The sequence below is a fragment of the Aegilops tauschii genome, chromosome 7, assembly GCF_002575655.3.
Source record: "Aegilops tauschii subsp. strangulata cultivar AL8/78 chromosome 7, Aet v6.0, whole genome shotgun sequence".
Lineage (NCBI taxonomy): Eukaryota > Viridiplantae > Streptophyta > Magnoliopsida > Poales > Poaceae > Aegilops > Aegilops tauschii.
In genome coordinates this window covers 76510586-76582674 of record NC_053041.3, presented here as the reverse complement: position 1 = coordinate 76582674, position 72089 = coordinate 76510586, and the positions used below count along the sequence as shown (strand labels likewise).

General features: G+C 45.3%; 1 protein-coding gene and 1 pseudogene across 1 annotated transcript; one reads left to right on the top strand and one right to left on the bottom strand.

The window, feature by feature from the left end:
• The first annotated feature begins 15383 nt into the window (after nucleotides 1-15383).
• LOC109752985 (histone H3.2) lies at nucleotides 15384-16070 on the top strand. Its single transcript, XM_020311912.4, has one exon. It carries the CDS (start codon nucleotides 15496-15498, stop codon nucleotides 15904-15906), a length of 411 nt encoding a protein of 136 aa, XP_020167501.1. The 5' UTR covers nucleotides 15384-15495; the 3' UTR covers nucleotides 15907-16070.
• Nucleotides 16071-24721: 8651 nt separating this feature from the next.
• LOC141026855 (uncharacterized) lies at nucleotides 24722-44031 on the bottom strand (annotated as a pseudogene).
• Nucleotides 44032-72089: the final 28058 nt, after the last annotated feature.

Below are 72089 nucleotides of genomic sequence, written 5' to 3'. Positions count from 1 at the left end.
TGACTGAGCAGGCATGATGTCATATAACCAAAAAGTGGTCAGCGGATTGGACTCGTGAAATATTATATCCTTTGCAATTGTGTATACAGGTCCGGATACAATCATTACATCTGAAGACTATTTTGGAGTTCGGAAAGGGGAACCCGCCTTGCAATGCCGAAGACAATCTGCGCGCCGGACTCCTCGTCATTGAAGCCAGGTTCAGGGGCTACTGAGGGAGTCCTGGACTAAGGGGTCCTTGGGCGTCCGGCCTGTTATCCATGGGCCGGACTGGTGGGCTGTGAAGACATGAAGGCCGAAGACTCTACCCGTGTCCGGATTGGACTCTCCTTGGCGTGGAAGGCAAGCTTGGCGATCAACTATGAATATTCCTTCTTATGTAACCGACTCTATGTAACCCTAGATCCCTCTGGTGTCTATATAAACCGGAGGGTGTAGTCCGGAAAGCATATGCTCATTACCATAGTCATACAGGCTAGACTTCTAAGGTATAACCATTACGATCTCGTGGTAGATCAACTCTTGTAACACTCATATTCATCAAGATCAATCAAGCAGGAAGTAGGGTATTACCTCCATAGAAAGGGCCCGAACCTGGGTAAACATCGTGTCCCCCGTCTCCTGTAACCATCGATCCTAGACGCACAGTTCGGGACCCCCTACCCGAGATCCGCCGGTTTTGACACCGACAGTCTCTTTCTCATATTATTTGCCTTTGCGATCTATTTTATTTGCCTTTTATTTTCAGATCTATTAAACCAAAAATACAAAAATACCTTGCTGCAATTTATTTTGTTTGGCGTTCGATCTATCAATATTTACAACTCTCTCACATTCGTTTGCCAATTTCTGGCGCCGCTACCCGAAAGGGATTGACAACCCCTTTTACACGTCGGGTTGCGAGTATTTGTTATTTGTGTGCAGGTGTTGTTTACGTAGAGTTGCTTGGTTCTCCTACTGGTTCGATAACCTTGGTCTCATCACTGAGGGAAATACCTACCGTCGCTGTGCTGCATCATCCCTTCCTCTTTGGGGAAATACCGACGTAGTTCTAGCAGGCATCAAAAGGAATTTGTGGCGCCGTTGCCAGGGAGGATCTTCAACATCTACCAGGTTCCTAATCACAAATCTCATCTCCTCGCAATTTACATTATTTGCCATTTGCCTCTCGTTTTCCTCTCCCCCACTTCACACAAAAAAATCCGTATTATTCGCCCTCTTTTTCGTTCACCGTTTTGCCGGATCTGTTTTTGAGTGCAATCTTGTTGCGTAGTCACATGACTCAAGAGAACACCAAGTTGTGTGATTTCTCAAATACCAACAACAATGATTTTATTGGCACTCCTCTTGCTCCTCCCGCCACTAGTGCAGAGTCTTGTGATATTAATACTGCTTTGTTGAATCTTGTTATGAAAGATCAATTTTCCAGTACTCCTAATGAGGATGCCGCGTCCCATCTTAACACATTCATGGAATTATGCGATATGCAAAAGAAAAAAAGATGTGGACAATGATGTTGTGAAGATGAAATTATTTCCTTTTTCCTTGCGTGATTCTGCAAAAAATTGGTTTTCCTCTTTGCCTCGCAATAGTATCGATTCTTGGAACAAGTGCAAAGATGCTTTCATCACTAAGTATTTTCCGCCGCAAAAATTATTTCCCTTAGAACCCAGATCATGAATTTCAAGCAACTTGAACATGAGCATGTTGCACAATCTTGGGAAAGGATGAAAATGATGCTAAGGAATTGCCCAACTCATGGGTTAAATCTTTGGATGATCATACAAAATTTTTATGCGGGGTTGAATTTTGTTTCTCGTAATCTTTTAGATTCCGTCGCGGGTGGGACTTTTATGGAAATTACTTTGGGTGAAGCCACCAAATTGCTTGATAATATCATGGCAAATTATTCACAATGGCACACCGAAAGAGCTCCTACTACTAAAAAAGTTAATTCGGTTGAAGAAATTTCTTCTTTGAGTGAAAAAGTTGATGCTCTTATGAAATTGGTTGCTAGTAAAAGTGCTCCTGTTGATTTCAATGATATGCCTTTGTCTACTTTGATTGAGCAAAATAGTGATGCCATAGATGTGAATTTTATCTGTCGCAATAATTTCAATAACAATGCTTATATAGGTAATTTTAATCCTAGGCCTTTTCCTAGTAATTCCTCTAATAATTATGGTAATTCCTACGAAAATCCTTCTTATAATAATAATAGGAACACCTCTGATCTTGAGAATAATATTAACGAATTTATCAACATGCAAAAAGCTTTCAACACTACCATATAAGAAAAGTTGAATAAGATTGATGATTTGTCTAGAAGTGTTGATAGAATTTCTCATGATGTTGAAAATCTCAAGATGAAAATTTTTGTGCCTAAAGTAGAGGAATCAATTAAAGCTCTTTATGTTTCTATGGATGAAAGTAAGAAAAGAACCGCTATGCTTAGAGCTAGAAGAGAATTTTTAGAAAAAGCGTTTTCTAGTGATTGCTTTCATAAAAGTGATGAAAATCTTAAAATGATTGGTGTTTCCTCTATCGATTCCTTGTTTAGTAAAGTTAAGATTAATGATAAAGGGACTGGAGAAGAGTCAAGTTTAGCTAGAAGGTGTCTCGATAATTCGGAGGGTGAAAATCTTGTTGAGAAAATTGATAAAAGTGGGTTTGAAGAGGTCAAGAATTTAACTAGTGATGTGCCCACTCTTTTGGATTACAAAGACTTTAATTATGACAGTTGCTCCTTGATAGATTATATTTCTTCGTTGCAATCCATGATAAATTCACCCCATGCCTATGAACAAAATAAAGCTTCTACTAAATATATTGTTGATTCTATGATGAAAGCTTTTGAAGAAAAGTTGGAATTAGAAGTTTCAGTTCCTAGAAAATTACATGATGAGTGCGAACCTACTACCAAAGTCAAGATTGAAAATTATGAGTGTTTTGCTTTATGTGACTTGGGTGCTAGTGTTTTTACAATTCCGAAATCTTTATGTGATGTGCTTGGTCTTACCGATATTGAAGAATGTTCTTTAAATTTGCACTCGGCGGACTCTATAACAAGCCTATGGGAAGAATTAATGACGTTCTTATTCTTGCAAGAAATTATGTGCTCATAGATTTTATTGTTCTTGATATTGATTGCAATCCGTCTTGTCCAATTATTCTTGGTAGACCATTTTTACGCATTATCGGTGCCGTGATTGATATGAAAGAAGGCAATATTAAATTTCAATTCCCACTAAGGAAGAGAATGGAACACTTCCCTAGAACAAGAATTAGGCCACCATATGAATCAATCATGAGGGCATCTTATGGATCTAGAAACAAGGATGACAAAACTTAGATCCTTGCTTTATGCCTAGCTAAGGGCGTAAAACAATAGCGCTTGTTGGGAGGCAACCCAATGAATAAATTTTATTTTTACTTTTTGCTTTCTGTTCTTGAGTGTTTGCACAATTATTCTACTGTTATGATTGTGTTTCTTTGTGTTTTAATTAGTGTTTGTGCCAAGCAAAGCCTTTAGGATCTTCTTGGGTGATAGTTGCTTGATCTTGCTGAAAAACAGAAACTTATGCACTCACGAAAATATTTTTCATAAATAACAGAAAAGTGATTATGCCCTGATTCTTTTTTAAGAAGATTAATATACAAATTTCTCAGGTTTTCCTAATTTCTCAAGATTTTTGGAGTTTCAGAAGTATTCGAAATATTCAGATTGCTACAGACTATTCTGTTTTTGACAGATTCTGTTTTCTTTGCGTTGTGTGCTTGTTTTGATGATTCTATGGTTCTCTTTAATGAGTTTTTGCCATAGAAAAGTTGGAATACAGTAGATTAATGCAAAAATAAAATATGAATTGGTTTTCTACAGTACTTACAGTAGTGATTTGCTTTCTTATACTAACGGATCTCATGAAGGTTTTGTTGAGTTTTGTGTGATTGAAGTTTTCAAGTTTTGGGTGATGTTACGATGGATGAAGGAATAAGGATTAAGAAGAGCCTAAGCTTGGGGATGCCCATGGCGTCCCAAGCTATTATACAAAGAGAAGCAAGCAACTAAGCTTGGGGATGTCCGAGTGGCATCCCCTCTTTCTTCTAACGACCATCGGTATTTTACTCGAAGCTATATTTTTATTCGTCACATACTATGAGTTTTGCTTGGAGCGTCTTGTATGATGAGTCTTTGCTTGTTTTGCTTTGTGTTCTAAGTCATGAATCCTTGCTGGACACACCTATTTGAGAGAGCCAAAATTATGCCATGACTTGTTAGAATAGCTCTCTTTGCTTCACTTAAATTTTTATGAGCTATGGTTTTGCTCTAGTGCTTCACTTATATCTTTTTGAGCACGGTGTGCTTTAATATTATTTAAGAAATTCTCTCTTGCTTCACTTAAATTAATTTGAGAGGAAGAAATATCATGCTCATGATCTTCACTTATATTTGTTTGAGATTATCAAAAGCAACACATGAAAATTAGTCCCAAGGTGATAGATATCCAAGAAGGATATAATTAAAACTTTCATGAAGATCATTGGACAAAATAAACTTGATTCCTTGTAATAGTTTTGAGTTATGATGATGTGATATGTGAGTCATGTTGATGAGTAATTATGTTTTAGTAAGAATATTGGTATTAAGGTTTGTGATTCCCTATGCAAGCACGAAAGTCAATAGTCAAGCAATGAAATTACATCCTACTTGTGGTGCATTATTCGGTGTTAATTATGCTTAATGCTCGCTTATGAGATTATTGGTTTCTTGGTTGGTCGCTTCTCAATCTTTTGCTAGCTTTCATTTTGCACTAAGTATGATCACTACTTGTGCATCCAAAATCCTTTAAACCAGTTTTGCCGCATGAGTCCACTATACCTACCTATATGCGGTATTCTTTTGCCGTTCTAAGCAAATTTGTATGTGCCATCTCTAATTTTCAAAATAAATTTCTCTTTTGTGTGCTCGTACCGCTCGTGAGGCGGTGAGGGGTGGCCAATATTTTCCATGCTAGATGTTTTATTCTCACGATGAGTGTTTATTCACTTGTCATTGCACGAGACTAAGGCAAAGGTATTAGGGATGCCCAGTCCCGACATGAAAAATGAAATTACTTTATGTTGTCAAATAATAAATTCCTTGGAAAGTGTTGGTATGGAAGGCAACCATGGATTCGGCTAGCCATGGAAAGTGAAAGTATGGTGGAAAAATGAATAAACTTTATTTTCTATTTGGGAACCGCCTATGATATATTTAGCATGGAAAGTGTTGGGAGCTCTAAGTCGTTTTCGTTGGTGGGAAAAGTATGCCTCTCAAAATGTTTTATCTCTATATTTTTCGCTTTGAGCTCTGGCACCTCTACAAATCCCTACTTCCCTCTACGAAGGGCCTTTCTTTTACTTTATGCAATTTTTATTTTTAATTTGAGTCTCCATTTTCTCTTATAAAGCACCAACTAGGAGGCACTATGATCGTACTTGAGCATTGGGTGTAGCTAATATGCGAGTGTGTTTCATGAATGGATCAATGATTGAGCATGATGGGCTAGGGATTACCTATTTTAGCGTTGATATTGTGAAAAACATGGTTGCTTGTTGGTATTCTTGAGTATTTAAGTCTCATCAAAACTAGACTATTGCTTTGAACCATATAAAAGTCCAAATGTCCATGCTATAAAGAAAATAATATGATATGACATGTTAGGCAGCATTCCACATCAAAAATTCTGTTTTTATCATTTACCTACTCGAGGACGAGCATGAATTAAGCTTGGGGATGCTGATACGTCTCCAACGTATCTATAATCTTTGATTGTTCCATGCTGTTATATTATCATTCTTGGATGTTTTATAATCATTTTATAATCATTTTATAGTCATTTTATATCATTTTTTGGTACTAACCTATTGACATAGTGCCAAGTGTCACTCAGAACAAGGTTGACGAGGAGTGACCGATCACTTGAGGGAACGATCGAGGAGACCGATCTCCCTTTCGGGAAAGCTACACCAACTCCAGAACAAGGTCGATGAGTCGTGAAATCACGATTGATTGAACGACGAGGAAGACCGATCACGCAAAAACGGATGCATGCAGTTCGTTCACGGCTAGGAACTCCACTGCTGTCCCTTGCTAGGCTATCGGTTGAGGTTTTAGGAAGCCAAGCATTAACGAGATCTTTGCTAAGCAACTTGGGCCTTGTGGTACCTCCTGTTTGCCACATTAAAACAAGTCCTCGATAGCGAGGGTCTCGGATAGGGGTCGCTTCATAGAGCGCTTAAAATGGCTGTTTGGGAGCGGTCACCTATTATGCAAAGTAAGGTGATGCCATCATGGGTAGGTGATGGCATCGTGGGAAAGTGGCATCGGTCGATTTCCAGTTCGGAGTTTTCACATCGCAGGAAATCAATACCAAGCGGAGTCCAAACGCAACGAAACTTTTTGTGGATTTTTTTGGACCACAAGACATCCGGTGGGCCAGAGAAGCACCTGGGGGTGCTCCGAGGGGAGCACAACCCACCAGGGCGCCCCTGGGGGCCCAGGCGCGCCCAGGTGGGGTGTGCCCCCTGAACCGCCTCTTTGCTCTATAAATACCCCAATATTCCAGAAACCCTAGGGGAGTCGATGAAAATCAATTCTAGCCGCCGCAGAGTCCAGAACCACCAGATCCAATCTAGACACCATCACGGAGGGGTGCATCATGCCCATTGGTGCCTCTACGATGATGCGTGAGTAGTTCTTTTTAGACCTACGGGTCCGTAGTTAGTAGCTAGATGGCTTCCTCTCTCTCGTTTGATTCTCAATACAATGGTCTCTTGGAGATCCATATGATGTAACTCTTTTTGCGGTGTGTTTGTTGGGATCCGATGAACTTTGAGTTTATGATCAGATCTATCTTTTTATCCATGAAAGTTATTTGAGTTTCTTTGATCTCTTATATGCATGATTGCTTATAGCCTCGTATTTCTTCTCCGATATTTGGGTTTTGTTTGGCCAACTTGATCTATCTATCTTGCAATGGGAAGAGGTGCTTTGTAGTGGGTTCGATCTTACGGTGCTTGATCCTAGTGACAGAAGGGGAACCGACACATATGTATCGTTGCTACTAAGGATAAAATTATGGGGGTCTATTTTTACATAAATAGATCTTGTCTACATCATGTCATCGTTCTTATTGCATTACTCCATTTTTCCATGAACTTAATACACTAGATGCATGCTAGATAGCGGTCGATGTGTGGAGTAATAGTAGTAGATGCAGGCAGGAGTCGCTCTACTAATGTTGGACGTGATGCCTATAGAATGATCATTGTCTGGATATCATCATGATTATTTGAAGTTCTATCAATTTCCCAACAGTAATTTGTTCACCCACCGTTTTCTATTTTCTCGAGAGAAGCCACTAGTGAAACCTACGGCCCTGGGGTCTCTTTCTCATATTATTTGCCTTTGCGATCTATTTTATTTGCCTTTTATTTTCAGATCTATTAAACCAAAAATACAAAAATACCTTGCTGTAATTTAATTTGTTTGGCGTTCGATCTATCAATATTTACAACTCTCTCACGTCCGTTTGCCAATTTCTGGCGCCGCTACCCGTAAGGGATTGACAACCCCTTTTACACGTCAGGTTGCGAGTATTTGTTATTTGTGTGCAGGTGATGTTTACGTAGAGTTGCTTGGTTCTCCTACTGGTTCGATAACCTTGGTCTCATCACTTAGGGAAATACCTATTGTCGCTGTGCTGCATCATCCCTTCCTCTTTGGGGAAATACCGACGTAGTTCTAGCAGGCATCACATACCGAGTTCATTGAGTTGATCTAGGTTTCAATCTCGGTGCAACCGATTTGAACAGTTCGGTCTCACCGAGTTGCAGTAACCGCTTGTGATTCTGCATCTCGGTTCCACCGAGTTGCTCAACTCGGTCACACCGACAGGGTCTGGATATATATACCCATGGGTCGAATTTTGGAAATTTTCTCCGAAACCCTTCGCCCGCGCATGTCCAGCTTTGCCGACGCGAGGTCTCCGGATCGTCTCCTCCGTCGCCTGCGACCTCCTGCCGCTGGTCTCCGCCGCCATCAACAGAATCTTCGCCGCCGTTGTCGCCATAGCGAGTTCACCATCGAGTTAGGGTATGAACTCGACCCCTTTGTGCAATCTTTACCTTTGATTCCTGCACTTAGGACAATGCCATGAATCTTACCATGTTTGAGATACTTCTATCCAATCAAAAAACTCCTTTAGATTAGTTTTGATTCGAAAACTTAGGGTTAGGTTTCCGCCGAATTCATCTCGGGTCGACCGAGTTATAGAAATTGGTCTCACCGATTTGGCCCAGGCCATTGCACTTGTGATTTTCGGTCTGACCAAAACTTACAAATCGGTGTGACCGAGTTCGATTCTCAGTGAAACCCTAGCAATCTCGAAGTCACCGAACTGTGTCTCGGTTTGACCAATTTCACTAGTTTAGACTCTAATATTGCTTCGCTGTCACCGAGTTTAACAAATCAGTAGCTCCGAAATGACTTCTGTAGAAAACTAAAACTAAGTTTTTGACTCATTTGTTTTGCAAAATCTCTGCACTTTGTGATGCTCATCCACTCTATCTCAACTATATCTACTCACAGGGTCAGCTTTCAGCCATGTTAGACAACAGTGACAGCCAAAACAGGTCTAAGGAACAGGTTCACTTAAGTGAGGGCACTAGTCCCTGTGACAGCTATGATGATGGGAGCAGAATTACTCCTAGCAACCCGCCTAAGGCTGCTACTAGGCAGAGGAGGAAAAGGAATTCAGATCCAGAAGATGAAGATTTTGTGGCTGATGAGGAAGTCACTTCAAGGAAAAAGGTTGTCAAGAAAGAGTTTGGCACAACAGCTTCAACCAAGCCAAGTATGAAGAAGAAGGCACCAGCCGGAAGGATCCCAATGTCCAAAGCCAGAGCCTCAACACAGGAAACCATTGAGTTCACTCTTGAACCAAAGGAGGCTGGTGAAGGCAAGAAGAGGAAGGAAAGGGTCAAGAAGACCATGGCCAGAGTAATTGGCAGACCATCCATGGTCAGGGATTCAGATGAGGATGAAGAAGATGCTGCACCAGCTCCCAAAGCTCAGAAGTTGATGGGGGGATGCCATCAAGTCAGGGGCTGCTCCATCAAAGCCCAAGACTGCCCCCAAGGCTGTTGTTGCTGCTCAAGCTTCTAAGCCTGCAGCACCCAAGAGATCAACTAGGAACATACCAGTTGCTGAGAAGAACAAGGCCCCAATGCCTGAAGTAGTAGTAGAAGAACAAGCCCAAGTGCTTAGAAAATTGACGCCCAAGATCCCAGATCATGATGATACACATCCTGTGGCTGAGAACATGAAGCTAAGGAAGGATGCAGGTCTTAGGCTATGGAGGCAGACAGACCCATATGCCACCAGAAGGAGGACTGCTGTAGAATACAGGTTCCACACAAAGGAACATCAAGATTTCTATGAGACTGTGCTCCTGGACAAGAAGCCCATAGTCAGTGATATGAGATGGGTTGAGTGGACTTACATTGACAACAATGCAGATCACTTCCCAGGAGTTCATGACAGCATCAGACTGACTGGAGTTGACAAATTTGTTGGCCGGAAACTCACCAAGTGGAATGGTGAGATGGTGATGCAGTTCTACTCCACAACACATTTTTACCCAGATGGTAAAATTGCTTGGATGACGGAGGGTACTAGGTACCAGTCTACAGTTGCTGAGTGGGCCAAGCTTATCAATGCCCCTGAAGAGCAAGAGGATGACACAGATGTGTATGCCAAGCCAAGGAAACGACACAACTCCATGGCACACATGTACAAGGAGATTCCTGATGCTGCCCTGGATACTCACAAGTTTGGCTTTGTGTACTATCTGTTGTCTGGACTGCCCACAATCAACACTATCCTCAGGCACACATTGTTGCCCAAGTCTGGAGATGACAGGATGATAAGAGGACATTCGATCAATTTGCTGCACATGTTTGACATACCGGAGAAGTTCAAAGTGATGACATTGATTGTAGAGACAATCAAGAGGACTGCTGCTAATTAAAAGAGATCATGTGGATATGCTCCACACATTCAGATGCTCATCAACTCCAAGATGGGCAAAGGCACATATCTCTTGGACAAGGAGCACCTTCCCTTGTTGCCTGAATTCGAAGACAATGAAGTTGTCATGGATGCTACACATCCTACTTTAGTGGAGGCTCAGGAGAAGAGGGAGAAAGCTAAAGTAGAGAAGGCAGCACAAACTTCACCAGTTCCAGATGCTTCAATTGCTCACCTCAAGACCAAGCAGGACCAGCTGAGCTATCTGCTTGAGGCCACTGTCAGAATTGAGAAAGGATTGACAACCCTGACTCAAAATCAAGAGAGTCTTGAGAGGATCGTCGAGACCAAGTTTTATGATCTAGACTTGAAGGTCACAGAGATCCAGACTGCAGTTGAGCGACTCCAGGATGAAGCTGAAGAGAGAAGAGGGAGAGCTACCACTGAAGCTTTTCAGAGAGTGCCTAGGGCACAAAGGTCTATAGTTGTGCCAGCCAGTGACACAAGGGCTACTACATTAGCACCAGCAACTACAACCTCTGTTGTCCCTCCAGTTGCTACTCCACCAGCTCCACAGAGCTCTTCGGATGCATTCGTTGCAGGACTCCTCTCCACGCCACCTTCGCACTCCGGAGCTCCCGGAGATCGTACTTAGAGAGCCGCATAGCACTATGCATTTTCAAGCTTTTTGGTAACTTGTTGCCAAAGGGGGAGAATGTGTATAGATCATAGGCTTCAAGAGAGAGAGTGTGTTTTGCTTCTTTTGCCTCTCTTGCTACTTTATTTGCTTGCTCGTTTGGTTGATACTCTACTTATGTGTGTGTGATACATATATGATCATGTGCTTGATCATATCATACTTTAATGTTTGTGCTTGAATGATGATATTCTATTTCTCATGTATGATCATTCATATCTTGTCTTGGTAATGAGTGCATATTTCATATTCTATCATTTTGAGCGCTCCACCAAGATGTATGTGACATGGAAGAGTAACCCATGATCCTAATCGATTGTGCATTTGCATTCAAAAGCAAATTTTACATAATGCACAAATTTAGGGGGAGCTCTTGCTTATCACATACTTCTCAAAGCGATGATGTACTTCATTTATATTATCATTTGTTGAAGCTTTGATCTATATTTTGTCATCAATTACCAAAAAGGGGAGATTGAAAGTGCAACTAATCCTCGGGTGGTTTTGGTAATTCATAACAACATATAGCTCATTGAACTAATATCCATTCAAGATTAATGTTTCAGAAAGTTCAATGATTGATATGGCATGGACTAGAGACGTGGACCCCTCAAAATGCTAAGGACACATATTGGCAAAAGCTCAAGACTCTATATTTTGATTTTAGTGATCCAAAATCACATTGAGTCCATAGGAAAAGCCAATACTATAAAAGGGGATAAGGTGTTGCTTAATGGCTTGCTTGCTCAAAATGCTTAGTGATATGCTCCAAAAGCCCTCAACCACTTTCTCATTTCCACATATGTCCTAAACCTAAAGTCAAACTCGGCCCCACCGATTTGATCTATCCCGTGCCACTGAGTTCACTTGACATAGTCATTGCCAGAAACCCTAATCAGTTCGGTCTCACCGATAGGGATCTCGGTCTCATCGAGATGGGATTCCAAACTCCCTGTTTCCCTTCGTAATGTTTCGGTCTAACCGAGATGAGCGATGGGTCCCACCGAGTTGGCAATGCAAACTCTCTATTTCCTTTTCATAACGTTTCGGTCTCACCGAAATGAGCGATCGGTCCCACCCACGAAGGGTCCACGAAGAAGCAACCTTGTCTATCCCACCATGGCCATCGCCCACGAAGGACTTGCCTCACTTAGGTAGATCTTCACAAAGTAGGCGATCTCCTTGCCCTTACAAACTCCTTGGTTGCTTCTTCGTGGACCCTTCGTGGGTGGAGCCCTCCGTGGACTCGCGCAACCGTTACCCTTCGTGGGTTGAAGTCTCCATCAACGTGGATGTACGATATCACCACCTATCGGAACCACGCCAAAAATCTCCATGTCTACATTGCGTTTGCTCCCTCCAAACTCCTCCCCTTTACCTTCATATGCAATGATTTATATTCCGCTGCTATACTCTTAGAATTGCATGTGTAGGTTGATTGCTTGACTTGTGTTAAGTTGCTAAAATTGGGAAAAGGCTAGATTTTTATTTGGTTAAGTAGTCTAATCACCCCCTCTAGACATACTTTCGATCCTACAACGAGCATCGTGGCGGGGGCGAGGGGATACATGCTAGAACCGGTCTGTGGCGGTGCTGGTACCGCGGTCACCGCATGCTGGAACCGGCCGGTGGCGGCGCTGTGATCATGGAGCCACGGCTGAAAGCATGTTTCGTCGGCGGGGATACAACCATGTACATTGGGAGCTATAACCGAGTACATTGGAAGCTGGAACAAATGACACACAGAGCGGCATCCAAGCCTAGAGGATATTGCGACCTGTCGGCGTCGATGCAACCATGTACGCTGAGAGCTAGACCTAATAACGTGTGAAGCTGCATGGGGCCTACATGATGGTCTGACCGACCATGCGGGTTGTTGCAACCATTCATGCTGAAGTCCCGACCCGAGACGGTAGCGACGATTATTTGCTGCAACCGTCATCGATTTTTGTCACGACTAGTATGGACGATTGCTACAACCATTCATGAAGATGCCACGACCGATGACGGCGAGGACAATGATTTTGCTGCGACTATCGTGAGTGTTTTCCACAACCGGCGTTGACAATTGCTACGGCGACGAGTCTCGTCATGTGTGATGATCGGCTCCTAACACTACGACCGGCGCCCGTTGGAGCTGCAACCATTGGCAGGTGGAGCTACGAGGCTGCAACGTGCTGGACAAGTCCTTCCTATGATGGCGGTGACGAATCAAGTACTGCAATGGGCGTTACTTTTTGCTATGCAACAAATTGTCTACGACCGTGGGGTACACTAGTGGCGACGGGGGGATCCGTGCACCGATGTTGCAACAAAGGGCTTGGGGTGGTGCGGCGAATCATGGTGATGCAAGCGATCGACAAGAAGGACGTGCGACGTTGTTGCTACGATAGGCGAGCACCCGAGGTTCTGCGGGCTGGAGGGTGTGAGGTAATTCAGTTGGGAAGAGGAGCTACGCTTAGGGAGGATCGATGCTGACGGGAAAGGAGCTAGAAGATAGGGGTTTCCTAGCGGGGGGTTGAGGATAATATTGGAGCGATTATGGATGGGCAAATCGTGCGGCTGACACGCGACCGACCGAGTCTGACGCCGAGAAGCTGGCATGAATCTACACCGGAGCACCATCTAACTTGTCCGAATGGATGAACTTGAGGACGGTCGGAGACCGGAATACTGGCTCGAAGAAGAAGCGTCGACATCCGTTTGAGTGTCGTCTCTGCGAGGGCTAAAACTCTAACCTATCTACTAGCCGAAGCCGAGGCACTAGGATTTTCCTCCCCACCACCGCCTGCCTCATCGATAGTCTGAGGAAAGGCGAAACCAGATGCTCGCCGATGGAGATCGAGAGGAGAAATGCTTTGCCCTGGTCACCTCGGGAGAGGGAAAAAACCACGTCGATTGAGCTTGCCATGTCGTGTTATTTTGCACTTCATGTTGTAAACTGTATATGAGCTCAATATATATGTCGTTCATGTGCCTTTCTTGTTATTAAGAGAGAAGGAGATGTTGATCTTAAAAGTGACCATGTAAACCTTAGGGTGGCGGCGGGGTTCTCCGGCGCGGCACGAGCGGGTGGCTGGGCGGCATCGTCGTCGTTGGCGGCGGGGTAGCGCAACAACGCGCCCTGGCGGCGGCCGCTAGGCCCAGATCTGGGCCTTGCGGGCCCCATCTGGGCATGGGCGGGCCGGCGGGGGGCGGGTCGGCGGCGTGACTTTCGGGAAGCGGGGGAGCAGCGATGAGCGGCTGGGTGCTGGCAGCGCTGACGACAGCCTACTGCAGCATGGCCGGCGGGGCTTAGCGGGCCCGTTTCGGGCCTGGCCGGGCCAGGGGTGGCCTGGTATGCCCTGCTGCCATGACCGGACGACGACCGCGACAATGCCGGAGGCGCGGGCCTCTCTCACGACGGCGGTGGATGCGGTTCCCTCCCGCTCGGCTTCGGTGCCGCTGCTCCCGTCGCTTGGCACTTCTCTCCGGTCTTCTTGGCCTCGTGTTGGTGTTCGCAGTGAGACAGCCTGGGTGACGGCGCAACCGCAATGGCACATGGTGTTGGGCGGCGGGGTTTGGAGTGCGGGAGAAATCCTTGCCGATTCGTCCGGCTCTGATGCGGTGACACCGGCGGGTGCCACCATTCCTTCATGGAGGGTGTCGGCGGTAGCCATCCCCCACTTCCCTCCGCGTGCCCTGGGAAACTCTAGGACACGTTCGGGCAGCAATGTCGTCGGCGTTGCAGCCCTTCTTTGTAGGTGATGCTTGGTACGCGGCGGATCGGAGCCTCGGGCTGTGGTGGTTTGTCTCCAGAGGGCGCAGCGGGGGCGGGTCATCGGCGCTTTGTCGAGCTACCGTTGTTGGCATTTGTTTCTTCATTTTCTTGTGGGCTTGTTGTGTTGCTCGCTCCAGCAATGCTATATGTACGGTGTTGATTGCTTTGGAATACAAAGCGGGGGGAAACCCTTTTTCAGTAAACCTTAGGGTCATGGCATCAACGACGAAGGTCGGCCGTGTCTAAGGTGCGACAACCAAGGAAGACACCAATTTAATTAGCACAACTAGGGATGGAAGGAGTTGCTAGACACGTGTTAAGCGTTCTAGTGGTATTTTTATCAGCCTAATGGTACAATTGTAAAACCAAAATCAGGCAGAATTCAGAAAGGCTCCGATGCATCGTGGTGTTGAAAAATGACAACATGATACAAGCAAGATTGATGCGGGAGAGGCCAATGAGACCGTGATAAAAACCATCGATCATAGCACGGTCCATTTTACATTCTCACAAATGATGATCAAATTTTCCGAAATCCCTAGTACTTTTTTTTTAGTAACTACGAAATCCCTGGTACTAGTACTATTACCATCAGAGTGTTATGGAAGAACACCGAAAAGCAAAAAAAAACCCGAAATGCCTCGACCCCTCGTACAGAGTCTACCTAGTAGTACTACCGCTCAAGAGGCACACGGATCGCGATCCGCGTGACGGCTGCAAACTCGAATCCACACCCTCCATCTGCATTTGATCCAACGGCGCCCGTCCCACCCCCCGCCCCCCGCCCGGCCGAAATCCAAACCCCAAAATCATCGCGCGCAGAGCACCAAACCCATCGTCAATCCTATTTAAATCCCCCCATTCTCCAGCAACCCACCACGGCGAAAAGTCCCAATCTCAATCTCCATCTCCAAACCGCAGCAGCAGCAACCCATCCCTCGCCGCCGGTCGGCCCCAGCAGCTCCGATGGCCCGCACCAAGCAGACGGCCCGCAAGTCCACCGGCGGCAAGGCGCCGAGGAAGCAGCTGGCCACCAAGGCGGCTCGCAAGTCCGCCCCGGCCACCGGCGGCGTGAAGAAGCCGCACCGCTTCCGCCCGGGAACCGTGGCGCTCCGGGAGATCCGCAAGTACCAGAAGAGCACGGAGCTGCTGATCCGCAAGCTCCCCTTCCAGCGCCTCGTGCGGGAGATCGCGCAGGACTTCAAGACCGACCTCCGCTTCCAGTCCTCCGCCGTCTCCGCCCTTCAGGAGGCCGCCGAGGCCTATTTGGTGGGGCTCTTCGAGGACACCAACCTGTGCGCCATCCACGCCAAGCGCGTCACCATCATGCCCAAGGACATCCAGCTCGCCCGCCGGATCCGAGGGGAGCGCGCCTAGGCTCTGTATGCGTCCCGTGTCCGCTGCTCTTGGTTCCTGCTAGATGTTTATGACTGTAGTTGTTTGCTCCTCCTGTTGTTTGCCCTGCTTGTATTTCCGATGGATGCCATCAAATGTTCAAATCTCTGGTTTGATTAATGGAATCACGCATCTTTTATGCTAAATCTCTGGTTTGTTCTACATTTTTTTTACCGACATCTGTTGTGCGTGATTGTCTGATTCTGTGGGTTCACTGTAAGTAAGAATCCCATTTGAACCTAGAAAAAAGGAAGATTGCTGCATGATCTGTTGTGCGTGGTCTGTTGTTTTTGGCTACTACGAGTTTGTTGGGAATTTCGTTGTGGGGTTCTTTGGCCGGAACAGTTGTTGCTGGACAAGACTCTGAAGCGAAATTGCAGATCTGATTTTCTCTTTTGAGTAACTAGTAATTCTGTATACTAGTCCTCTTTAAACAGGCCACCACTTCCTGCAGATTCAGTCTGCTAGTTTCTTGGCGAGAACCAATCAATTCTGAAACAGATCTTCCAGAAATTCGAAAGAAAAACTGGAATAGGGTATGAGCTGCCTTATGTAACCATGAGCACTATCCATACTTTGCAAAATAATTTGGATGCAAAAACATAACAATACAAGGAGCCTGCATTGATGCTCATATTGTTGATGAATACATTCAGCATGGTGATGAATCTGTCAGCAGGTATGTCCTTTATGAAGTACTACATGCAAAATCATGGTAAGTTAAGTAAAGCGCGTGAGTTCAGTGTAATGCTCGTTTCCCTTACTTCCACATCAGAAGCGAAGGATTTGTTCAGGCGAGGATTCGTAGGCATCGAAAGATCTTACAGAAAAATGCAAATCGTAGGCATCGAAAGATTGTACAGAAAAATGCAAAACAACATAGAAGGGTTGCTCAGAGGGAAAACTCTGGCTTGAGCGTATTGTAACTGCAGAACATTCCTTTTGGCATCTCTTTATCGATACTAGCATGTCATATCTGAAGAGATTTATCAAAAGCAGTGCTGCTGGTCTGTTCCAGATTCAGAGTTGCGCAGGTCACCGAGACTCATGGTTGAGAAATTTTGTTGCCCGCATACAGATCTTGGCAAAAGCGTACATGCATTTTTCTTGACACAACACAGCATTCAGTTCTGATTGCATAAACCAGGAGCTGAGGATCATAACAGCTCTTGCTCAAACTTTCTTGCTTGATGCATTTGTTTTGTCTTGGGGTTAACTGGATAGATCCCATTACAATTTTTGCCAATTTAAAAATGTCACTGCAGCTTTCATCTTTTGAAAAATACCACTGCAACTTTGCCTATAGATTCTCAGCGACGCGGGGCAGCTCTTGATCTTGGCAGCTGCTGCAGAACCTCGGTCGCCCTTGACGCGCTTCGCGGGCGGTTCGCCGCAGACTGTATATGGTAGCCCCAGTTTGTCCACGTGACTGAAACTGCCGCTGAATTCAAAAGAAAAGGACTGCCCCATTTGATTGCTGTAATCTGGGAGCACATCGGCGTGATGCAAATGTTCATCTTCTCTTTTGGCGAATACACGTTTTTCTTGGGAATTTTGGTGTTGGACTCTCTGGTAGTCTGGTTAGAACAGTTGTGCTGGTAAAAGTCCTTAGAAATGTGCTAGTACTTGCTGCTTAGCACATTTCAAATTCTTGTTCTTTGTTTCCAAATCGAGGAGCTTTCCGCCCTGATTTTCATTTACAAAAGTTCGACTAGACAACGTCGTTGAGGATTACAAACCACTCCATTAGGGGACTACCCAATCATCAGGTTCTTGTACAGTGAACAACATCTACCTTATTACTACAAGTTTCTCAGAGATCAGTAACAGAACACAGATCATACATCACTACACAACTAGAAGCAGGAAAAGCATCAGGACCGGAGCATCAACTTGGTGAAGACACCTTTAGAGGAGAGCTCCTAGTTGGCGCTTGTTTTTCTTTTCTTTTTTGAGAATACCTAGTTTTTTTTTTGAGAATACCTAGATGGCGCTTGTGTGCATTAACTAGTGGTGCCTTCGCTAAAGGCTAGCCAAATGGCCTGGCCCACTTTGCCCCACGAGCTGTTTTGTATTTTATTTTCTTCTTTGGTTTTAGTTGGTTTTTCACTAAAAAAACCCAGCTATAGTTGTTTAGGAGCTGGATATTTTAAACTATTAAAAAGTAGAAATATATTTTAGATTTTTTTTCAATATTTATTATAATACTTCACCATATTTAAAAAAATGTTCATCGTATAATTTAAATTTTCATCATATTTTTTTTAAATGTTCGGTGTGTATATGAATTTTTTTCATTTTATACTTAAAAGTTTCGGGGTGTATTTGAAAAAGTTTCACCGTATATTGAAAAAAAGTTCACAGTATATTGCGAAACCAATCTAAAAAAAGAAAATTGAAAAAATTGCAAAAAAGAAAATATAAGAAAACCAAAGATGTGGAAAGATAAAAATAAAAAATAAAACTAAAAAAACACACACAAGAAAAGAAAAAGGAAAGGGAAACACCCGAAAAAATAGCCAAAAAGGTTGAACCGTCTAGAAGAGCGCTGCGACAAAGCATCACCTATATGCCGCCCACGATTGGCCCCTTAGGGCGCATTCATTTTCTATGAACTTTATTGTTTATTAAGAGCAACTAACGAGTGTCACCCTCCGCAACAACGACTCCTACGCCTGGAAGCACGCCCGTGCCGTGCGCTGGTGCCGCCACATGTCGCGTGCACTTCTCGAGAAGAGAAAACACAGTTGTGGCCCCCCGACCCCCACCTCCAAAAGAAGGAAAAGCACATCCTTACTTTCATGAGAAGCACAACCTGTGATTTCTCAAAAAAAGAGATAAGCACTCCCTGTTCTTCCCAAAAAAGTAAGAACCGCAACCATGATTCTCGGCTAATGTTATTCTTTTGATTTTTTGGTTACCGGTTATTTTTTTACTTTTGTTTCTGATTTCCCTTGTTTCATGAAAAAAGTTCGTCAAAATCTGTTAACATAAGATCTAGTTCTATAGATCTCGACGCCAGAAATCTAATGATGAAAATGGTTCGGTATTTGGACGCACGGTTCTTTTTGAATAAAACGAATCTATGGAAAAAGAAAAAACCCCTAGGTTGCGATAAGTGGCGTACATGTACTGCGCCAATTGTCAGCACCAGAAAGTGGGGAGTGACCTTTGCAAGGGGTAACCTTTAAGGCTACGGAGAGTATCATATACTAATATCATGCACATGATACTAGTGTATATTACTACCTTCATAGTGGATAGTATTATAGAGTAGTATCATATATGATCATATTTATTGCCATGTATGACATAAAGTAGCCTGTCATTTAACATGATGCAGTAACTACCGAGTTAAATACACCACGGGTGCCTTAACTTATCATGTGTGGTCAATTTAGTGCCTAAAATTGTAAAATACATGAAAGTGGTGCTCTAACTTGTCCGACTGTGCAAATACGGTGCCTCCTACAGTATCCGGGCATACGTCTTGCCCGCATGGCGAGCCAGTATGGTGGCGGCCCGCATATCAGTGACCGGGAGCATTTTTTACACACAACCCACTCACATTTTATTTATTTACACATAATTGTGTAGCATACGGATGAAGACTGATAGGTCCAACCTATCAGGTTTGGGTCCCACATATCATCTACACCAAGCACACAATTGTATGTGCGAATACCGTGTGAAATAATAAAGAAAAATAAGAAAGAAAAAGGGATCCGAAGTTTCGAACCCAGGAGCTCAGGTGTGCCACCCTTGCAATCTACCCGATAAACCAAGCAAGATTTTATATTTAATTAGAGCATCTAGTTGGAATTTTCCCGCGGATTTTTTTTCTCACCATCTAAAAGTGTAAACATTATTTCTTCATTTTAGGCATCACGTGGTGTCCTGCCTCGTGGTTATATTGTTCACCAAGGGACCTCTCGGTCCTACCAACGCGTGTGTGTGCTAACCAACAGACAAGACACCATTTGATGCCTAAATGAGATAATTTAGTTCTTAAACGTTAGAGTATCGAGGGAGATTTAAGGAATATCCTAGTGCTTTTGAATTTTTTTTGAAAAAAAATGTTTTTGAAACATGTTTCACGTGTATTATAAAATTGTAAACTTATTTTTGAAAGATGTTTGTCATGCATTCACAAAATTGACAACATGTATATTTAAAAAAAAATGTTCAACGTGTATTGAAAAGGTTACTGTGTAAAATTATTCTAACATTTCTACAAACATCTTTAACATATTTTAATACATTTCTAGAATTACTATTATTACACAATAATTTTTAATACACGTTGAACAGTTACATTGTCAAAAAAATTGTAACTGTGTATTTTAAAAATAGAGTAATACAATGAAGATACACAATAATTGTCCGTGCTTGTTGTCCTGCATGAAGATACATAAATTTACACAATAATTTCAATATACGTTGAACTGTCTAAATCCATATAAATTTAAGAAAACGTTCATGTTAACCTCTTCAAAGTACACAATAATGAAAATATAATAAAGATTTAGAATACACAATAATAATGCCCTACTGATAATTATTGTATTTTTTATTTGGCAAAATTTACATATCATGAAAACTAAACAGGAACTTAGGAAAAAAACATGTAGAAAATGTGTTGAAGAATGTTATTGCATTTCTAGCTAATACTACAACGTATAACTTAGTTTGGCCGGGTGGCCAGCATGTTATTGCATTAAGCAGGATGTCCTAGGTTCAAATTTCTGTCCCAGCAAAAATAATAAATCACTCGTCCACTTCCAGCCATTGACATGTGGGCCGCCGGCACGCCACACAGCCAAGGCGTACACCCGAATACGGTAGGAGGCACCATATTTGCACGATCAGACAAATTAGAGCATCACTTTTGTGTATTTTACAATTTTAGGCATCAAACTGGCCGCACATGACAAGTTAAGGCACCTGTGATGTATTTAACTCATAACTTTCTATATTACTCTAACCCTCAATCTCTTCTTTAATTCTCTGCCATATCCGCAGTTTGCTATTGCCGAGTGCATGATACTGACTAAGATAGTATCACTATGGCCAGCCTAACTAGTGATTTTGTTGTTTGTTTACTGTGTCAGCATTATATCTCGCCTACTGTGATATATAGCCTGGCGTCCCCTCTGGTGGCCACGACCATGGCTGGCTCTTTATTGTAGCAGTTTTTTTCTTCTGTTTTCCACTTTTTGCTGATTTTTTCTCAGGGTTTTTTCTTTCTGGTTTCTTTGTTTCTTTCCGGTATCTCTGTTGTTTGTTTGTTCCTTTACAGTTTTCTTTGTTTTATTTATGTTTTTCCTTTGACTTTCTTTCAATTTTTTCAACACATATATACCTTTTTCACACACAATGGATATTTTTTGTATACATAAAAAATAGTTTTATACCTCCTCCGTACGGATATACTTGTCGGGAAAATGGAAAAAATATATGTATTTAGAATTAAAATACGTCTAGATACATCCATTTTCGCGACATGTATTTCAGGACGGAGGGAGTACACGTTTAACAATTTTCATATACATGATTAACATTTTTGAGAAACACGTTTTTGATTTTTTTTTCAAATATGTGTTGCCCATTTTTCAAATACAAGTTGGAACATTTTTCAAGTGCCAAAAACATTTTTGAACTTGCAAACTTTTCTACACTGTACAAACATTTTTTTTAATGTCCAGAACCACATTTTTGAAACCCATGAGCATTTAAAAAATGTAACATACATTTTTGTGAATGTACGAAACACTACTGTCGGGCTCGACAGAAACACTACCCTCGCCACCGTTGCAGGTGTGCTGCAACAGTAGGTGGTCCGCGGCGACACCATGGTGGTGGAGGCGTCCGACGACCGGGGAGAGGGAGGATGAGAGGGGATGGGTGGTGTGATGAGAGGGAGAGGCACGGCGCCGCCTGCTAGTTTGGTCATGCACGTGTCTCATTCTCTGATGGTGTTCTAGATGTGTCCGCCTCACCTTCGTCGGTCTGCAACGGACCGGTTGTGGTGGTGTAAAAAATCGCAATAACAACCCAGTTGCAAACCTAGTGGTGGTGGGCCTACCAGGCACGTCGCGTCGTTATGCATGGAAGGCGGCGGACGCTGGGTTGTCTGATCTGTCGGGTGATTTGAAGCGTTCTCGATACAAGATTAGTCTAATCATTCGTGCAATTCACTCAAATTTCAACTTTTTTCTCGAGGAGGGCGCTTTTTTTTGAAAACATCCGATCTAAACATCTTTGATCATGGCAATACAAAGAACACCAGAAATAATAAAAATTATATTCAGATTCATAGACCACCTAGTGACGACTACAAGTACTAAAGCGAGCCGAAGGTGCGCCGCCGTCATCACCCGTCCCTCACCGGAGCCGCGCAAAACTTGTTGTAGTAGACAGTCAGGAGGTCGTCGTGCTAAGGCCCAATAGGACCGTACCAGAACAGCAACCGTCGCCGAGGAAGAGTAGCGAAGAGCGGAAGAATCCAACCTGAAGACACACAAACGTAGAAGAGCGACGGACAGATCCGAGCAAATCCACCAAAGGCAGATCTGCCCAAAGACAGATCTGCCGGAGACAAACCTCCACACACCTACCGACGATGTTAGATGCGCCATCGGCACAGGGGCTAGGCGAGGAGAACCTTATTCCATCTTCAGGGAGCCGCCGCCGTCTTGTCTTTCTGAGCAGGACACAAACCCTAACAAAACTAAAAACACATCTAAAAACAGAGCCCTCTCATCGGCAAGGCTCGGGATCCACCGCGCCCCCATGGTTCTAAGGCCACTGAAGAGAGACGGAAGAACCCTCCAGGGAGCTTTATTTAAATGTCAACAGATGAACAAGTAACCATACATTCCGTGTAAATTCAGCTGCGGGACACTATGAGAGATGCACATGCACCGGGTTAAAATGATTAGTCCAAACCAAGGTATATTAGGGGCTAATTATTTTCATCTTATTTAACTTGACTATAATATCATTTTCAACGAAAATGTATCTTTTAATCTCAACCGTCAATTTGCATTGAAAGTTGTAAAATTTAAAAAGGTACTAAAGTGAAAGTGAAAAATAAGATTTGTGTCTGAATCCTCCTCAAACGTTCGGGGGCGGACAGTTCAGTCACCACCCTGATAAGAGAAAGAAGGAAAAATGTGACCCAACTGAATCCCTCACCTTGTTCTCGTATATATGTCCGCGCAATCCACAAACCCTCATACTCAGACCATACATGAGAAGAATTTGAGGGCTCATGCGCATCCGGTTAGCCCGCCACGTAGGACGCGGTCCATCCCATACAATTTTTTCCCTTTTCATGTGACCGAATAATTTAAGAACAAACCGAAGAATATGACTTTATGCATGCACAAACGAGGACTTAAAACAAACACGCGCGGGTACTGACCATGCGCGTCTAAAAGGAGCCACATTTAAGATGACAGGCTGCAGATGACCCGTTGGGACATCCAGAATACACGATACTGCCGGGCACCGTCCTGGTCGTGGTCCACGACACGCCCATATGCCACCTTTAGACATACGGCGTTCGTTCTTTGTTTCTTTTTTGGAACTCTATGGAGTTTGTTTTTGTGGCTAAACCTTTAGCTCAAACAAGAGGATCTGCTTCGTTGGAATCGTGCATGCTCCAGAGAAAAAGGGTTACGGATGGTTCGTGTACCAACGTAATTCCCGTGGAACGGTTCCATCGACATCACGTCATTTAATTCACGAGCCAGACGCTCGATCCAACGGCAACCGTCCACTCTACACCTTTCTCAACCACTGTTTTGTATTGTATGTATAATATAGTAAATAAAAGATAGGCTTCATGTGGAAAAGGACGAGATCTTGGTGGTCCGTATTATACTACAGCTGCAGCGGTCGTTCATCCTGATTAATTGTATTCAGTTTTTGGTAGATACTGGGAGCATGAGTAACCAATGAGGACATGTACAATGGTGCTAGCTTAGGAGTGTCACGTAAGATAAATGATGAGATGAAGGAAAGAGAACCCATAAGAAAAGGCTTGTCTTCTCTTATTTAAAAGAAGACAAGAGATGATCTTTTAGCACAATATGTCTCACCACGTTGTTAGGAATAACTAGTTATTGAGATAAGGTTAAGAGATGACCCATTATAGACATTTTATTTTTGTCATCTCTAAATTACATGCAAGATTTAAAATAAGACTATCTTATCAACCATTGTACATGCTCTGAGATGTGATCATCTGATGCCTCTGCCCGGTACGGTTTGCTGAGCAGACAGGATTTTTGCCATACAGGGCAACTTCCCTAAAAGGAGGAACCTCTCCATTTTTCGAATGTGGAAAGGATGAACAAACTGATATCAACGATATTCTTTCAAAACTTCGTAATTTAACCACCTCACTGTCGACGTCCAATAAATTCTATACCAGCGGGTCCTCCATCCACGCTTCAGCAAAAAAGAAAAGAATAAACAGAAGGCACACATGCAAGTGTGAGAAAATAATAATATCAACGGTACAGTTTGTCGTGGAGACAGGATTTTAGCCCTATAGGGCAACTCCCCCAAAAGAAACCTCTGCACTTACCATTTTTACCGAAAAAGGCTTTCGCCCCACTTTATATTATAAAGCATACCGCTCAAGCCAAGCATCCAACAAGGTTCAACAAAGCACAAAACACGCACACGGAGGTCCACAAGAACACAGAGAAGACATGGCGACTGTTTCAAGCCATACAAAGATTTCTTGAGCCTAAAGGTCAATGCTGAGGGCATAGCACAACAAGCCCTAAACACAAAAACACACACTCCACAGAGCCACTAGATGGCCTAGTCCGGCTCTGGGGGAGGGGGCGGCAGCGGGGGTGCCACGCGGAGCGCCATCGAACGAGGTCGGTGAGGAGGGTGGTGATGATGTCCCTGTCCTGAGGGCGGCTAAGCGGCCGCCAAAGCTGCAAGTAACCACACATTTTGAAGATTGCGTCAGTCGCACGTCGGAGAGGCACCTTCTGAATAACAAGCTTATTGCGAATGTTCCAAAGCGTCCAGGCGAGAACCCCAACGCACAGCCATCTAATATGGCGGTAGCGGGTAGGGGAAGCGTTGAGCTCCGCAAGTAAGTCGGGAAAGTTGGTATTGCACCACCGTCCACCGACCGTTTCGCGGAAGCAAGCCCACAGGAACTGGGCAGTAGAGCACGCGAAGAAGATGTGGTTAGCATCCTCGATCGTGCCACAGATGGGACACATCCCATCGCCCGGGCCGTTACGCTTGAGGACTTCAACCCCAGAGGGGAGGCGTCCACGGATCCATTGCCACAGGAAAATCCTGATCTTCAGAGGTAGGCGGATGTCCCAGATCAGGCTAAAGGGCTCCGGGTCCGCCAAGGGCGCAATGGCGGCATACAAGGACTTCGTGGAGAAGCGGCCAGACGGCTCAAGGCGCCATGAAAGGGCATCCAGGTCCTCCTCGACGTTCATCGGCATAAGGGCGATGTCTTGGAGGAGGGAGTCCCAAGCAGCCACCTCGAGGGGGCCGAAGGGGCACCGGAAAGCGAGACGCCCTAAGTCAATAAGGGCCGTCTCGACAGAGACCCGAGGGTCGGCCGCAATGGCAAAGAGTTTTGGGAATCCCGCAGCCAGGGGGGAGTCCCCTAACCAACGGTCGAACCAGAACAGGGTCGAGGACCCGGATCCAATTGAGATGGACGTGCCGATGCGAAGGACGGGCAGAAGCTGGATCACAGACTGCCAGAACTGGGATCCACCCGTACGCTGGGAAAAGGCAAGAGGCTGGCCCCGAAGATACTTATTACGGATGATGGTAAGCCAGAGGCCTCCCTCCCCATTGGCGATACACCACAGCCAACGAGTCAGGAGAGCAATGTTCATGTGCCGAGATGACAAGATCCCAAGGCCACCCTGGTCTTTGGGTTTGCAAATGTCGGGCCAGCTCACCATATGGTATTTCTGCTTGTCGCCCTCACCAGCCCAAAAAAACCTCGACTGGTATTTGGCAACCTCCTGATGGAGGGTCTCATGGACGCCGTAGAAGCTCATGAGAAACCAGAGAAGGCTAGCAAGCGAAGATTTGATTAGGATTACCCTGGCTGCTTTCGACAGCCACTCCCCCTCCAGGGTTCAACCAGGTGCTGCATCCTAGTCACCGTCGGGTGGAGATCAGCAACGGTGAGCCTGGAATCACTAATGGGTATCCCCAAGTAAGTCGTGGGGAAGGAACCCAGGCGGCAGTTCAGCCGGTCCGCAATGGATAAAGCCTCCTCCGGAGGATAGCCAAGGACCATCACTTCGCTCTTATCGAAGTTGATGGTGAGCCCAGACATCTGTCGGAAACACAGGAGGAGGAACTTCAGGTTGGTGATGTCGGACGCGGAGCCCTCCACCATATCTATGGTGTCGTCCGCATATTGGAGGAGGGAGACCCCTCCCCCACCCACTAGGTGGGGGAATACGCCGCGGATATGGCCGCAAGCTTTGGCCTTATCAAGGATGACCGCGAGGGCATCGACAACCATGTTGAACAGAAACGGGAAGAACGGGTCACCCTGGCGGACACCACATAAGGTGGGGAAGTAAGGCCCGATCTCACTGTTGATGTTGACCGCCGTCCGACCGCAGGTGACGAGTTGCATAACGCGGGTCACCCAGCGGTCGTCGAAGCCCTTTCGAAGCAAAACTTCCCGAAGGAAGGGCCAATGGACAGTGTCGTAGGCTTTGTGAAAATCGAGCTTGAAGACCGCGCGGTGGTTCTTGGCTCGGACTTCATGGAGGACTTCGTGAAAGACCAGCACCCCATCCAAAATAAACCGGCCTTGGATGAAGGCGGATTGGTTGGGCTGGGTGACAGAGTCCGCTAGAAGGGTCACCCTATTGGCGTACCCTTTAGCCAAGATCCTGAAGATCACGTTGATCACCGTGATCGGGGCGGAATTGGCGAATGTCCGAGGCCCCCGGGACCTTGGGGATGAGGGTAATGATGTCTACTACGCAACCTTCTTCTTATAGACGTTGTTGGCCCTCCAAGTGCAGAGGTTTGTAGGATAGTAGCAAATTTCCCTCAAGTGGATGACCTAAGGTTTATCAATCCGTGGGAGGCGTAGGATGAAGATGGTCTCTCTCAGACAACCCTGCAACCAAATAAAAAAGAGTCTCTTGTGTCCCCAACACACCCAATACAATGGTAAATTGTATAGGTGCACTAGTTCGGCGAAGAGAGGGTGATACAAGTGCAATATGGATAGTAGATATAGGTTTTTGTAATCTGAAAATATAAAAACAACAAGGTAACAAGTGGTAAAAGCGAGCGTAAACGGTATTGCAATGCTAGGAAACAAGGCCTAGGGTTCATACTTTCACTAGTGCAAGTTCTCTCAACAATAATAACATAATTGGATCATATAACTATCCCTCAACATGCAACAAAGAGTCACTCCAAAGTCACTAATAGCGGAGAACAAACAAAGAGATTATGGTAGGGTACGAAACCACCTCAAAGTTATTCTTTCTGATCGATCTATTCAAGAGTCCGTAGTAAAATAACACGAAGCTATTCTTTCCGTTCGATCTATCATAGAGTTCGTACTAGAATAACACCTTAAGACACAAATCAACCAAAACCCTAATGTCACCTAGATACTCCAATGTCACCTCAAGTATCCGTGGGTATGATTATACGATATGCATCACATAATCTCAGATTCATCTATTCAACCAACACAAAGAACTTCAAAGAGTGCCCCAAAGTTTCTACCGGAGAGTCAAGACGAAAACGTGTGCCAACCCCTATGCATAAGTTCATTGAACCCGCAAGTTGATCACCAAAACATACATCAAGTAGATCACGTGAATATCCCATTGTCACCACAGATAAGCACATGCAAGACATATATCAAGTATTCTCAAATCCTTAAAGACTCAATCCGATAAGATAACTTCAAAGGGAAAACTCAATCCATTACAAGAGAGTAGAGGGGGAGATGTTGGGGAACGTAGTAATTTCAAAAAAATTCCTACGCACTCGCAAGATCATGGTGATGCATAGCAACGAGAGGGGAGAGTGTTGTCCACGTACCCTCGTAGACCGACAGCGGAAGCGTTATCACAACGCGGTTGATGTAGTCGTACGTCTTCACGATCCGACCGATCAAGTACCGAACGCACGGCACCTCCGAGTTCTACACACGTTCAGCTCGATGACGTCCCTCGAACTCCGATCCAGCCGAGTGTTGAGGGAGAGTTTCGTCAGCACGATGGTGTGGTGACGATGATGATGTTTCACCGACGCAGGGCTTCGCCTAAGCTCCGCAACGGTATTATCGAGGTGTAATATGGTGGAGGGGGGCACCACACACGGCTAAGAGATCTCAAGGATCAATTGTTGTGTCTCTGGGGTGCCCCCCTGCCCCCGTATATAAAGAAGCAAGGGGGAGGCAGCCGGCCAAGGGGAGAGGCGCGCCAAAGGGGGGAGTCCTACTCCCACCGGGAGTAGGACTCCTCCTTTCCTTGTGGGAGTAGGAGAAGGGAAGGGGGAAGGAGAAAGAAGGAAGGGGGCGCCCCCCCTCCCTAGTCCAATTCGGACTAGCCCATGGGGAGGGGTGCGGCCACCCTTTGGGGTCTTTCTCTCCTTTCCCGTATGGCCCATTAAGGCCCAATACGAATTCCCGTAACTCTCCGGTACTCCGAAAAATACCCGAATCACTCGGAACCTTTCCGAAGTCCGAATATAGTCGTCCAATATATCGATCTTTACGTCTCGACCATTTCGAGAGTCCTCGTCATGTCCCCGATCTCATCCGGGACTCCGAACTCCTTCGGTACATCAACATACATAAACTCATAATAAAACTGTCATCGTAACGTTAAGCGTGCGGACCCTTCGGGTTCGAGAACTATGTAGACATGATCGAGACACCTCTCCGGTCAATAACCAATAGCGGGACCTGGATGCCCATATTGGCTCCCACATATTCTACGAAGATCTTTATCGGTCAGACCGCATAACAACATACGTTGTTCCCTTTGTCATCGGTATGTTACTTGCCCGAGATTCGATCGTCGGTATCTCGATACCTAGTTCAATCTCGTTACCGGCAAGTCTCTTTACTCGTTCCGTAATACATCATCCCGCAACTAACTCTTTAGTCACAATGCTTGCAAGGCTTATAGTGATGTGCATTACCGAGTGGGCCCAGAGATACCTTTCCGACAATCGGAGTGACAAATCCTAATCTCGAAATACGCCAACCCAACAAGTACCTTTGGAGACACCTGTAGAGCACCTTTATAATCACCCATTTACGTTGTGACGTTTGGTAGCACACAAAGTGTTCCTCCGGTAAACGGGAGTTGCATAATCTCATAGTCATAGGAACATGTATAAGTCATGAAGAAAGCAATAGCAACATACTAAACGATCGGGTGCTAAGCTAACGGAATGGGTCATGTCAATCACGTCATTCTCCTAATGAGGTGATCCCGTTAATCAAATGACAACTCAAGTCTATGGCTAGGAAACATAACCATCTTTGATTAACGAGCTAGTCAAGTAGAGGCATACTAGTGACACTCTGTTTGTCTATGTATTCACACATGTATTATGTTTCCGGTTAATACAATTCTAGCATGAATAATAAACATTTATCATGATATAAGGAAATATATAATACTTTATTATTGCCTCTAGGGCATATTTACTTCAGTCTCCCACTTACACTAGAGTCAATAATCTAGTTCACATCACCATGTGATTTAACATCAATAATTCACATCACTATGTGATTAACACCCATAGTTCACATTGTCATGTGTCCAACACCCAAAGGGTTTACTAGAGTCAATAATCTAGTTCACATCGCTATGTGATTAACACCCAAAGAGTACTAAGGTGTGATCATGTTTTGATTGTGAGATAATTTTAGTCAACGGGTCTGTCACATTCAGATCCGTAAGTATTTTGCAAATTTCTATGTCTACAATGCTCTGCACGGAGCTACTCTAGCTAATCGCTCCCACTTTCAATATGTATCTAGACCGAGACTTAGAGTCATCTAGATTAGTGTCAAAACTTGCATCGACGTAACCCTTTACGACGAACCTTTTGTCACTTCCATAATCGAGAAACATATCCTTATTCCACTAAGGATAATTTTGACCGCCGTCCAGTGATCTACTCCTAGATCACTATTGTACTCCCTTGCAGTGTAGGGTATACAATAGATCTGGTACACAACATGGCATACTTTATAGAACCTATGGCCAAGGCATAGGGAATGACTTTCATTCTCTTTCTATCTTCTGCCGTGGTCGGGCTTTGAGTCTTACTCAATTTCACACCTTGTAACACAGGCAAGAACTCTTTCTTTGACTGTTCTATTTTGAACTACTTCAAAATCTTGTTTAAGGTATGTACTCATTGAAAAAACTTTATCAAGCGTCTTGATCTATCTCTATAGATCTTGATGCTCAATATGTAAGCAGCTTCACCGAGGTCTTTCTTTGAAAAACTCCTTTCAAACACTCCTTTATGCTTTGCAGAATAATTCTACATTATTTCCGATCAACAATATGTCATTCACATATACTTATCAGAAATGTTGTAGTGCTCCCACTCACTTTCTTGTAAATACAGGCTTCACCGCAAGTCTGTATACAACTATATGCTTTGATCAACTTATCAAAGCGTATATTCCAACTACGAGATGCTTGCACCAATCCATAGATGGATCGCTGGAGCTTGCAATTTTTGTTAGCACCTTTAGGATTGACAAAACCTTCTGGTTGCATCATATACAACTCTTATTTAATAAATCCATTAAGGAATTCAGTTTTGTTTATCCATTTGCCATATTTCATAAAATGCGGCAATTGCTAACATGATTCGAACAGACTTAAGCATAGATACGAGTGAGAAACTCTCATCGTAGTCAACACTTTGAACTTGTCGAAAAACCTTTTTGCGACAATTCTAGCTTTGTAGATAGTAACACTACTATCAGCGTCCGTCTTCCTCTTGAAGATCCATTTAATCTCAATGGCTCGCCGATCATTGGGCAAGTCAATCAAAGTCCATACTTTGTTCTCATACATGGATCTCATCTCAGATTTCATGGCCTCAAGCCATTTTGCGGAATCTGGGCTCACCATCGCTTCTTCATAGTTCGTAGGTTCGTCATGGTCTAGTAACATAACCTCCAGAACAGGATTACCGTACCACTCTGGTGCGGATCTTGATCTAGTTGACCTACGAGGTTCAGTAATAACTTGATCTGAAGTTTCATGATCATTATCATTAACTTCCTCACTAATTGGTGTAGGTGTCGCAGAACTGATTTCTGTGATGATCTACTTTCCAATAAGGGAGTAGGTACAGTTACCTCATCAAGTTCTACTTTCCTCCCACTCACTTCTTTCGAGAGAAACTCCTTCTCTAGAAAGGATCCATTCTTAGCAACGAATGTCTTGCCTTCGGATCTGTGATAGAAGGTGTACCCAACTGTCTCCTTTGGGTATCCTATGAAGACACATTTCTCCGATTTGGGTTTGAGCTTATCAGGATGAAACCTTTTCACATAAGCATCGCAACCCCAAATTTTAAGAAACGACAACTTTGGTTTCTTGCCAAACCACAGTTCATAAGATGTCGTCTCAACGGATTTAGATGGTACCCTATTTAACGTGAATGCAGCTGTCTCTAATGCATAACCCCAAAACGATAGTGGTAGATCGGTAAGAGACATCATATATCGCACCATATCTAATAAAGTACGGTTACGATGTTTGGACACACCATTACACCGTGGTGTTCGAGGTGGCGTGAATTTGTGAAACTATTCCACATTGTTTTAATTGAAGACCAAACTCGTAACTCAAATATTTGTCTCCGCGATCAAATCATAGAAACCTTATTTTCTCGTCACGATGATTTTCTACTTCACTCTGAAATTCTTTGAACTTTTCAAATGCTTCAGATTTATGTTTCATCAAGTAGATATACCCATATCTGCTCAAATCATCTGTGAAGGTCAGAAAATAATGATACCTGCTATGAGCCTCAATATTCATCGGACCACATACATCTGTATGTATGATTTCCAACAAATCTGTTGCTCTCTCCATAGTTCCGGAGAACGGCGTTTTTAGTTATCTTGCCCATGAGGCACGGTTCGCAAGCATCAAGTGATTCATAATCAAGTGATTCCAAAATCCCATCAGTATGGAGTTTCTTCATGCGCTTTACACCAATATGACCTAAACGGCAGTGCCACAAATAATTTGCACTATCATTATTAACTTTGCATCTTTTGGCTTCATTATTATGAATATGTGTATCACTACGATCGAGATCCAACAAACCATTTTCGTTGGTGTGTTTGACCATAGAAGGTTTTTATTCATGTAAACAGAACAACAATTGTTCTCTAACTTAAATGAATAACCGTATTGCAATAAACATGATCAAATCATATTCATGCTCAACGCAAACACCAAATAACACTTATTTAGTTTCATCACTAATCCCGAAAGTATAGGGAGTGTGCGATGATGATCATATCAATCTTGGAACTACTTCCGACACACATCGTCACCTCGCCTTTTACTAGTCTCTGTTTATTCTGCAACTCCCGTTTTCGAGTTACTACCCTTTAGCAACTGAACCAGTATCAAATACTGAGGGGTTGCTATAAACACTAGTAAGTACGCATCAATAACATGTATATCCAATATACCTTTGTTCACTTTGCCATCCTTCTTATCCACCAAATACTTGGGGCAGTTCCGCCTCCAGTGACCAGTCCCTTTGCAGTAGAAGCACTTAGTCTCAGGCTTAAGTACAGACTTGGGCTTCTTCACTTGAGTAGCAACTTGCTTGCCATTCTTTTTGAAGTTCCCCTTCTTCCCTTTTCCCTTTTCTTGAAACTAGTGGTCTCATCAACCATCAACACTTGATGTTTTTCTTGATTTCTACCTTCGTCGATTTCAGCATCACGAAGAGCTCGGGAATTACTTTCGTCATCCCTTGCATACTATAGTTCATCACGAAGTTCTACTAACTTGGTGATGGTGACTAGAGAATTCTGTCAATCACTATTTTATCTGGAAGATAAACTCCCACTTGATTCAAGCGATTGTAGTACCCAGACAATCTGAGCACATGCTCACTAGTTGAGCGATTCTCCTCCATCTTTTAGCTATAGAACTTGTTGGAGACTTCATATCTCTCAACTCGGGTATTTGCTTGAAATATTAACTTCAACTCTTGGAACATCTCATATGGTCCATGACGTTCAAAACGTCTTTGAAGTCCCGATTCTAAGCCGTTAAACATGGTGCACTAAACTATCAAGTAGTCATCATATTGAGCTAGCCAAACGTTCATAACGTCTGCATCTGCTCCTGCAATAGGTCTGTCACCTAGCGGTGCATCAAGGACATAATTTTTCTATGCAGCAATGAGGATAATCCTCAGATCACGGATCCAATCCGCATCTTTGCTACTAACAGTTTTCAACATAATTTTCTCTAGGAACATATCAAAAATAAATACAGGGAAGCAACAACGCGAGCTATTGATCTACAACATAATTTGCAAAAATACTATCAGGACTAAGTTCTTGATAAATTTAAGTTCAATTAATCATATTACTTAAGAACTCCCACTTAGATAGATATCCCTCTAATCATCTAAGTGATTACGTGATCCAAATCAACTAAACCATGTCCGATCATCACGTGAGATGGAGTAGTTTCAATGGTGAACATCACTATGTTGATCATATCTACTATATGATTCACGCTCGACCTTTCGGTCTCCGTGTTCTGAGGCCATATCTGCATATGCTAGGCTCGTCAAGTTTAACCTGAGTATTCCGCGTGTGCAACTGTTTTGCACCCATTGTATTTGAACGTAGAGCCTATCACACCCGATCATCACGTGGTGTCTCAGCACGAAGAACTTTCGCAACGGTGCATACTCAGGGAGAACACTTTTATCTTGAAATTTTAGTGAGAGATCATCTTATAATGCTACCGTCAATCAAAGCAAGATAAGATGCATAAAGGATTAACATCACATGCAATCAATATAAGTGATATGATATGGCCATCATCATCTTGTGCTTGTGATCTCCATCTCCGAAGCACCGTGTTCGTGATCTCCATGTCCGAAGCACCGTCATGATCACCATCGTCACCGGCACGACACCTTGATCTCCATCGTAGTATCGTTGTCGTCTCGCCAACTAATTGCTTTTACGATTATCGCTACCGCTTAGTGATAAAGTAAAACTATTACATGGTGATTGCATCTCATACAATAAAGCGACAACCATATGGCTCCTGCCAGTTGCCGATAACTCGGTTACAAAACATGATCATCTCATACAACAAATTATATCACATCATGTCTTGACCATATCACATCACAACATGCCCTGCAAAAACAAGTTAGACGTCCTCTACTTTGTTGTTGCATGTTTTACGTGGCTGCTACGGGCTTAGCAAGAACCGTTCTTACCTACGCATCAAAACCACAACGATAGTTTGTCAAGTTGGTGCTGTTTTAACCTTCGCAAGGACCGGGCGTAGCCACACTCGGTTCAACCAAAGTGAGAGAGACAGACACGCCGGTCACCTTTAAGCAACGAGTGCTCGCAACGGTGAAACCAGTCTCGCGTAAGCGTACGCGTAATGTCGGTCCGGGCCGCTTCATCTCACAATACCGCTGAACCAAAGTATGACATGCTGGTAAGCAGTATGACTTATATCGCCCACAACTCGTGTTCTACTCGTGCATAGCATCTACGCATAAAACCAGGCTCGGATGCCACTGTTGGGGAACGTAGTAATTTCAAAAAATTTCCTACGCACACGCAAGATCATGGTGATGCATAGCAACGAGAGGGGAGAGTGTTGTCCACGTACCCTCGTAGACCGACAGCAGAAGCGTTATCACAACGCGGTTGATGTAGTCGTACGTCTTCACGATCCGACCGATCAAGTACCGAACGCACGGCACCTCCGAGTTCTACACACGTTCAGCTCGATGACGTCCCTCGAACTCCGATCCAGCCGAGTGTTGAGGGAGAGTTTCGTCAGCACGACGGCGTGGTGACGATGATGATGTTCCACCGACGCAGGGCTTCGCCTAAACTCCGCAACGGTATTATCGAGGTGTAATATGGTGGAGGGGGGCACCGCACACGGCTAAGAGATCTCAAGGATCAGTTGTTGTGTCTCTGGGGTGCCCCCCTGCCCCCGTATATAAAGGAGCAAGGGGGAGGCAGCCGGCCAAGGGGAGAGGCGCGCCAAAGGGGGGAGTCCTACTCCCACCGGGAGTAGGACTCCTCCTTTCCTTGTGGGAGTAGGAGAAGGGAAGGGGGAAGGAGAAAGAAGGAAGGGGGCGCCCCCCTCCCTAGTCCAATTCGGACTAGCCCATGGGGAGGGGTGCGGCCACCCTTTGGGGTCTTTCTCTCCTTTCCCGTATGGCCCATTAAGGCCCAATACGAATCCCCGTAACTCTCCGGTACTCCGAAAAATACCCGAATCACTCGGAACCTTTCCGAAGTCCGAATATAGTCGTCCAATATATCGATCTTTACGTCTCGACCATTTCGAGAGTCCTCGTCATGTCCCCGATCTCATCCGGGACTCCGAACTCCTTCGGTACATCAACATACATAAACTCATAATAAAACTGTCATCGTAACGTTAAGCGTGCGGACCCTTCGGGTTCGAGAACTATGTAGACATGATCGAGACACCTCTCCGGTCAATAACCAATAGCAGGACCTGGATGCCCATATTGGCTCCCACATATTCTATGAAGATCTTTATCGGTCAGACCGCATAACAACATACGTTGTTCCCTTTGTCATCGGTATGTTACTTGCCCGAGATTCGATCGTCGGTATCTCGATACCTAGTTCAATCTCGTTACCGGCAAGTCTCTTTACTCGTTCCATAATACATCATCCCGCAACTAACTCTTTAGTCACAATGCTTGCAAGGCTTATAGTGATGTGCATTACCGAGTGGGCCCAGAGATACCTCTCCGGCAACCGGAGTGACAAATCCTAATCTCGAAATACGCCAACCCAACAAGTACCTTTGGAGACACCTGTAGAGCACCTTTATAATCACCCATTTACGTTGTGACGTTTGGTAGCACACAAAGTGTTCCTCCGGTAAACGGGAGTTGCATAATCTCATAGTCATAGGAACATGTATAAGTCATGAAGAAAGCAATAGCAACATACTAAACGATCGGGTGCTAAGCTAACGGAATGGGTCATGTCAATCACGTCATTCTCCTAATGAGGTGATCCCGTTAATCAAATGACAACTCATGTCTATGGCTAGGAAACATAACCATCTTCGATTAATGAGCTAGTCAAGTAGAGGCATACTAGTGACACTCTGTTTGTCTATGTATTCACACATGTATTATGTTTCCGGTTAATACAATTCTAGCATGAATAATAAACATTTATCATGATATAAGGAAATATATAATACTTTATTATTGCCTCTAGGGCATATTTCCTTCAGGAGAAACATCATAAGATCCAACTACAATAGCAAAGCTCGCGATACATCAAGATCGTATCACCTCAAGAACACGAGAGAGAGAGAGAGATCAATCACATAGCTACTGGTACATACCCTCAGCCCCGAGGATGAACTACTCCCTCCTCGTCATGGAGAGCGCCGGGATGATGAAGATGGCCACCGGTGAGGGATCCCCCCTCCGGCAGGGTGCCAGAACGGGTCTAGATTGGTTTTCGGTGGCTACAGAGGCTTGCGGCGGCGGAACTCCCAATCTATTCTGTTCCCCGATGGTTTTAGGGTATATGGATATATATAGGCGAAAGAAGTCGGCCAGGGGAGCCACGAGGGGCCCACGAGGGTGGGGGGGCGCGCCCAGGGGCAGGCGCCCCTCCCTGCCTCGTGGCCACCTCGAAGCTTCCCTGACTTCAACTCCAAGTTTCCTGGATCACGTTCGTTCCAAAAATCACGCTTCCGAAGGTTTCATTCCATTTGGACTCCGTTTGATATTCCTTTTCTGCGAAACACTGAAACAAGGGAAAAAACAAAAACTGGCACTGGGCTCTGGGTTAATAGGTTAGTCCCAAAAATAATATAAAAGTGTTTAGTAAGCCCATAAACATCCAAAACAGATAATATAATAGCATGAATACTTCATAAATTATAGATACGTTGGAGACGTATCAGCATCCCCAAGCTTAATTCCTGCTCGTCCTCGAGTAGGTAAATGATAAAAGAAAGAATTTATGAAGTGTGAATGCTAGCAAGTGCATAAGTTTGATCAACGATAGTTCCAATCACTTTTTCTAGCATCATTATATATCATAACAGTAGCTCATATCATAAAGCTTCTCATGATCAAGTAACAAACTATTCACATGTTAAAGTACAGATCATAAACTTTCTTGAAAACTAACAAACTGTTCTCAGTCATCAAACAATTGCAATTCATCTTATTTTCAGGAAGGGTCTATGTAAGAGCTTTGATTTAGCAAATCCTACATACTCAACTATCATATAGTCTTCCATGATTGCTACCACTCAAAGCATATTTTTAGAACAAATAGTATTCATCGAACACAGAGAAAGATAGGGGCTTAATGTCTCGCCTCCAACCTTTTACCTCAAGGGTAATGTCAACAGTAATAATTCATGCTCAAATATATTTGAATGGCCATATATGCTTAGATCTTTCCATCACATGATGCTTGCCAACTAAAGAGTAGGTTGGAATGAGAAGGAATACTACTGACTCTTGCATAAAAGTATAAGATAGGCCCTTCGCAGAGGGAAGCAGGGATTTGCAGAGGTGCCAGAGCTCGAAGCTAAACAGAGATGAAAATAATTTTGAGAGGTATGCTTTCATTGTCAACATAACGACCAAGAGTTCCCAATATCTTCCATACTACATACATTATAGGCGGTTCCCAAACAGAAAGGTAAAGATTTTACTCCCCCTCCACCAACATTCACACTCCACGGCTTGTCCGAAACAACGGGTGCCATCCAACTATCAACATTCCTGGGGGAGTTTTTTTTTAAAATTATTTGCGAATTTGTTTTTGATCTTTTGATCATAGGACTGGGCATCCCAGTTACCAGCCATTTTATCGTGAATGATGAGCGGAGTCCACTCATCGTGAGAATAACCCACCTAGCATGGAAGATACTGAAAGCCCCTAGTCGCTACATGAGCGATTCGGGCATACAAAATAGATTATTATTTGAAGGTTTAGAGTTTGGCACATGCAAATTTACTTGGAACGGCAGGTAAATACCGCATATAGGTAGATATGGTGGACACTCATGGAAGAAACTTGGTTCAAGGAATTTGGATGCACAAGCAGTATTCCCGCTTAGTACAGATATTTTGGCTAGCAAAGGATTCTAAATAGCAAGCACCACATGTTAGAGGATCCATAACAATATAACTTCTATACAAATATACCCAAGCATAACTCATTATGTTGTCTTCCTTGTCCAACTTCAACTAATTTGCTCAGGTTTGAAAATAATTAATGGGGCTCACAATCATAGAAGATGTCCAAGATAGTATATTTATATGTGAAATCTCTCTTCCTTCAATATTCTTTCATGAATTGTTCAAGTGACCAATACAATGTTTGCTAACCTTCAAAATTTTTACCACCTCTACTTCTTATATGTGAAGTCATTACTCCCCATGGGATAAGCATATTAAACATATATAATTTCAGATTTATGACATTCAAATCATTCAACCATTTACTCATAGGATATAAGTGAAGCACACGAGTAAATGACAAACTACTCCAAAAAGATATGAGTGAAGATCAATGAGTAGTTAAATAATTATGGAGCTATGTGAAGACTCTCTCTCATTTAAGAATTTCAGATCTTGGTATTTTATTCAAACAGCAAGCAAAATAAAAGAAAATAAAATGACGCTCCAAGCAAAACACATATCATGTGGTGAATAAAAATATAGCTCCAAGTAAAGTTACCGATGAACGAAGACGAAAGAGGGGATGCCATCCGGGGCATCCCTAAGCTTAGGCTCTTGGTTGTCCTTGAATATTACCTTGGGGTGCCTTGGGCATCCCCAAGCTTAGGCTCTTGCCACTCCTTATTCCATAGTCCATTGAATCTTTACCCAAAACTTGAAAACTTCACAACACAAAACTCAACAGAAAACTCGTAAGCTCCGTTAGTATAAGAAAATAAAACCACTTTTGGTACTGTTACGAACTCATTCTAAATTCATATTGGTGTAATATCTACTTTATTCCAACTTCTCTATGGTTCATACCCTCCGATACTACTCATAGATTCATCAAAATAAGCAAACAACACAATGAAAACAGAATCTGTCAAAAACAGAACAGTCTGTAGTAATCTGTATCAAACACAAACTTCTGGAACTCATAAAAATCTGCCAAAATAGGACGGACTAGATAATTTTATTAATGATCTACTGCAATTGGAATCAGTATTTTATCACTTTCTGGTGATTTTTAACAATTGTTTTCGTGAGCAGAAAGTTTCTGTCTTTTTCAGCAAGATCAAATAATTATCGTTCAAGAAGATCCTATAGGTCTTACTTGGCACAAACACTAATTAAAACATAAAACCACATATAAAAATAGGCTGGATGATTTATTTATTACTAAACAGGAACAAAAATCAAGGAACAAAAATAAAATTGGGTTGCCTCCCAACAAGCGCTAACGTTTAACGCCCCTAGCTAGGCATGACGATTTCAATGATGCTCACATAAAAGATAAGAGTTGAAACATAGCGGGAGCATCATGAAGAATATGACTAGCACATTTAAGTCTAACCCACTTCCTATGCATAGGGATTTTGTGAACAAACAACTTATCGGAGCAAGAATCATCTAGCATAGGAAGGAAAAACAAGCATAGCTTCAAGATTTTCAACACATAGAGAGGAAACATGATATTATTGCAATATGTAGAAGCATATGATCCTCTCTCATAGTAATTTTCAGTAGCATCATGAATGAATTCAACAATATAACCATCACATAAAGCATTCTTTTCATGATCTACAAGCATAGAATTTTTATTACTCTCCACATAAGCAAATCTATTCTCATCAATAGTAGTGGGAGCAAACTCAACAAAATAACTATCATGTGAAGCATAATCCAATTGAAAATTAAAATCATGATGACAAGTTTCATGGTTACCTTTATTCTTTATAGCATACGTGTCATCACAATAATCATCATAAATAGGAGACATGCTTTCATCATAATAAATTTGCTCATCAAAACTTGGGGGACAAAAAATATCATCTTCATCAAACATAGCATCCCCAAGCATATCATTAGCATCATGGGTATTCAAAGAATTCATACTAACAACATTGCAATCATGCTCATCATTCAAATATTTAGTGCCAAACATTTTAATGCATTCTTCCTCTAGCAATTGAGCACAATTATCAGAATCCTTATTTTCACGGAAGACATTAAAAAGATGAAGCATATGAGGGATCCTCAATTCCATTTTTTGTAGTTTTCTTTTACAAACTAAACTAGTGATAAAACAAGAAACTAAAAGATTCAATTGCAAGATCTAAAGATATACCTTCAAGCACTCACCTCCCCGGCAACAGCGCCAGAAATTAGCTTGATGTCTACTACGCAACCTTCTTCTTGTAGACGTTGTTGGGCCTCCAAGTGCAGAGGTTTGTAGGACAGTAGCAAATTTCCCTCAAGTGGATTACCTAAGGTTTATCAATCCGTGGGAGGCGTAGGATGAAGATGGTCTCTCTCAAACAACCCTGCAACCAAATAACAAAGAGTCTCTTGTGTCCCCAACACACCCAATACAATGGTAAATTGTATAGGTGCATTAGTTCGGCGAAGAGAGGGTGATACAAGTGCAATATGGATAGTAGATATAGGTTTTTGTAATCTGAAAATATAAAAACAGCAAGGTAACAAGTGGTAAAAGTGAGCGTAAACGGTATTGCAATGCTAGGAAACAAGGCCTAGGGTTCATACTTTCACTAGTGCAATGTCAGGACCCCGATTCTAAGTCACACCGATCTAGCCTGTAACACCTCATATCACATTGCGGCCTCACGCACGGTACTCCCACGGGTGTCGCCTTACCATGGCCCGGGACCGTTTGCGCCTTTTGGCTCACGTATATGAAAATGTCGCTAGCATCCATATGACAGAGAACCCGGGCCGACATGACTAGCCGTGAACCCAAAGTGGCACTAACTTACGGGGACAGGCATACGTGAATCAACACCGAGCATGTCGGTCAGCAGCGTGCGAATCCGGGCTGTAGCACTGGGCTAACAGGACTCCGGGAACCCGGGCTGTAGCAGGCTAGGCAGGACTCCGGATGTCACCGCGTGACATTTCCCCGAAGGGACAGACACAGGAACGAAGTGAATCACATGCCGGCCAGTCAGGTGTCCAGAGCAGTAGTGCTGGGCTAGCAGGACTCCGGTGAACCGGGCTGTAGCAGACTACTATGGCTCATGGAAGCACAAGACTACATTTCCCCATAAGAGAGGCTACCAAGGATAAACAACTAGGTTGTCGGATCCCACACATACCAAGCATTTCAATCATACACACAATATGCTCGATATGTGTAAATACAACATGGCATCACAACATAACTCTACGACTCAAGTACTTGTTCATTAGGCTCCGAAGAGCCAGATATTACAAACATGGGTCTCTCGACCCAGCATTCAGAGCATACAAGTCAAACACATGCGGAAGCTTAACATGTCTGAGTACAGACAACTATAAATGAAAAAGGCTGAGAAGCCTGACTATCTACTAGATCCTGCCGAGGGCACAAGATCGTAGCTGAGGTAACAAGCTAAACGTCGAAGTCCACACGGAACTACTAGCGAGACTGACGTCCCTCTGCAAAACATAAAATAAGCAAACGTGAGTACAAATGTACCCAGCAAGACTTACATCAGAACTATCTACATATGCATCGGTATCAACAAAGGGGGTGGTGGAGTTTAACTGCAGCAAGCCAGCCTTGACTCGGTGGCTATCCTAACTACGACAGCAAGTAACTCTTTTGAGGTGGCGCACACGAGTCCACATATTCACCATATCAATACTCCACTATGGATCCGCTCCCGTCTCCCTACGAGAACGCCATCCATAGCACTCACGCTTATCTTGCGCATTTTAGAGTATCCACTTTCACTTGTCTATGAACTGTTATAGGCAACCCAGAAGTCCTTTACCGCGGACACGGCTATTCGAATAGATCATATTAACCCTGCAGGGGTGTACTTCGTCACACACGCTCTCTCCACTTACCACCATGTACACGTCGTGTACCTCGGCGACCTTCAAGCGGAAGCCTGGCGAGGGAGTCGGCCACAACCTACCTAAACACTCAAGTCTCTAGTCCAGGTTTATCGCCTATTCAGGTTCCATCCGCAGGGAGTCCGGCCGAGGTTTCCACATACGGCCCCGAACGATGTGTGCAGGGTTCCCGAGACACCAAACGGGCGACTCGGTACACCGGGCCACGAGCCTACCGCATCACAGCCCACCCCTTGGTCAGCGCTGTCCACGGCCTCCAGCTTACTACAAACACCAGAAACTACTTGCAACTCCTGGACAGAGGACAAGGGTGATTAAGAAGCCGAGAGGGTCCATTGGTTTCGGGCCCAATGCGTGGTAGTAACTGTATCATGGATCACAAACACAGAACTCAGTTCCTGAGGACGGCTTCAATGAGACAACCCACCATGTACTCCTACATGGCCTCTCACCGCTACCTTTACCAAATCATGTTCACACACTTAGCTCACACACAGTAGGACATGTTCATCACCAATCCAACTCATCCCCGATGAATCAGACCTGACACAACTCTAAGCAATAGCAGGCACGACAAACAAGCATGAATGAGTAGGCACATCAGGGCTCAAACAACTCCTACTCATGCTAGTGGGTTTCATCTATTTACTGTGGCAATGACAGGTCATGCAGAGGATAAGGGGGTTCAACTACCGCAACAAGTAACAGATGAATCGTTGTTGTCCTAATGCAGTAAAAGAGAGCAGGAGCGAGAGAGTGGGTTTGTATCGGAATGGACAAGGGGGTTTTGCTTGCCTGGCACTTCTGAAGATATTATAGTTCTTCATCGGTGTCATCGAACTCATCGTCGGAATCACGGCTATCGAGAGGGGACAATCACCGGCAAACAAGGAAGAACACAATCAATGCAATGCAACAATTATGATGCATGATTATGACATGGCAATATGACATGATTTGGCCTAATGCAACTAGCAACAGAAAGGTTTGGGTTGATTTGAACTCAAGGTTCAAATTCAAATTCAAACTATGAATTCAAATAGTGCATTATCATGTTTTCACCTATACAGCAGGTATAACTTAGTTTGACATGCATGAAAATGATACAGATGGATAGATTGCATTTTTCTGATAATTTTTCATATATAAATTATTTCATTCTGAGCTACGGTTGATTTTATATGATTTTTAGAAGTTTATACTATTTTCTGGAGTTTTCTGAATTATTTTAAATCCAGAAAATGAGTTATTGCGTCAGCACTGCGTCACTGTGACGTCAGCTGGTCAACAGCGCCTAACCAGAGTCAAACCTGACAGTGGGACCCATATGTCATTGACTCAGCTAACTAACAGAGTTAATTAACCTAAACTAAAACTGTTAGCGGGGCCCACGTGCCAGTGGCCTAGGAGAGGGTAATTAGTGGCCTAATTAGCTGCTAATGGCTGGGCCACGCCGGCACAGCCGGAGTTAGCCGATGACGACCGCGGCTGACGGCGGAGGTCCGCCGGAGTTGCGCCACAGGCGACGGTTCGATGTGCTGAGGGCACCAGGAGGAAGCCCTTCCTCGCGCGCATCCAAAGGGCCAAGTGGGAGGTCGTGGAGTCACCGGAATTCATGCCGGCGGCGAGCTTTGGCGGCGGCGGTGCTCGGTGGGGCACGGGCGCGTCGCTGCAGCTTGCAAACGAGCGAACTGGGTAGCTGGGCGGCATCTACGGCACGCGGGGAGCAAGATGAACAGAGGCGCAGGTCAGGGGGGGCTCGGCAACGACGAGCTCGTCGGTCATGGCGATGGCGAGCTCACGGCCATGGCAGAGGGCTTGCTAGGGGGCGGGAACGAGCTATTAGAAAGAGGCGGGAGGAAGAGGAGCTCACGGAGGTTGCAGGGGGCGTCGAAGCGGGCTCGGGGACGCGTTGAAGACGGTGAATCGGGCAACTGCATCCGTCGGCCGTGGACGGGGAAGAAAACCGCAGCGTCGTCTTGGGGTCATCTGGGCTTGAGTGGTTCGGCGTGGGGGTTCTTGGGGCCTGAGCAGAGCTTAGGGTCACGGCCACGGGCAAAGGGACGGCGGTGGGCGCGGTGTTTTGCAGCGGCGCGCTCCGGCGTTCTCGGGTCCGAGGGGGAGCGAGGCAGAGAGGGCAGAGAGTGAGGGAGAGAAGCGAGGGGTTGCGGGGCGTCTCCGGACGCGTCGGGGGCGCCTCGGTGGCAAGCAGGAGGTGGCCGCGTTCGCACGCGCGCGCTCCACGCTTCCCCTCTGCCTACTGGCAGGAGGAGGAAGACGGCTCTGCCCTCGGTGGGCTGGGCCGCTACAGTGGTGGGCTGGCCCCTCTGGTGGCTACACAGGTGAGGCCAGGTAAGCTCTCCCTCTCGTCTGTTTTCTAATTTGTTTTTGTTTTCTAATTATTTGCCTCTGTTTTGAGCTTAGGAAAAATACCAAGGCATTTCCTAAAATCCTGAAAATATTCATGGACACTTGCTGAATTATTTCAGTGGCCCAAAAATAGTTCCAACATTATTTGAACATTTAAATTATTTATAGTATTTAAATGCCCAAAAGTCAAATACAATAAGATTTAATTCAAAAATCCAGAATGGCCTAGAAATAGGTGCATCATTTTTGGCAGAGGTTTTTACCTTTATAAAAAATCATGAACTTTTCTAAAGGGCATTCTGGGTTCATTGAAAAGATTTAAACTTGAACCTAGTTGAATTGATTTAGTGCCAGGGCTTGGTCATCCCCAATTCAATTTTCCTTTGAATTAAAAACATGATGCATGCTCACTGATGCAACTATTTACAGTCATGACTCTAGGGCTGTGACATGCAAGTTCTCTCAACAATAATAACATAATTGGATCATATAACTTTCCCTCAACATGCAACAAAGAGTCACTCCAAAGTCACTAATAGCGGAGAACAAATGAAGAGATTATGGTAGGGTACGAAACCACCTCAAAGTTATCCTTTCTGATCGATCTATTCAAGAGTCCATAGTAAAATAACACGAAGCTATTCTTTCCGTTCGATCTATCATAGAGTTCGTACTAGAATAACACCTTAAGACACAAATCAACCAAAACCCTAATGTCACCTAGATACTCCAATGTCACCTCAAGTATCCGTGGGTATGATTATACGATATGCATCACACAATCTCAGATTCATCTATTCAACCAACACAAAGAACTTAGAGTGCCCCAAAGTTTCTACCGGAGAGTCAAGACGAAAACGCGTGCCAACCCCTATGCATAAGTTCACTGAACCCGCAAGTTGATCACCAAAACATACATCAAGTAGATCACGTGAATATCCCATTGTCACCACAGATAAGCACATGCAAGACATACATGAAGTGTTCTCAAATCCTTAAAGACTCAATCCGATAAGATAACTTCAAAGGGAAAACTCAATCCATTACAAGAGAGTAGAGGGGGAGAAACATCATAAGATCCAACTACAATAGCAAAGCTCGCGATACATCAAGATCGTATCACCTCAAGAACACGAGAGAGAGAGAGATTAATCACATAGCTACTGGTACATACCCTCAGCCCTGAGGGTGAACTACTCCCTCCTCGTCATGGAGAGCGCCGGGATGATGAAGATGGTCACCGGTGAGGGATCCCCCCCTCCGGCAGGGTGCCGAAACGGGTCTAGATTGGTTTTCGGTGGAGACAGAGGCTTGCGGCGGCGGAACTCCCGATCTATTCTGTTCCCCGATGGTTTTAGGGTATATGGATATATATAGGCGAAAGAAGTCGGTCAGGGGAGCCACGGGGGGCCCACGAGCTTGGGGGCGCGCCTCCCTACCTCGTGGCCACCTCGAAGCTTCCCTGACTTCAACTCCAAGTCTCGTGGATCATGTTCATTCCAAAAATCACGCTCCCGAAGGTTTCATTCTGTTTGGACTCTTTTTGATATTCCTTTTCTGCGAAACACTGAAACAAGGGAAAAAACAGAAACTGGCATTGGGCTCTGGGTTAATAGGTTAGTCCCAAAAATAATATAAAAGTGTTTAGTAAATCCCATAAACATCCAAAACAGATAATATAATAGCATGAATACTTCATAAATTATAGATACGTTGGAGACGTATCAGGTAATGATCCGATAGTTTAGGCGCCCAATGTCCATGGTTCCAGAGAAGAACTCGTCGAAGAGGGCCATGACTTCCGGTTTGATGGTTTGCCAGAATGTTTTGAAAAACGAGACTGGCAATCCATCCGGGCCCGGAGCCGAGGAGGGGTTCATTCCTTTGATCGCCACTAGGACCTCCTCCTCCGAGAAAGGTGCCACCAGGGCGGCATTGGCCCCGTCGGAAACTAGCTGGGCACCCGACCAGGTGTCGGGGGCCAGCGCAGCCCCACCCCGAGGGGTAGGGGAGAAAAGGGCTTTATAGAAGCCGTCTACGTGGGCTCGGATGTCCGAGGGGCGAACAAGCTGAGTATTGCCGGCCCACAAGGAGTGAATGGAGTTCCGTCGACGCCGGCCATTGGCGATCGCCTGGAAGTAAGCCGTGTTAGCATCACCACGGAGCACCCACCGTTGGGTGCCGCGCAGCCGCCAGTATGCCTCCTCATCCGAGTAGATGACCGAGAGCTAGTCCTCGAGGTCATATCTCAGCATCCACTCGTCCGGGGAGATCCCAGACGTGTCAGCGCGGGCGTCCAGGACTTGGATGGCACTCAGAATGGCCTTCTTGCGGTCACGGAGATCACGGCCGAGGTTCGCGCCCCAACCCTTCATAAATTGGCGTGCAAGCTTGGCGCAGAACTGCCAGGAGTCAACGGCAGACATGGCACGGTGAGGAGAATCACGCGTGGCGGTCCACTTAGCCGCAACGGCCTTGCGGAATTCGGCCTGGTTGAGCCAGAAGAGCTCAAACCGGAACCAAGGAGGGATGGGGGCGTTCATCTGCGGAGGAGAGGAGGAGGGGGACATGATCGGAACAAATCCGGGTGATAGCCTGCAGTGAGGCCAGGGGACATCGGAGTTCCCACTCCGGAGAGACTAGGACGCGGTCCGGAACGGACTGCGTCGGGTTCGCCTGGCGGTTAGTCCAGGTGAACCGGGCCCCCGTTCGCTCAAGCTCATGGAGGCCAAGCTCCGCGATGCAGTCGTTGAACATCTGCATCCGGGGGCGGTTAACCCGGTCATTGTTCTTCTCATCCGGGGAGCGGATGAGGTTAAAGTCCCCTCCCACGACCACTGGGAGGGAGGAAGCAGAGATCTTCCGATGCAGCTCAGCCAGGAAGGTCGGGGAGCGGTGGTGGTCTGCCGGTCCGTATACAATGATGACCTCCCACTTAAAGTTTAGCGTCCGCTCGAAGATCTCCATACTAACGAAGAACTCGCCCCGGTCCATACCGCCCACCTCAAAGATTGCATCCTTCACACCTAACAGGATGCCACCCGAGTGGCCATTGTTCCCACTAGAAGGGAGCCAATGCAGGCAAACAGGTGGGAGCTAAGGCCGTCAAGTTCGGGGAGACAGAACTCCGTGCGCATGGTTTCTTGAATGGCAATGATGTCGATGTGTTCGTCGCGGATGTACTCAACTAGTTGGCGGCGGCGACCGTCATGGCTGAAGCCGCAGATGTTCTAGAAGAGGGCGTGCATCTAAACCGCCATTGAGGGGCTGCTTGACCCCAGGACGGTGGAAGCGCTGCGGGCTCTAAGAGCGGCAGTGCGGGAGCGGGTGCGGCCACGGATTTCCTCGGCTGGCATCCCTGCGGGAGGCTGGGGCGCCGGTGTGCGGAGGATACGGGCCCGGGTCTCGGCGAGTTTCTCGTCAAGAATCTCGCGGGCCTGGATAGCCGCAATATGCTCTAAGGGGGGACCAACTTCCCCCCTGAAAACACTAGTAAAAAAATACACTTCCGTGATGATACGTGTTTGTCACAGTAGGTCGCGTTTTTTGTCATGCATGTACATCCATGACGATTTTATGACAGAATCAAGATAGTCATACCTGTGCTGTCGTAGAAGTGTTCCATGACATTACCAAAATTATCATCACGGAAGTGTCCACTTCCATGACGATAAATCGCGCGTCACAGAAGTGCTTTCGTCAAGGGTGACCGACACCTGGCATCCACCGTAACGGAACGCCGTTAAGCTATCGGGTCGGGTTTTGGATCCGATAACCCGTTAACAGCCCCGACCAATGGGAAATTTCCACGTGTAAAATTCTTATTGGCCGGACGAAACACGTGTCAGCTCGTCAGTGGGTCAGATAGGCGCCTATGATATGTCGACATGTGCCACGGCCCACCACTGGCCCATTTAGCTTACAAAGCCGGCCCGTTTGACTTGGTCAAAAGTTAACGGGCTGGCCCATGAAAAGCCTGTTAACGGTCTCTTCGCAAATAGCCCATTTTACGGCCCGTTAACTCACGGCCCGTTAGGCCCTAAAGGAAATCGGCCCAACAACGTCATGTGGGCCGTCGAATATAACACCAGCCCATTTCACTTTCGGCCCATGTATGGCCCACGATGTCTTTCGGCCCATATGAGGCCTTTGTATCTTTCGGCCCTTTACAGGCCCACGGTGACTCTAGCCCATAATGAGCAGTAATTTTTCTTTATACCCGTTAACGGCCCGTGATTTACATGGGCCGTTTCCAGCCTGTGTTAGCTTTCGGCGTATTGACGGCCCATACGTTCTTGGGCTCCTTTTCGGCCCTCGATTACTTCCGGCCCGTTACTGGCCTGTTCCCCTAATGGGCCAAATTCAGCCCATGGCAAGAGTCGGCCCGTTACTGGCCTGTTCCCCTAATGGGCCAAATTCAGCCCATGGCAAGAGTCGGCCCGTTACTGGCCTGTTACCCTAATGGGCCAAATTCGGCCCATGGCAAGAGTCGGCCCGTTTCTGGCCTGTTAACCCGTTGCGCCGTTTCCAGCCCGTCCTATATTCTGGCCCATTAACGACCCGTTATGCCTGTGACAGAATTAAGCCATTGCTGTCCTACGGCCTGTTAACGGCCTGTTACCGTGCTAGGCCGATACCAATTACGCCCGATTACGGCCCATGTAGACCCATTTATCCGACAGCCCGAGGCCCACCGATTACAGACCCATTTATCGACGGCCCGTAGGAGACCCATGGATCCTACGGCCCGTATATGGCCCATGGTAGTTGCGGCCACTAGCAAACCAGGGAAAAAGAAGACTAGGAAATAAATAAGGCCGAAACTAACGCTAGGCTATTAAGGCGATTACACAGATTACATCCACTCGGCATCAAAGATCGCCACCAGTGCAAATATAGGGAACACCCTACACTATACAAAAATGGCTTGCTGTTTTCTTCAGCCGGTGGCTGCACGTTAAGAATAAATTTTGTATCGCACCAAAACAAATTACAACTATATAACAAAAGGAAGGTTGGCATAAAACTTAACAGTCTAGCAGATAAATGACCCACCAGAAGTTCAGAAGCTCAGTTCATTTGACCCGACTGTTACGTTTTCATGCTGTATTGTCCGATGGAGCACCATAACCCTCACCTTCATTTCCCCTAGGCTCCTGAACAACATAGCAAATGTCTGATAGTCTGGTTTCAAAACCATGCATATCTTGACGACATTGAGCAATGTTTCTCCTTGTTTCACAAAGGGTCTCTGTTAGGGAATGGACTTGTGTCTGGAGCGCAGATACAACATTGCTTTGAGCTTGCATATCTTGATCATGAGGTAGTTTGGACGATATTGCCTTAACAACCAACCCAGTATTACGCAGGAACGTGCTTTTGGCACTGTTAGTGGACAGGTACTGACCCACTGCAGCAAGAGCTGACATTGCGGTTATAGTTGCCCCGCCACCTTCAGAAGGTGGCGGTTCCACCATTTTTCCATAGCTCGCTGAAAAGTTGTGGTTTTACATTAGTAGTACCAGAATAGAAGATATTAAGGAGGCAGCAAAACCAAACAAAATAGCTTTGGTCTATATACATAACTTATTCTGGTGAACCCATGTAAAATATTAGTTGTATTTTATTGCAAAGTACATAATAAAACCATGTTCCAAACATATGACCATGTACCATCGCTAATGTATTATCTATTTCTTCACATTGTATTGAGGGCTAAGGATAAAGAGACGAAGTTTATAATACGGTAAGCATAGTATGACATCATTCATATCACAAAACAACTGAGAACAAACAAACATGCAATTGTAACGTTGTGTGGGCAAGTCCAGCACGGAACTAGATTACGGGTCAAGATCAAAGGAACATCACTCCTCTCTTTTAAACCTTGTAAGGTGCAATGATACGCTAAGACAATTGTGTATAAAATTGAAAAGAGTAATTGACATGGGCTGAAAACCATGCAATTCAAGGCACAAGTCAGAGTAAGTAGTAGTTAAAAGGCATGAGGATTAAGGACTTACAACAGCGGCTTTGACTGGTGTAGTCATGCCCTTCTTCTTGCTGGTGTGACAGTCCTTGAAGATTTCCATAGCATTTGGTTCAGGTACTTTTTGGTCCTTGCGGGCTTTTCTCTGCAACTGTTTGTGTAAACTAAGCAGAAACCATTCCAAAAAATAAGAAGCAATGCAAGCTAGACACCACATGAAAGATGCAACCAATATGACTCTGCCAAGTTAAAAGTGTCCCATCATAAATGGAATTTCAACAAATTAGAAGCAGCGCATGCTATAAATCATATGAAAGATGCAACTAATATCGCACTGCATATACTAAAGGTGTCTCGTCATGTTGATTGATGCGGGATACAAAAAAACAATAGTTTTATGTAAGGACATTCTTAATAGACAGATGTACTATGTACTAAATACAGGAAGGCATGTCACATTAACAGGTATAATGTATAAGCTAAGCAGACTAGCACATGCAGTTTAACTAGATTGGAAGAATTACAATCTAGACACCATATGCAACATGCAACCACATATCACGCTGCCAAGTTAGAGCAGGCACCTGCGATGCTAGTGTAGGGGAAATGCTGTAATCAACTACAGAGCTACGTTCACTATCTTCATCTAGCATTTCTGTTTCTTGAGAATCATGTCGGGAGGCTGACGCTGCATTCTTTAAATGAGGAGTAGTCCCCTTGCCTGCCTGCCTCGTCATAAGTGATTGATGAGGGATACACAAGAACATTAGTTTGATGTAAGAACATGGTTAATACACATATGTATTAGTATGTACCAAAAACAGAAAGGCATGTCATATTCAAAGGTATAATGTGTAAGCTAAGCAGATGCAATTTAACCAAATTGGAAGCAATACAAGCTAGACATCCGGCTGGAGTGGTGAGCATGATCATCTAGGACCTGAGAGCCTGGTGGGAGGCGGGCTGCTTCACCACCATCACAGCTTTTTAGTTGGCTTCCAGGTGATGCCTATCTTTGCTGGGCTTGTCACTGGCTCGGCCAGTGCCCTAACTAGCTATTTTTCTTCTGGTGCTCACGGGATGGTGGTTCATGTAAAAACAATTATCCTTCCTTATCTTACCGACTTCGGCCTTTCGAATATAAGCTAGACACCATATGGAACATGCAACCACATATGACACCGCGAAGTTAAAGCAAGCACCTGGGATGGTGGTTCATTGCGAGCGAGGTCATCAACTCCAGAGCTACGTTTACCGTCTCCATCTGCTGACACTGCACCCTTTATAGCGCTGTAACGTGTCTTGCCTACCCGCATACGAAGATGGAGCGACTTCTCTCTTTTCTTTTTGGCATCTCTCATGGCAGCAGAGTCTGAAATACCCTTGCATAAAAACACAATAGTGAGAGTAAGGGTGAAGTGTGTGCAGAACTAGTGCACTGTAAAAGTAGCAGATAGTAGGTGGCTGAAAAATAAATGACAGGAGACATATGATAGCTCTACAACATTGCATGGCAAACAAAATTAGATTCTACTCCGTATGATTTTGTAATATATGAGCACAGGAAATGCAGGTACTCCTCCAGCACACCACCACATGTGGTCATATCTAAGATAACAGTCGACTGAAAATAAATAGGTCAGTCGATTTTTTTAATGAACCGTCTGATCTATAAGGAACAGGCACATGGCCTTCGTCTACCTCCCGCCAATCACTGTTGACGATCTTTCTCGAACCGCCAGCGACCACCGGCCCAGACCCCTGCCTCCGCCGCCCCGCCCTCCCATCGACCTCACACCACCGCCGTGCTTGGCAGCGCCCCCAGGCCATCCCTTTAATCCCGGCCGACCTCCAGATCGGGCGCCAGTAGCTCTAGGCCGCACACGCCCCTATGATAAACACCAAGCCGCTGCTTCCCCGGCGTAATAGGCGTACTAGCGCCTGTTACGCCGGGGAATGCTTCCGTTAATTGGGAATCAACTGGCCAGAAATTGAAATTCAGGGGGGCGACGGACCTCTAGCTAAGGTGAAATAGTATATGAGGAGAAACCTTGTGCATCGCGAGTTACTAGGAACATCTAGTATCAAGAAGAAGCGGTCAACTAGTGTCTTCTGTGGGATGAATACCGTGCAAGCAGAGACGTAAGATTTGCACGAATAAGGGAAGAGGAGTACCTTTTTCGGTTGCCGGTGTGGTCACCTCCACATATCGTGTCGATCTTCTTCTTTTTACCGGGGAAACCGATGTTCTGGAGGGTGCAGGCTTGGACGAACCCATGGCCAAATTGTTGACTGTGTTGCCGTGGCCGTATGTCGGCGGAGGGGAAGCAGATCCGAGGCGGCGAAGGACGGCGTAGCAGGAACAGCTCCGGTACGGTGGAGGGTGGCGAAGTTGGAGCGGCAGCGGTGAGGCGCAGGACGGCGTGGTTGAACTGGCTCGGGTACGGACGGCTCAGCCTCGGCTTCAACTACTAGCCGTGGAGGGCGTTGCGGTTGAGGTTGCGGTGGATGGCGACGTCGGGGTATCGGCTCCGGCGTGATGGAGGAGGGCGGCGATTGATGGGTGGGATGGGGTGGCAGACGGAGGACGCCGGGGTTTCGCGGCTGGTGGAGAGGTAGTTTTGGCGCCCACGGAGTACGAATGGGGAATCGGACGTGTGGGGGGGAACCATGTTTTGGTCTGGCACGCGCTTGTTTTTGGCTTTTTTGAACAGAAGATGGGACACGCTTGTTTGAAATTTGGGGAAAGTACAAACTTTGCCCCCCTCTTAAATTTCGGACCTACTGCGGGTCGGGGGTAGGATGGTAACCCCAGGTGTCCCAAATAGTGGGCGGGAGCGATTTCGGCCGCGCGCATGTGTGCTTAGGCGGCCATTGTGTATGAATGTTTTTCGGATGCGGTTGCGTGGCGTCTAGATGAAGCTACAAACCTACCCCGGTTTAGACCTTTGGACGTCGGGCCGGTAGGTTTCACAGGTCGGAGTTATTAGAAAAGTAATTTCCTGGTACTACCAAACATTGGTCTCACGCGGTTTCGGGCGAGTAGAGGCTCTTTTGGCGCATCGTTCGAAATTTTGAAACACAAGCATTCACGTTTAGAGTACTCTTTAACTATGAGGATTGACCTAAATAGACAACGTTATATTTGACCTTGTATGTTTGAAAACCTCATTAAATTATCCGCTTCTTTTTGAAATTTTGACACTTGAAAATCATATAACTACGATTATTTTGGAATGGAGGAGCTAAATTTGAATCTATTTTGTACACGACTACATATGCTATTATGTACAAAATCAGAGCAAAGATTGGTGCCCCCATAATTTAGGTATGGTTTACAAATGCCATGATATCAAATTCAAATAATTGAATGGACTTCATGTTGAATTCGATTTTTTTAAACCACCTTAAGTTGAATTCAAATGTATGCTAGTTCATAGGTAGCTATTTATAATGTCCATTGTGTAACTTTCGTATGTATAATGTGCTTTACACACACAACATGAACTATACTCACGTTTATATTCGATTGCTAAAGCGATGCATTGTCTGGAGTTCAAAATACTAACTATGTGGATCAATTGTGTCGAATAATAACATAGACATGCTCAAATTTGATAGAATCTAGATGTCTGATGGATCAATGACCGCTCCTTACGCGAATTGCAAATATCATGATCCCATCCTAATATTTGGATACAATTTATATCTTTAATCAATGTGTAGAGCAGTCTTTTACGTGTAGTTTCACTCTCCATCAGTGGTCTCTCACACATGCTCACACACTCTCTCCCGAGGTGTCTTTCTCGCACACATGCTCTAGATATAACCCTCCCTCCCTCTCGTAACCATTTACAACTGTTTTCACTAACCTTTATCACAAGCACTCTTCCTCTTGCAAACATACACACGCACAATCCTCATCGACCCTTTCTATATACATGGACCTGCCTACGTGTCTCATGTACACACATTATCTTTACGCTTGTCTCTCACGCATTGTCTCACACCTCTCTTCCTAATCGACGAGTATGATTCTAGCAGAGCATTCTGTAGGATGCCCCTTAAAGTTAGGTTGGATGAATAGTAATATCAGAGATAAAGGGGTTACCTTAGTCCGAGAACCTAGGGTTACAAATCCTAGCCGGCTTTGTCAGTGGACACAGAGTCCTTCACAATTCTGCTATCTTTGTCTTGTACGACTAGTCATCCATGGGTCTTCCCAAATGCGTCACGGGCCGACCAATGTGGCGCAGGACGGAACCAAACGAAGGGCCTCACCTCGACCCACCGGACCTCACGCGGTGACACACCCTCTGCCCCAAACGTCTCATTATCTTCTCACACCCACACATACCAACACAAACACCACACACACAGAAAATTTCTCCTGGTGCCTCTATTCCCTCCCCCCTTGCATATACACACTCAAGGGAATGGAATCTCTTGTCGTGACGTCATATTCGTCTCTCTCTCTCTAGACCACTCTCATTTCTCGTGCTATCTCTCCCACGCCCCCCGTTGGCCCCTCTATCCTTGCCTCTCTCGAATACGTAATACACACACATACCTCTCCAGGCCCCGCCAAATGCATCAACTACACATTCACACATGTTACATCACGTACCCCATTGATCTAAAAAGCCCTCTCTTCACGTTTATTTCGCATACAACATTCCTTTTGAATAAAGTGTGGCCAAAAAATTATTTTAGAGTTTCTACATATATACAACATTACAAAGTTATATGGAGGAGTACGAACGCTAATTTGCATTGCATGGTGCCCACAATGATATTTATTCCGCACTGTGAATTTGTATATTTTTATACTATATACAAAGTTAGTCATAATAAAGAGAAACGAAGAGCATCTCTCTCTCCATCACATACCCCCCCTTTACGCCCCTTTCACGTATGCATACAAAACTATCGCCAGGTCCTCTAAAAGTAAGCCCCCAGAAAATTCACGCATGCTTCATCTTTCTCTCGCGATATATGCAATGACGATCATTGTATTTGAAGCGAAAGCACGATACGTACATTGGACTTCAGAATCCACTCATTACGGTCACCATTTACGTTTAGTGGTTATTATACAGTCACGGGCTCACCGTACAACTCTGTATTTGCTCATGACATGACTAGTTGACCAGTTAAACGCTCCACGTGGCACCTCTAGTGTTGCATCACATTATCTCACTACCATCGTGCCCACTTGTCGACTTGTATCTACTCTACATCTACACTCTTATAAAATACATAAAATACACTCTTATAAAAAACAGAGTTGGTGATGATGGTGTGCCTGCCATCCTGCAATATAGGCCGTCCGGTTTATATCTGACGGATAGGAAAGAAACTATGGCAATTTTGCAAAAAGGTACCCACACACCTCTCCACATTTGCAAATAAGGCCTTCCCTCGTTCATCCTTTTCTCTCACAAGATAAACAAGTCATACAAATGCATCTTGATGTTACGTGCAACGCACGGGCATCTTGCTAGTAAGAACGAAAACAAACGACAAAAAAAATATTTGGACGGTGGTTCGAAGTCATGACCGCGGGCACAGCGGACAAGGTGGTCTTGTATTGGTATGCTGAGCCGTCTTTTTTAACACACAGGAGCTGGTGTGGTGATTATACACACACGCACGCATGCACACGAACTGCATCCATGCAACACTCACACAAACACATGCACCCACGCACGCACGCAACACTCACACGTACACACGCAACCACGCACGCACACAACACTCACACGCACACACGCACGCACGCATGCACACACCAGTACACCACACGACCAACACACACTCTCACGCTCAAGTGCTCAACCTACACGTGCATGCGCACACATTAGGCCCTGACAGAGACATACACAACCAGGTGATTCCCGCGCATGGGTTGGAGCCTTGTCGCGCCTGCGTAAATTTGTGTTTATCTGACCTTTTGCCTATGCGAACTGACAGGTGGGACCCACAAGGAACGTGGTCAATTTAACTAGTCAACATGGCGCCACGCAGACTATTTGGCCGGTCAACATAGTGCAATCCGATGCTGAACTGTGAGCAAGTGACCGTATAATCACCGCAAAACGTATATAGTGACCGTAATCAGCTTATTCTGAAGTTCGGTGACCGTATTACGCTTTTCTCTCTGTAGGCCCTCCAAAACTACATCTCTACACGTTCTCGCATGTTACATCTAACAACTATGCAATACAACACTACTACTACACTCTAACACAATAAATCATATGTGTTTTTAGTTTTACTAGATATCATATTGTTACTTATAATTATTCAGTTTGCATACATTAAAATTGCCTTTGAAATGTATGGCCAGTATCATCTACCGCGCGGAAAAAATCCCGCCCTTTCCTGTTTAATCGGGTTTGTATTGATGGATCGTGCGAAACAGCAAAACTATAGTACTATACAGTACTACAAGTGACAGTTCACTGGGCCGTCGTGTCGTCTACTCCTCCGTCGTAAGAGTGGAGCGCTCGCTTTCATAAATCTTCTAGTCCCTTTCGCCGACATGTGGGACATCAAGCTACCGGGTCCACGTGCCATACCGGAATACAGTGCAGAGCAGCCGAGGTGAAGCACCCCAGTCATGGCGCCGGCGTAGTAATGAGCAATGAGGCGTCAAATCACAAAGCTGCACCTTTCCCGCAGTTAAGTTGGAGGGACGAAGCAACCATCATTTCACTCGTTGCTAAATCCGCTTCTCCCTCATCTTCTTCAACTTAACCACGTGTTGCTTCTGCCATTGTTCTGCCTCATGTGGGACGCGGATCGGCTTGGTAAAGCACTGACACGTGGGACCGCATGTTAGCAAACCGCCAGGACAACGTCCTCCGAAAATAAGAAGCCTAATCCTAGACTTACAAAGGGCTACGTAGCTGCTACGTATAATTTCCATCTAATCTATATATGCCCCCCCCTGATTTTCAGGTGGGGTGGGCCTAATCCTCTCCTTTAATCCAATCAAATAGTCCCACATCACATCAGTTCGTAACTTTACGTAAACCATTACGTGGATGTAGCATTGCCCAAATAAGAAACCTCCCCCGCCATCCGCACGGCAAAATCACCTCCTTTTTACTAATCTTGATTCTATAATTTTTTAGATCAATATAATTGAGATTTGTATAGATAGCACACAGGAGCAAAACCAAGTGGTACGGTTAAGGGCATCCACAATGTGTAGCCAAATGTGAAAATAGCTTTTGGCATCGTGGGAACCATTGTGGACGGTGTTGCCAAAGCCAAAAAGATGGAACCGAAGCTCCCTGATTGATTGATTGAAGGAATAGAAAAATGCAACGTCTCTCCTCTTTCTCCTATGCTTGGATGCATGTAGTACAGTATAGAGCACAGAGTCTACTCCCCTGTCCCTTCTATCACAAATCACAAAGCAGTGAGGCGTCAAATCACAAAAGCACGGACGAAGCAACCATCATTTCACTCTTCGCTGACTCCGCTTCTCCATCGTCTTCTTCGAGAAACCATCTCACTGCACTAGTACTCCTAGTAGTACTAGTAAAGGACTTCCTGGATGCAAATAAGGCGGTTGTCTCGGCTTGCAGGCGGCACTTGCGAACGACTTACCGTGGTCTCCCTCAATGGTGTTCTCCGTCGAACGCACTTCGCCAAACCACCAAAAAAAAGATATCGTCGACGTCACCGCAATGGGGAAGGAAGTCAAATATAGTTACTACCTCCATTTTTTTGTACACAAGGCCAGTATATCAAAATTACAATTTGCAAAGGGCCACTAACACTAATCGAGGCAAAATTGATGGGGTTAGCAACCAAGGACATTAATATCCCCTGCATGCATGCGGAAGTGAGAAGGTTGGTTTGCATGGCGCTACATTAATCAAGCGATGAGGAGTGAGATGGTTAGCTCTTTGGTCTTTGGAGAAAAAAATACGCATTAATTGACACGTGAAACGAGGATTTGTATCAATTAAATCCCGCGAAGGAAAACCCTGCCTTTCTTTTTTAACACTAGTACTCCTAGTACGTACGTACTTATCCTGTTTGGGTCTAGGCCTTGCATTGCCAAACTTCGCCACACATTTTTGCCAAGCTTGCCTAAAGTTTTCAAAATGAGAAGGAGGTACACTTGCGCACGGCTGTCGCGGTCGCACCGCACCCTCACACGGTCGCTCCTGCACGCCGCGGTCGCACCGCACCCTCACACAGTCGCTCCTGCACGCCGCAAACCCAACCAAGGGAACGCACCCTCACTGACACGTGCTGTCGCATGTGAACAAACCAAACTCAGCCATCCTATCGCTGACACATAATTTTCATTCATAGAGTATGTTTATCCAACCGCATGTTGGGGAGTATCCGTACGGCCCGTGCGGTGGTCTGTTGGGGAAGAAGAAGAGGTGAGGAAGAAGGAAAGAAGGGTTAGGAGACGTAGGATATTCATCCAACCGCCTGAAATGGTAGACTGACCCAAGTTAGGCGACTTGCATAACAAATATATGTTTTTACACAGCAAAAGATCCATAAAAACAACAACATAAAGAAAAACTATCACTGCTCGCGGAAAGACACGGCCTCGTCATCTTTGGCTGCCGGCGCGAACCAGCCGTCGCTGCCGACGTGTGTCTCCGCACCGTGGTTGTCCTCGGCCTCCAGCTACTCGTTCAAGCGGAGCGTGCGGGCGCTCTGCACGGACGAGAGCACAGCCCGGTTCAAGTCAAGGACGTCCGGTTCTGCCTGCAGGAGGGCCTCGATGGCAGCGGCATCCGCGCGCTCCGCGTCGAGTCGAGCCTCCGCTGCCCGGTTCAAGTCCAGGACGTCCGGTTCCGCTTGCAGGAGGGCGCCGATGAGGGCGGCATCCGCGCGCTCTGCGTCGAGTCGAGCCTCTGCGGCCCGGTTCAAGTCCAGGACGTCCGCCTCCGCCTGCAGGAGGGCCTCGATGGCAGTGGCATCCGCGCGCTCCGCCTCAAGTTGAGGCTCCGCCGCCCGGTTCACATCCACGACATCCGGTTCCGCCTGCAGGAGAGCCTCGATGGCAGCGGCATGCGCGCGCTCCGCGTTGAGTTGAGCCTCTGCCTCCCGGTCCTCCTTTAGTATCACCATGTTGAACCGCTGGTCCGCCTGCACCATCAGGGACTCGGACGCCGGCACGAAGTCGACGTCCATCGTCTCATACCCATCGGGGGCCTTCTGCGCCGCGACCTCCGCCATGAACATTGGATCGGCTTCCTCCTCCTCGTAGCTTGGCTCCAGAGAACTCGGGGATTGGCCCGCCGCAAAGCGAGCTTGGGAACGGAGGTCTGTGGCGCCGACCGCCGCCGCGATTTCTGCGCGGCGCTCCGGCGTCAGCATCTTGTAGTAAGTGATCTTGCGGTGCACCACGGCTTTCCGGCGAACTAGGGGACGCTTGATGCGGTCTAGGGGATCGAAAGGTGGGGGAATGGGCTGGAGATTTGGTGTGGTTTTAGGGCAGTGGCTGGCGTAGGCTGAGAAACGAAGGTTCTGGTGTGAACAGTGGTTCCGGTGACGACCGGTCAATCGGTTTTGACTGTACATCGCTCTTGTCGCGTTCGCGTTGCAGCCCGGCACGCTGGACCCTCCACGTCGCTCACCGAATGGAACGCGCTTCGTCTTGCGTTTTCGCTCGCTTGTGGGACCGCAGTTGAGAGCAAACCGACGTCCCTCCCCCTCCCCCGCCCGCGTCATTTATTATACCACCACTCCCTCCGTTTTATGCGGAGTAAATAAAAACAGAGGGAGTATACTATGGATGAGGATTCCCTGACGTGCCCGAACCCATTGAGTAACTGACATGCGGGGCCTAGCAAGCATGGGGTCCGCCAGCAAGTGACCGAAAGGGAGGGTAAGGCAGGGATACCTACGTCAGAGGATCCACTTCCACTATACTACTTTGACCAAATGTTAGAGTAATAATATATGACATGCAACTTACACAAATGTTAGAGTAATAATATATGACATGCAACTTACACAAAGCATACAGGGTCTAATGCGTTTTTCGAGGCTAACTTTGACCAAATGTTAGAGTAATAATATATGACATGCAACTTACACAAAGCATACGGTCAAATTCGTATGTGAAAGGAGTTTCCAATGATATAATTTTCACATTATACATCTCATGTATTATTAATCTTGTCAATAGTCAAATTGGAAACCATCTCGAGTACAAATCTAGGAGTACGTACGAATCTAACAATATTGACTGGGCATTGTTGAATGTTGATACCGTTTTGATCAAAGTAGAGATACTTTGACTACACATAAAACTTATATGTAAACTAGAAAGGATAGGGGGAGTATATTGTACGTTCAAAAATGAAACGAACATTGAATACCCTATATATATGATTTGCGGATGCTATGATCACCGGTTCAAAATTTTGAATCCGCCTTAGGTATCACGTGCCCCCACTCGTTCCCTCTCGATTTCATCTCGGGGTCCGGAGATCTATTGAAAGAGGACTAGGGTGGGTACATGCGAATGATACTCGGCGGAATGTTCAAATGAGGCATGCGGGAGGATGGACTCGACTCGAGGGCGACATGATCGATGGAGAAGAGGGTTGGAGAGGAATGAGAAATAAGCAAACGCCACATGATTATACTTGAACGACTCAAATAAACAATAAGTTGTCTCGCTTGGCCTACATAGTGAAAGGCCTAACGCGCAACGCGGAGCACTGACGCTCAAATATGACCGGGAAAACAGGGAAACCGACATGTGGGGCACACCCGTCGGGATGACGTAGCGCAGACTAGTCCAATGGAGGAGCTGGCCCACGACCTCCTCGCCACCGACAATCGTTCATGTGGGTCGTTGGGGCCAACAACGGGGCGCAGCTCCAGCACCGCCTCTAGACACGGCGACCGTGGTGAGCGACACGCTCATATCGTCGCTAGACACGGTCGGTTTCAGTGTGCCGAGGGTGGCGTTAGTGTTGTGGCACGACCAACGATATGTTTGGTTTGTGCCCAAGGTTGCCCCATCAAAGCATTGGGTAGCCAAAATTTTGGTTGAGGTATTGGTTGCCCATGATTTGGCCGACATTGGCAAGAAAAATGAACTAGAGTTGGCTAGAGTTCATTGGCATGCCAAAGAAATGGCAACCATCCAAACAAAGACCAATCTTTGGGTCATGACCAAAATTTTGGTTAAGGTATTGGTTGCCCATGATTTGGCCGACATTGGCAAGAAAAATGAACTAGAGTTGGCTAGAGTTCATTGGCATGCCAAAAAATGGCAACCATCCAAACAAAGACAATCTTTGGGTCATGACCAAAATTTTGGTAAGGTGCACTTTGGCCACAATCCAAACACACCCCAACACCCGGCTCGTCGAGGATGCACGGGGCGCCGCGCCGCGTCCGCGGAGTGGTGTAGCGCGGCCAACTGCATCCTCTGGACCTGAGACCATGCCGGGTCGTCTTGCTTTTTCAATGACATGCGGGGATCGCATGTGAGCAAAGGGCATCTCCAACGTTGCCACGACCGCAGCTGACTACCCTGGCACACCAAAACCCTCGTCCCTCGCGCCGTCGCGCGGTGCGTTCCCAGCCGGTGCCAGCTGCCCGCATTCATGCCGTCCGTTCGTATGTCGTCGTTAAGAGGCTCGGTGCCCGAGGAACCAACTCCGGCGACTTAATGAGTAAGGTGGCGTGACACCAAATGAACTCTAGCATCAAGGTGGCGTGTCATGCAAGAAAATGGAGGTATGCAGTGCGTAAGTGAGTCGTGCACTTCGATGGCACCTAGTACTACGCAATATTTTTTCTCCTCGATGGCACGTGAACAGTGCACGTACTCAATGACAGAGCACGGGATGGTAGCCATGGACATGGTCGGCCCTTTTTGAAGAGAGTACTAATAAATAACTTTGATGTGTCCCGTCAACTCGCAGAACGACGAGAAGCTTGCTTCCTACGCCTTCTCCCTCGCCAACGCGTGCACGGTGGCTCGCAGCACGAGGAGAAACTTTTGCTTACAAGCGGTGGACGTGCAGCAGTTCATTTGGTGTCAGATTGCCAAAAGTATTACTGTAGTACCATAATTATTGTTCGACTTCCGGAAGAGGAGAAGAGCCAAGCGCAAGGTCACCTACTAACCTAGTATAGTACTACTATAGCCAAAGTTGGTCCACCTTTTTAGAGCATGGTTAATTAATATAGGCGGCTCTTGCAGCGACACATCATTTAGAGCAAGTACTCTCTTCGTAGGAACAAAGGAAGTGAAACATAAGTTGGAGTGGATGCTAGATTGCCAATTAAAACATGATTACATAGGAAAAGAATCCTATAGCATTCTATCCTATGAATCAAACGACCAATGTAGGAAAATTATGAGGGGGGTCTCTCCAACAATGTTCCTTGGCTCGCACCTAGCATCACGGTGGTCGAACTTGGAGTCATTCATCTGGTACACGTGGCATCTCAGATCTGGACACAAGGTGACGCGACCTCTCACTTCCTCCGCCATTTGAAGCGGCGCGCCGGTGGAGGGCTAGCATACTCCAATATTAGGTTGGCTCTATGTGATGTGGCAACTTCATATACTAACCGGATGCTGGCTATACTACTACGGTACTCACACTCCAAGAAGTGACTCGAAAACCATTCATAAATTGAGTCTATGACATGCATTCGCAACTGAAATGTACCATTCATTAAATACAACAAGTCATCAACACACAACGACAACGAGGATACATGTTGGATTATAGATTATTTCCAACAAAATGGAGATATGCAATGGAGATTATTTCTAACGACGCGGGAAATCTAGCATCAAGGTGGTGTGTCATGCAAGAAAATGGAGATATGCAGTGCGTAAGTGAGTCGTGCACTTCGATGGCACCTAGTACTACGCAATATTTTTTCTCCTCGATGGCACGTGAATAGTGCACGTACTCAATGACAGAGCACGGGATGGTAGCCATGGACATGGTCGGCCCTTTTTGAAGAGAGTACTAATAAATAACTTTGATGTGTCCCGTCAACTCGCAGAACGACGAGAAGCTTGCTTACTACGCCTTCTCCCTCGCCAACGCGTGCACGGTGGCTCGCAGCACGAGGAGAAACTTTTGCTTACAAGCGGTGGACGTGCAGCAGTTCATTTGGTGTCAGATTGCCAAAAGTATTACTGTAGTACCATAATTATTGTTCGACTTCCGGAAGAGGAGAAGAGCCAAGCGCAAGGTCACCTACTAACCTAGTACAGTACTACTATAGCCAAAGTTGGTCCACCTTTTTAGAGCATGGTTAATAAATATAGCCAAAGTTGGAGTGGATGCTAGGTTGCCAATTAAAACATGATTACATAGAAAAAAAATCCTATAGCATTCTATCCTATGAATCAAACGACCAATGTAGGAAAATTATGAGGGGGGTCTCTCCAACAGTGTTCTTGGGCTCGCACCTAGCATCACGATGGTCGAACTTGGAGTCATTCATCTGGTACACGTGGCATCTCAGATCTGGACACAAGGTGACGCGACCTCTCACTTCCTCCGCCATTTGAAGCGCCGCGCCGGTGGAGGACTAGCATACTCCAATATTAGGTTGGGTCTATGTGATGTGGCAACTTCATATACTAACCGGATGCTGGCTATACTACTACGGTACTCACACTCCAAGAAGTGACTCGAAAACCATTCATAAATTGAGTCTATGACATGCATTTGCAACTGAAATGTACCATTTATTAAATACAACAAGTCATCAACACACAACGACAACGAGGATACATGTTGGATTATAGATTATTTCCAACAAAACATTCTAGCAAATACTAAAGTTTTCATCACACAACAAATAACAAGCAATGAAATGAACTTCAACTCAACCAATCCTCGGCGTTGGAAACGCTTGCTTTGAACCATAGGTGCTCTGGGAAGGGCCAGCTATTGTCAATATCGACAGCAACGCAGGACTGATCATCCAGGCTGAAGCGGCATATATCAGGAGCAGGGTAGGGAACTACCAAAATGTCTGAGGTATAGATACAATTTCTTCTCATAAATGGTAGTAACGTTGTGTCAACAGCAGCTGGATCGCCTTTCACCATCATTGGATAGTTTGGTCCAAGGAAGAGTGAGTTTGCTCCAAGACTATCAATACTGAACCAGGGAGAAGGTGTTGGCGCTAGCACACTAGTATCTGTCCTGAATACCATGCAACGGGTGTTGGAATAGGTCAGGAGAGGGCGACCATGGGAGACAACACCTGCTTCCTCAGTAGTAACAGTCTTAGTGCACTGTATACAGACAAGAAGAGGTGATCCATCGGAATTAGTTGGCAGGCGTCACTGAGTATATAAGTTCCGCTCCTCCTCATGCTCGTGATCATCACCATCGTCATCTCCCCCTTGCTTATAATGTTTTTCAAGTATAGGTGGTGGAATGTTCACAGGACCTTGGAAACAAAAGAAGAAGGTTAATTAGTAAAGGGAAACTTGCTAACCCACATGCATGTGGATGAAACAATTATAATTACGGTGGAAGACAAACGTACCGAAACTACGAGGATCCCATGCAAAAACAGTGCCACGAGTGGTGGCAGCAAACACAAGATCCTCGTATTCAATTGCATCACAGTACACATCCGTGTATAGAAACTGATTTTTGAGCAATATCCATCCAGTCGAACCACGATGGACGGCAACAAGCTTGTCGAAGATAGCAACAACGTGATAGTTCTTGTAATTCCAAGAGCGGTTGGGAACTCGAAAAATTGCTATCTTTAGTAGATGACAGTCACCATGATCGTATTTGAACGTACGTAGATCATCTGTGTGCTCAACCTCAGGGCACTCGGAGATTTTTGGAAGTGGAATCCGCTGACGAGTGTACACATTCACAAGTTCCCACTCGCAATTGTATCCAATATAAACAACCCAATCTCCATTTGCGCCAGCCCAGGACTTACCCTTAAGCGATGGCATCTTGACATCACGCGTATCATTATCAAGCGGCATCAACTTGCACAAGGTGAGGCCTCCGTCGTCCGCGCCCATGCGAACAGGCTTATAGCGAAGAAGATAAGGGAGATCAAACCGCTCCTGGACCCTTGGGTTCCTTGTAATGATGTTATTAGTTGAGTCGAGAATGTTCTTGAACGAACCTGCCATGCTAGCCGAGGTGATGACGTCGCACCGATCAATGAGTTCCCCCACCACGTCATCTTTCAGATCGGGGCAAGAATAACGGGGTCATTTCCGGCTTGTTCCCTCCATGGAGAAGACGATCGAACAATGGCAGAAGGAAGGGTGAAGGCAAATGGAGGAGGGAGGAAGAGCGTGCGACAGCAGTTCCAAATCGAGAGGGAAAGGCGAAGAGTCGGTGGACAGTTGCCAGTTTGCCACGGTACACGAAGAGGCGCCCCGGCCTACACGTCCTTTCAGAATTGTACAAAAGGACTCGCCGTCGTCTCACTGACATGTTGGAACGGGACCACATGTCAACGAAACATCGTGTGTAATTTCTCGTGCAAAATGCGATCTGGCCTCGTTGGCCTGAGGTGCCGCATTATTTCTCGACTTTATTTTTTTAATGGCATGCCGTTCAGTTTTGAAGCATGACTAACTGGTACTGTTTGCAGAGAAAATATAAACTACTCTACCACTACTCCACCTATAGTACTAGTAGTATAAAAAGATATATAGGCTGGAGCTTCAGAGCTTTCTTGCTAAGGGCTGCCCACTTGCTTCTCACACTATCACCCTCTCTCCAGATCTAAAAAAGACGGCCTCTCTCTCCATCCTCACCGGTGGTCACAGATCCGCCAGGGAAGAAAAGGACGTGCAATGTTGACACACTCGTCGTCGGCGAGCGAGGTCACGCACTGACGACAAGGCCGTCCTCTCAGACCTAGCGCCCGCGCGGGATGGTCTCCGTCCCCAAGCTCGCTGTCGTAGTGCGTGTGGAGGACGATGACCATGAGCGAAGCCACTTCCCGCCGACCCTCAGGTATGCTACCTCTTTTTGAACCATACCCTTGTTCTATTGCCCCATCTACCATGTCGCTGCATGTGGATCTTTTTCCACTCCACCATCTTCCCAATTTGCTATCCTCTGCTCTGCTGGTCACGCAGACGAACCTTAATTTGCACTATTAAAGGAAACCCTACTTCATGCAGACTAATCCATGTCTGGGTTGAATAAGGAAAGGAAGGGAGACTGTACTGTGCAAGAGAGTAGGCATTGAACCCGCATCTAGGTTGAGAAGGGGAAAATCAGTAGCTAAGGAACGAGTCTCGTGTCTCTTGGTTGAAGAAGGGTAGAAAGGCATGACAACGCAATAGAGAATGACCAGGTCGATCGGTTTGTTGTCCTCACATAGGAAAAAGGTGGCTAAACATAACAAAAATGGGACGTAATCCACATATGCTGCCTGGATATTTGTTGCTCTGGGCAACCATACCTCCCTCACCACTCTATGCGTCCGTGGAGGTACATCGTACTGGTGCGCCCACTGTCCGAATGGGCCTCGCATGCTCTTAGTCTAACTTTTTTGCTGTTAGTATAACGCCAGCAGTCAAGTCAAGCAATGCTACTGCTAAAGTGATGCCACATTTAACTAATGCCGCACTCAGTCTAATGCCACCGATAAATTTAAGCAATGCCATTTAATGTCATTGAATTATTTCAGGGTTAGCTGTTGATTGTGGATGTATTAAAGATTTTTCAACTAAGGCATTCTAATGATGTTGCACAACCAGTATACCAACGATGAAACTTGTTACTACCTTCAGATTTTTGCACTGTTAAGTTAATTTTTTTGCATAGATTACATACCTCACTTTCATGAGATAAGTTAATTTTTTTGTACAGTGTCACCAAAATGCCAAGGCGCTGATGTCATTTTATTTTGGTTAAACTGCACAAAAAATTATGAAGACAAGAGGAAAGGTTAAGAGTGGGCACCTCCTTCTCCGGCTGTTCTCTTGATTCATTCGATCAAGTTTTTATGTTTGATCGATTATCAAGATTGGGAAGCAATTTTTAAGGTCCCCCCGAGTTCGAAATGATATTTACCTTGGAGGTACATGGTTTGCAATTTTTTTATACTGTCATTAGTTAATAATGCTAGTTACCTTCAGACTTTTGTATTTGGTTTAATGCTCATGCACAGCTAGTATACCAATGCTGAAACGTGTTACCTTTACATTTTGTATTGTTAATTCATATAGAAATCTTCCAGTGCCAGAGTTTATTGAAATCTGTTCAGTAAAACCATTGTACTGTACCCTGTAATAAAATAACTACTCTACTGTTGCACTAGCCACTGGATTAGTGTATATTTATAGTATTCGAAATTTTGAATGGTGTTGCATTAGCGTATGGACATAAATAAAGGGTGGCAAGCTTTCCCAGATATGTGCTCAAGAAAACTACTACCTGTTTTTCTAAATACTAGTAGACGTTTGGGTACTTTAAACTGAACCACAAAAACCTCTTATATTAAGGAACAGAGGGTGTACAGTTCACTCAAATTATCCCGGTAAAGCTAGTCAGACCTTTGTTAAAATTAATGTTCATTATGTTATCGGAGGAGGTCTGTAAGTTTGTCTCTAATGCCTGTCGACTACATACCTGACATCATGATGTAATGTTAAGTCATTTCCTTTTGTACAGTGTCACTGAATTGTCAAGGCGGTGATGGCATTTTATTTTAGTTGAACTGCACAAAATATGCTTAAAAGAAGAGGAAAGGTCAGGAATCGATCATTCTTTCAGAAAAAAACTATATATGCCTTTCTGACATCAGCCTCTGTTGCCTTATTTATTCCTTCAAAAAGGTGGTTAGAAACAGTCTGGCTACCTTTTCCCATTAAGAAATTGGAATGCTTATATTTGTGAGTCTATGCTTCAACTAATGCCACTTTTATAGTAATCACACTTTCAATATCTATGCAAACAGGGATGCTCGAGTTTAGTGGAACTGCACAAAAAGTCCAACTGGTTCAACATTAGGAGCATGTTTTCTCCCAAACCTTTATATCCAATTGGTGGCACTATGAGCTGTTCATTAAGAAGGTACATGGTTTGCTACTATCTTGCTACTCTTTTTGTACTGTCATTAGATAGTAATACTAGTGGTTTGCATGTGAATTTATTGGCAGGGTGGACCTACATTGGAGGTGCAGGACATGATTCAATGACTGGATGCTCAATTTTGGTTGTATCGATTTCACCTCTTCCATCACTGCGAACATGGATATCCTTGGTCTGATGAAGAATAGGCGCTATATTTCTGCTCTGAACAAGCAAATCAATTCAGTATGAAATTGTCCAGGGCAAAACATGACTGTATCAAATTGTCCAGTGCAAAACATGACAGATCTAAGCGGAAGAGACATGTTTAAACCGAAAATACAAGGTGGGGTATATGTTTACTAGCTGCTTGATATTTGTGCAGACAGAGATGTCTGCCCGTTGCTATTTAGCAAACACACAAAGTGACCGCAATTTTGGTTGAACTGCACAAGAGAATAGTATAGTCACTGCATGCAGTGCCATTTGAAAATAGACACAGAAAGATTTGATAGTCACTTCATGGACTGCAGAAAAGTAGTACTGTACTATTTATTGGCCAACACTAGGTGCTTCATTGCTTTAGTCTGATTATACAATGGGCATCATTTTGCCTAAGTTAAAGTTTGTATTCCGAAAATAGTCTCGCCGTGTGATCAAGAGAAGACCAAATCATATTGCAGTGGACGTTCCTCCATCATGTGTGGTTTATTCCCATGGTTCCAGCTATTGGTGAAACCACTTACGTTTGCAAGAGGAATTGTAGACTTCATAAAAAAATTTGTCATTCAGTCTGTACTGAATGTTGGCCAAGAGAAGCATCCATGTTAGTAGGAAGAACATATGTTTTTTCTAGATCTTTGCTTTTGGAGCTACATATTTGTATATGATCTGTGAATCATTGAGATGCATTAACATGTTGATCTTATGTATGGGAATCGTACTAGTTGGTTTTAGTTGTGGCTGATCTTTGCTTTTGGAGCTACATATTTGTATATGATCTGTGAATCATTGAGATGCATTAACAGTTCCTTATATCTGTTCGCTCAGTGTTTACAAGTTACCGATCGATCACTAGCTAGCCTACTAATGCGCTCCTGGCTGTTTTAGTTGCGACGCAAGATCCGAAGTGGCAGTTTTTTGAATAAAAATGCCTACCTCTGAAGAAACTGACAAGCTGCTCTGAAGAAAATGCCATGTGAATCTGAAGAAACTACTAGCAAAAACGTTCGCAAATGCCTTATCTCCCAGCTAAAGTTCATCAATTAATGCCCTCGGCTGCGACTCATTGCATGCTGCTCCGCATACTGGCTGCGAGCGATTTTGAGTGCCCGCATGCAGCCGGCCGTAATTAAGGCAGCTAACTGATGCGAAAAAGATGCACTTTAATTGTTGCGGGCCTTTTACATCCGTGGAATCATTATTGACAAGGAGGGAGATGATTCGAGTGCACTCGTTTGACCGTAATGCCGGCGTGCGACCCAGCACGGACGGGACGGGACGACACTGTTAGAATTTCAGTTTCTCTAGTTTTCCACGGCAAGCAGGCGCGCTAAGCCATGCCTGCTTCATTATGCATTGAATTCCGATGACCATCGCGCTACCTTCCGCTTATAAGTAGTGTTTCTCGGCCTTCTATGGTGGCACCGTGACCCAACTCGCCCTATCCTCATAAGCCCCCACCGGCCCGACGTTGCTCGCCACTTATCCTCGCTCTCGCCACGTCCGCCATGCCCCCGCCTGTCCGCGATAGGCGTGGCCGGAGGCGGTCACCGCCGGAACTAGTGTTCGGTTTTTCACCGGAAGGCAGACGGAGGGAGGAGGCATTCTATCGGTCTTTAGATGGCAATGCGGAGATCGAGGACTTGTTGGAGCGCGACCGCCTGGCGGAGGAGCAGGAGTTGTTGGAGCGCGACCGCTTGGTGGATGAGCAGCGTATCGCCGATTTGTGCCGCCAGCGGGACATGGAGCAGCAGCGCACCGACGCTCTGAGTCGGGAGCAGAGCGCCCGCACGTGGGCCGACTACGTGGAGGCCGGCGCCCGGCAAATAGCCCTGGAGGCTGTCGGGCACGCACGCGTTCGCGACGCCGATTTTTACTACCAGCTCGTCAAGTGGGTTTCCTGCTTAGAAGCCGAAGCTTCGGTGGACCACGCCGGCATGGAAAGGGCCAACGCGCGCGAGCAACGCGCCCTATCGTACCTCTGGCAAGTCCGAGGCGAGGCGGAGGACGCCGGTGCCGGCGTTTAGCGTGTACCGCAGATGGCGGCCGGCATCGTCTAGTTAGCTAAGAGTAAGTTAGTACTTGTACGCTACTAGATTATTAGTGGAAGTAGATAGTTAACTTGGCTATGATGGTTATCAACGTGGAAGTTCAGTACTCTATATGTGGATCAGACCTGTTACTTTGCTCTGAATGTTGAACTTTCCGTTTGAACATATGGAATGGGCTGTTATTTTTTTAAATGGCTTGTATTTGTCCTCCACGGGTTTAGAGGCTGACTTGTGGGCCTACCAAGTTGACGCGTACACAACCAGGAGATGACTGCACGTGGAGAGGATGACATCAGGGACCCGCCAAGGTCATGGCAATACGCAAGCAAAGTGCCTCCTTATTTCAATCCAATAAAAAAAATGGCTCCTCGTAATGGATTTCTGACATCTGGGTCCCATGCCATTGTCAACGTAGTCAATAAACGAGAGAGTTGCACAACGAGCGGCTGACATCAGGGACCCAACAGCTCGCCCAGTTATTTTTGTTTTGGGTTAGTTTGATAAATGCCACTCCAAATCTGGTGTTTCTAAGAAATGCCATTGCAATTTCCAAACTTTGAAAAATGCCATTTCATGCCATCCCCAGTGGCATTTTTCGAAGTCTGGAGTGGCGTTTTTCAAAGTTTGCAAATTGCAGTGGCGTTTTCCAAAGTTTGCAAAAATTGCAGTGGCATTTTTCAAAGTTTGGAAATTGCAGTGGCATTTTTATGAATCGTCATATTTGTTGTGGCATTTATCTAATTTGTTTTTGAGATGGAAGCAGGGTGTCAACTGGGCTGTGCGGGGCACTCTGGCATGTCTAGACAACCTTCTCTTTTATGTTTACCACAGACCAGCGTCGTAGTTTTTTTTCTTTCTGAAAATGGCTAGCCCAGTTTTTTTGTGATTTGCCTAGTAAGTCGCTTTGTCAGGCCTATTGGGCTGCAAATCTTTCAAGACGAGGAGAGCTTTATTCGGCTGGACGAGAAAATGGCCTATCAGTAATGAGAAATGAGTTGTACATTTTTAAAACACATCAAACCGGCAATTACTTTCAAATTTCTTTTTTTCATTTCAAGATTTTAAATTGCATTA

What these genes read in the sequence shown, in the direction of transcription:
- LOC109752985 (XM_020311912.4), top strand. Translation starts at nt 15,496, where the DNA reads ATGGCCCGCACCAAGCAGACGGCCCGCAAGTCCACCGGCGGCAAGGCG.